Source organism: Zingiber officinale, chromosome 10A (assembly GCF_018446385.1).
Source record: "Zingiber officinale cultivar Zhangliang chromosome 10A, Zo_v1.1, whole genome shotgun sequence".
Classification (NCBI taxonomy): domain Eukaryota; kingdom Viridiplantae; phylum Streptophyta; class Magnoliopsida; order Zingiberales; family Zingiberaceae; genus Zingiber; species Zingiber officinale.
Window position 1 is genome coordinate 21,961,934 of NC_056004.1, and position 72,089 is coordinate 22,034,022.

A 72,089-nucleotide genomic window follows, 5' to 3' on the forward strand; every position below is an offset into this window, starting at 1 on the left:
TACCATTCACATATTTTTTTCAAACACATTAAAGGCATTACATAATATAACAAGTAGTAAGCATATCATTGCATTGGAAAATGTCCACAAATATAGTTCATACATCAACATCACAATGTAACTACTTCTTACATCCTAGATTTGGAAAATCTACTCCATTACAAGGAATTACAATCCAAAGAAGAAGAAAGAAGCAAACTATAACTCAATATATGGAGATATAGAGAAGAGATGTTTATCTTTGAAGCGTAGCATCCTTGGAAGTGTCTCTTACTCTGGAGATGGACTGATCTTGAAGAAGAAGAGCTTTAGGTCTTCCCCCTAAGGGGAGAACCCTTCACCAAGGAGAGGAATGGAGTCTCCAATTCCAAGATGAGTCAAAGAATGGGGTTCTTAACCCTTTTATACCTCCTTCAAATTGCCCAGGAAAATCAAGATTACAGGGGTCTCGTAATTCACCATGAACCAAAGTTGTATCCCTTAAAATTATCTACAATATGGTCTCATGCTCTCCTCCACACGACCATACCTGGAGGCATGACCGTGGCATGTTGGTCTCAACCAAAGAAGCACGGCCGTGCCATTTGACACAACCACCACATAATTGGCCTTTGGAAGATGGGCACGACCATACCAATTGGCATGACCTGATCTTGCTTTAACTCTGAAGGGGAGGTACGATCGTGCCATTCGGCACGACCTGAACATAGTGTGGCTCTGGAAGGGGGCACGACCTATCCCAAATTCAGCTCGGGGAGTAGCACACGACTGTACCAATTGGCACAACCAGGTTGTTACTTCTTCGATTATTGCTTCAATGTGTGATTTCCCTCCATTTTCACTCCAATATGTGTCCTGTCAATTAAAATATATAAAGAGCAGATCTCTGAACAGAATATAATGGGAATACGATATTATAATGAAATAAGGTGCAATACGTAGGCCCCCGATTGACCGGCTAGAAGGAGGGTTGAATAGCCTGCACAAATTACAAAAGAAACCCTTCTCGGATAATTAACTTAAATAACGAACACTTGCAAAAAATAACTAAATAAACAAAAAAGAAAGAGACTTCAGAATTTTTACTTGGTTACAACCGGGAATGTTGTTAATCCAAGAAAATGAATCACACTACTTTCTCCTTCAGGCGGAGAAGCCTCTTTACAGTAATTTACACACAAAAATGAAGAAACTAAACAAAGTGGAAAATGTATACAAGTGTTGCTTAGTAATTCTTGTTGTTGTTTAGCTTCTAGACCAAGGCTGTATTTATAGCCTTGGTCGGGACACCTGGAAGAGTTCTAGGCGTCTGGAAGGAGATAAAACTTTATCTTCTTCGTAATGGTCAACATCCACGTTGACCGAGGATAAAGAGGTTCGGGGTGCCCGAACCCTTAAAGTCAACAAGGTTGACTTTTTCGGTTCAGGATCTCTGCTCCGGTGCTGCTCGCCTCAGTCCGGGTCTTCCGCTCCGACTCCACTCGCTTGGTTGATTTTGGCCAACCGAAATAAGGCTCACCCGAACCTAATTTCAGCCTTCTCCTCGAGCAGGCTTCCGCTCCGGCTTCTCGTCTCTCGAACGTCATGCACGTTCTTCTCGTCCACCGGTGTAATCTTCCGCAGCTCTTCCGTCCCTCGGATGCACCGAGCCCGTCGGCTCCCTTCCCGTGCCATCCTTCTCGCTAGCCGCGTCTTCCGCTCGACTCCCTGTGCTCCTAAACTCCCGCACACTTAGACACAGGGATCAAAAACCAACAGGACCTAACTTAACTTGTTTGATCACATCAAAATAACCTTAGAGTTCCAACATAATAAACATAGATTATATGTATGAAATACAAGTAGATGTGCATCAAACAATGCCTAAAGATGTTATTACTTTGTGAGAAAGTCTAAGTGGGTAAAAGGTTAATCGGACATTTAGTGATCGGAAGTCTAACAAGAAGTTGGTAAGGAAAAGTCCAAGTTGGTCAAGAAGGATCGAAAACTTGGTGAAGAAACTCTGACAGGTCAAGGTTAACCGAATATTAGGCAACGAGAAGTCCTAACCAGTCACTAATGACTTTAGGGTTGGGCAAAAGAACCCTAAACTCAGGTTCAGAGTTTAGGGTTAGGTAATCAATTAACTTAATCAATCGATTGTGTTAATCGAATGGGAGGTTTTTTGTGAAGCATAGTAGGATTTTGAATCAATTAGCCTAATCAATTAAGAGGTGATAATCAATTAAGGCAATTGATTGGCTGATTTCTCACGGGAGCACAAAAGGTAATGGAATTGATTGACGCAAATGATTCAAGCCTCATCAATTGATTCGATTGAAGGCTCTTTATGAGAGAATAGAAATCTTCGGAATCGATTGGGTTAATCGATTAGAAGCTAGTAATCGATTGATATGATTCACCAATCGATTAGACAGGTGAAAAAGTTGTTCTATAGGTTTTGAACCGTCGATCTGACGTATATCAATCGATTATGGGTAAGACTAATCGATTGTTAGATGTTTTTCAACCCGAGAGAAATTCTATAGAAAAGGGGGTGTTGTGAAGTCTTTGATACATCAGTTCTTGCGAGATTGAGGAAGAAGTGCTGCTATATTTTCAATCGATCAATAGTTATTTCCAAGCAATAAAACAACAAGCTAAGTAAGATTTCATTATTATAAACTCGTTTCGATTTTATTTATTTTTGCTTTTGTCTCTTTTGTTGTATTCTAGCACTCGAGTTTGTTTGAAGTGCTTTTCTGTCTCTAAATTGTTTCCGAGAATAAGGTTTCATAGTGTATATTGTGTGTGAGTAGTGGATCCTTAGATTAATCATATCAAGAAAATGAATACTAAGTAAATCTAAATATTAATAATTATGTAATTTTTCACTTCAAATTTCCCTTATCATTTAAGTTCAAAGAAACAAAAACAAGCTATTCAGTACTGGCCTCCTAACTCATACGGTCATAATAGGGTTAATAGAATGAAGCGTTCTTTTATTAAAGAAAAAAATTTAAAAAAACCTTTCCAATAAGAAGGCACCTCTGTTTTAATTTTCGCCAAGAATATATATACCACAGATCTATTGGAAAAGGCCTCACAGAAAAGCCATGGAAACCAACTGTACCGCGTACGGACACACCGCGGCTAAACATTTTCTTATTACTTACTTCGTGCTCAATGCTTCCCTTTATCGGCTATAAATAGCCTCGACTGGGAACTACTTCGCTGCAAGAATAAACTCAAATCAACCTTCCCAGTTATTCACTCTCTCATTAGCTTGTGCTTTATAGATTTCTCCATGACTTCGAAGGCGGCGTCACTTCCTATAATTAGTCTCTTGATCTTGATTTTGTTGGCCTCCAATCTCTCTCTGACTGCTAAAGCCAGGCCTCTCCAGGCAGAGAATGGCACCAGCACTAGTCACAACGTGAGACAAAGTGAGGCAACAACGGTAGAAGGCAGCATCACACCCAGCAGCTCGGAGGAGCATCCTGGGAAGCTGGTGGGCACGGAAGATGTCCGACCAACAAACCCCGGCCACAGCCCCGGTGTCGGCAATTGAACGTTAATTAGTTTGCTACGGTTCCACTTCCGGCAGATCCCGTGATCAGTCGGATCGATGATATTAGCATCTAGCTCTCTGTATATATTAATGTGCATGATAGCTCCATCATTTGGGTTCTTCTTCCGTGAGCTATTATTCGGTCTTATTGTTGTACTCATTAGATCAGTTTAACTTAATTCAGGCTATTTGGTTTTCCAGCTCTAGTGTACGATATTTGACGAAAAGTCCTTTCAATTTAACTCACACTTAATTACCATTAGATTTAAGCATTATTTAATTTGCGTTCATGTATATATCTCCAAACGCCAACTTAATTAATTGTCTAAGGCCAACACAATGTATATATCGTCGTCATGAATGAAGAAATCAACACCAAGAGATTGAGCGTGATCACTTGATCATTGCCACCAGTGATCACTTGATCATTAATTAACTAATTAACGTAGTTTAATCAAGGTGTTTTTCTCAAATACTCATTTAAAATCGGATTTTCCGTGTCACGTAATTAATCAATTCTACTTACTCGGGTGGGCAATCCTTTTCTCCCAAATGTTTTATAATCGTCATATATAAAAGTACCATGAAGGTAATGTCATTTTTTTCTTTCTAATTAATGCCAGTGTATTGAGTTCCTAGAGTTGAGGAACCAATCGACTTCCTCTGCTTTTGTTATTTTTTTTTGAGCAGATGCAGGTACTGGGATATAGGTATCATTTATTTATTTATTATCACTATTATTATTTATGTTAAACAAACGTATTTGATTGGGTTATATTTTTTTTAATCTAGGTATCCTTTTTTTTAAAAAAAAAATCGATTAATTCTAAAGGTCACTAATCCGATTTTATAAAAAAATTTCATAAACTACAGGGTTAATTCGGGAAACACAGATAGGATTTGGCTAGTGATTCATCATCACGAATGGTTTGAGTATCGTGGGCATATTAAGTGCCCACCATAAGAATCGAATCCTCATTGTATGGGAGTCTGTCCTACTTCTTATCATCGGATCATACCCAAGTGACTTGATTCGGTCATAATTAAAGCAAAGATGAAATTGTCACCTTAGCGACTCCTCTAGAGTGACTCTATACTCTCTAGAGGAGGTAAATTATGTGAAACATTTGCTCAAGGAGCTAGTCCTCTAGTTATATGTAACACATGAAGTTCTGTTATCTAATTAATTTATAATTGATTATAATTCTTAAAATTAATATGGTTAACTCAGTAATTTGCAACTATATATCACAACTCACTATATATATATATATATATATATATATATATATATATATATATACCATAAATTTTAAGATGCTAAGTCGTATGTTTCTAAAATTGAACTAATTGAGACAGTTTTCACTATTATGTTAACTAGCGACGACCCTTCAATACTGCAAGGGTTCATGTTGCTTGACAACTTCGATCGAACAACGGGTTCTCTTACCTCGAGGACATCCAACAGCTTAGCTGGACTACATTGGAATATCAACTATCCTCTCATTGATTAACTAATTAATTAACAAATCTCGACTAAATTAATTATATTCTAACAAAATGCACGAAGTGCACAGCCGTTAATCCATTAATTAAGCATATATTTCTCGCAGCCTTTGGATTACTTAAACGCGTAAAATAACAGAGACCCATGCGCGCGCCACTCGACGTTCACGATGGCCGAAACTGAACAACTACCAAAATGGAATCTGGATCCCGCGCGAGAATCTACCAACGATACTGCCGCCGCCTTGAGTTCCAACTCCAGTAAAAAAGTTCAAGATTCCGTCGGCGGACGAAAACAAGGAGCCCGCCAACAGATTCGAATCTTTGAAGTCGGCAGCACGTGGTCTTTCGATGTTGATGGCGGCTAGCAATCATTAAAGAATCCAAAGGGAATCTGTCGCGACAATCTTTGTCATTCAGGCATTAGATTAGGCGGCATCACGTGCCACAGCAGCCAATTCAAGGGAATATTCCAACTACGCCTCCGTTGACCGAGGAGTTGGACTCATGTCTTGTTGTTTGATGACAGCATTTCAAGATCGCCAAACTGGCACCGTGGCCTGCGCCCCCATTTTATTTTCTTCTGTCTTATTTATTTTCTTGATTTGCATGCAGATGAAGGTGCATAAAGTGCTTTTAATAGGTCTTTTCAGGGTGATACGATGATTAAAATATAGAATGTTATTATATGAGATCTTAGGGTCGAAATTTAATGTAACCGAGTATAATTTTCCTCATGTCTTGGTCATTTGCACTAATGGCTAGTAGCCACCCGTGATTTACCTCCTTCTTGTTGGTCTAGGGACGGGTTAGCGGGGACGCTGGGGGCGAGCGAATCGCCTTTTGCCACATAAAGTGCTTTTAATAGTCTCCTCGGGGCGGTGCGATGGTTAAAACATAGGATGTTATCATATGAGGTCTTGGGACCGAGCATAACCTCCCCTATGTCTTGGTCATTTACACTAATGGCTAGTAGCCACCCATGATTTATCTCCTCCGTATTGGCCTAGGGACGGATTGACGTGAGCGCTGGGGGTGAGCGAATCGTCTTTTTACCACATAAAATGCTTTTAATAAAACAATTGAACTAGGGGTGCTTTCATTATGACGTTGTTACTCATTAATTGAGGTATCAGGTTCGAGTATCTATCTACGCATGCTCTTATCAATTTAAGTCCCTATTTTAGGCACTGTTGACTGAGGTGCCGCGTTTGAGCCCTCTTATCAACTCTTTATCCGTCGGATACGTGGTACTGAGGCTCCCCAAAATATCCCTTCGGGGGTTTCTGGGATATCGGTTAAAAAGTTTACCCTACTTTAGTTTTAGCCACCGTGATTTACTTTTTCCGTGTTAATCTTAGGATGGGTTGATAGGAACATTAGGGATGAACGTATTCGTGTTTTACCATAATAAAGTGTTTTTAATAATCTTCTCTTGGGTGTTGATCATCTGTAGTAAAAAATGAGTAGTCATTCATAATTTATTAATTGAAATTAAAAAAATAAATAACTTTTTACCATAAATAAATTACTTCTAACAACCTAATCGTCCATTCAGAAGGCCTGCGAGCGCCCAACAAATCTTTCAGTATGTGTTGCCATATCTACTCCAGATTGTGTCGGTTAGTAAAGAATTTATTCGTCAGCCCTTCCATTATTGGCCAGATGAATAATATTGTATTTAGCTGGTGCAGACGTCCAGAGGAGCTAATGAAAGAATTGAAACTACATTATTACGCGAAATATATAATCGGCATACATTAAGAAGTGGAGTTATAGGTAGAAACATTCGGAGTGGAAATTGATATCAGGAGTATTATACTGAGCTAATCAACTCAGTTACATAAATACGAGGAAAAAACTAGAAAGGAATATATATACCATAACTTTGATTCTTTATTTGTGCAATCATGCCCAAAAGAAGTTTTAATAATAGATAATTATATTTAAGTTTATGTCAATAAGTTGGATCTTATTTGAATTATGAGTGTGTAAGATAAGAGAAGTCCTCAGAGGTCTAGAGACTGGATGCAATGTAAGAAAAATTCAAAGAGATCGAAGGTCAGGTTTTTGACAAGAATAAGTCTGTGTAAGTAAAAAGTGTTGGAAATATGAATGGAATAAAGAGGTGGAGACGAAGAGACTTCTCTTGACTTTAGTTTTGGTTTAAATTATGATACATGTATTAATGTTGTAAACATATGTATGGGGAGAGACTCTCTCACATGTGGGTGCACAAGGGTGGGTGAAAATCTAGGGTCTGGATTGTACTGAACCAAGGTTGACTCATGTGCGAGCATGACCTGTTCATGTCGAATGCCGGACTGGTCGAGGTAAGATTTGTCCAAGTGAATAAATCAACGTTTTGCCACCTAATATCTTTTTGCTACTTGCTCAAGAGGGTAATGGAAGCACTAAGATGAAATTAATAGCGATTCCGTAACATCTCAATATTAATGGTGACATTAAACTCATTAATAATAATTTCATAACGTTTTAGCATTAATAGCGATATTAAACCCTTTTAATAATGTTTTCATAACATCTCAAGACATTAAACCCAACATTAAATGACCATAATTTGGTCATCATTGCACGCAAAGTGAGAGTTTCTATGTAAGAATGTTGGATCTTGAGCAAAGGATATAGAGTAGCAGAAGATAAGCGAAAGAGAAAGTGAGAGGAAGAGCAAGAAGTGAACCTCTGTCCACCTGCATTCTCCCACAAAACTCCCTCAGTCGTGCATCCTTTTGGCTGAACTACTCGTGATAGCACTCGGGTGCATTCTCAGTTCGCCACGAACAACCAATGCTTGGTTGTGTGCATGATTTTGTCGTTGAATCCTAGGAAACAGATGACCCAAGAGAACCTCGAAGCACGACTGGAGGTGGGATGAATCTGTTTCAAGGAAACCGCGTTGAACGCAAACCTCAGTATCTTAGTCAGTGAATTTTCTTCCCAATTTGACGATCGACTCCTGATTCTGCTACGCACCGCATCAACTCTACAACTCGCACCACCGGAAGCTTGACAGAACTAGCCCTACTAGCAGTCTGAGATTATTCGCTCAGGTCATCTCAACAGATAAGTTAGAATTGATTTTGTGTAATTTCAATTATGTAATTCTCCTAATATCTCCGGCAACAGATTGTCCAACAATCTTGAAACAAACTCGAGTTTTGTTGAGATGGCCGCAGAACAAAGTATTGAGGTGTAACAGACTCAACATCTTAAGGTCCTCTCTACCTCGATTGGAACCGTGCCAATCAACCATGGGGAAAGGCCAGAGAAGTTCACTGGAGTGAACTTCAAGAGGTGGCAGTAGAAGATGCTCTTCTACTTGACCACACTCAATCTGGCTCAATTCTTGACCGAAGACCCTCCCAAGGGTGCTAAGGATGCTAATGCGCAGACCATCAGTGCATTGGATGTATAGACTCATTCTGAGTTCCTTTGCCGAAACTACATCCTCAATTGCCTTATCGACTTACTGTAAGTTGTATATAGCATGAAGAGAACGGCTAAGGAGCTGTGGGAGTCCCTGGACAAGAAGTACAAGACGGAGAATGCAAGGACCAAGAAGTTCATCATGGGTCAATTCCAAGACTACAAGATGGTTGACTCCAAGACGGGTGATCAACCAAGTCTAGGAGCTTCAGGTGATCTTGCAATAGCTTAGAAGGGATGGTTTTGAGTGAAACCTTCTAGGTTGCTACTACTATTGAGAAGTTGCCTCCAGGCTGGAAGGACTTCAAGACTACCTGAAGCACAAGTGGAAGAAGATGAATATGAAAGAACTCATTGTTAGACTTCAAATCGAAGAAGATAATAAGAGTTCAGAGAGAAAGCTATTCTCTCTTCCGGCCTTCTCGAGCAAGCTTCCGCTCCTAGCTTCTCATCTCTCGAAAATGTTACGAGCCTCCTTTTTGTCCTGCCACGTACTATTCTGTAGCACCTTGTCCCTCAGATGCACTGAGTCCGTTAGCTTTCTCCCGTGCCATCCTTCTTGTCAGCTACGTCTTTTACTCGATATCCTATGCTCCTAAGTTTCTACACACTTAAACATAGGATTAAACACAACAGGACCTAACCTAACTTGTTTGGTCACATCAAAATAACCTTAGGGTACCAACAATCTGTTGGAGAAATCCCAATGGTCTGTGCGACCATGTGTTTTGGTGTTTGGGTAAAGAGTTTAAGTTAGGATTATCCTCGTTATTTGATATGTGTATGTGAGTGTGCAGGTTTGCAGGATACATATATAACTCAGCTTGATAGCTTCGAGTCCGGTGAAGGATGGAGAATCCGAGGGACCGTGGACAAGGACCGAGGGAAGCGACTTCGAGGCATACGCAAAGGATGACATTGGGGATGAGCCACAGGCTTGGATACATCTGAGGGACGAGAGCCAAAGAAAGTAGACTTGAAGGCAAGAGGTCAAGGCTGCAAGGAAGAGTCAAGTGAGTCATGATGGTATGAGTGCACGAGAGATTGTACTCAGGGAAAAATCTTGGGGTGTACTGTAGCAGTCAACGGGGGTGCTTTTAGAGTCAATGGGCATTGTAGCAGTCACAACACTGTAGCAGTTATTGCACCAATCGATTGGTGCCTGTAGCAGTTGATTGGTGTACTGTAGCAGTCGACTGGTGCACTGTAGCAGTAGACTGTTAGAGATCCGTTGAGAGAGTCATTGGGCTTGCACCAGTCGACTGGTAACGGTAAAATAATAGGGTTGTTTTCTTCCAAGCTCTATAAGAAGGATCTTGAGATGGCCGATCAAGGTGATGAAATTAGACTTGGTTAAAGTCTAATTAGTAGTCACTAAGTGCTCAAGGTTTCCCTTGTGTCCAAGTATTTTTGGTGAGTGTTGTGGTGAGGTTTCTCCACCCACAAGGAGGTTTGAGCTAGCCGAGTTTCCGGGGACTAATCCACCGACGGATTGAGGGATCGTCCACCTTACGGACAGACATGAAGTAGGAGCAAGTTATCTCCAAACCACGTTACATCGACGTATATTGGTTTGCATTTCCTTATTGTTTTTAGATTAGCTTTCAATTTGTGTTTGTTTGTATTCCGCTGTACTAACATCGTAGGAAGCAATCGATTTGGGGGCACCGCCTATCCAACTCCCCTTCTAGCCGGCCACAGATCTCCTACACAATCTCCCCCTTTTTGATATGAGCAACCAAGTTAAGTTAGGATAAATTAACATAAAGTAACAGAGATAAATTTTGTAATAAAAGTGTAAAAAAATTGAAAAAGGTTAAACTACCTCTCCTTAGACTTAATCTTCCCTTCTTTCCTTTTGATCACATAAAAAATGGGATAACAAAAGAAATCTATGGGTAAATTTTTCAAAAAATAGGAAAGTTTTTACTAAAAATAAAAAAATAAAAAAAAAAAATCTGATTTTCAACATTTTGAAAAACTTATCAAGTTTTTGAAAATAATTTTTATAGCACTTAAAAAAATTGCAATAATTTTAGAAAAAATTCTAAGTAAAAAATATTTTTCATATCACCAAAAAAAATTGTAACATCAATAATTTCCTAAGTTAAATAAATTTGTAAAAACTAATTTTGTAGAAATAATTTTGGTAAAGTAAGCTGATACTTCTAAAAAAAACTTTAAGTGTCCTTTTTTAAAAAAAAATTCTAAGTTAAAAATATTGAAAAAAATATTTGAGTAACTATTTAAAGTATTATTTAATTACAATTAAATACTTTATCAGTTAGTCAATTAAATAATTTATTTCATTAATTAGCTTCCAGGCTGTGGTGAAACACTAGGTCTTCTTGGTTATTGGAGCAACAACCAATTTCTAAACAAAGAATCTTAAGAAAAATCAAACATTTAATTTTCTTGTTGAAAGCCCTAAGTCTAATTAAAGTTCAATTTAGATAAGACTTTGGAACCCAATATAGGTTCCAGCCAACTGGGTTAACTAAAAATCTCTTAGGAATATATTTCTGAGAAAATTTTCTAATTTATCCCTTGTGCTAATTAAAATACCCATTCAAATTATTATATTTTCTAATATTTTGATTTTTAACATTTAAGTATGCACAATTTTTTAAGTCTTCTATTTGTATTTTCAATTCATCATTTTCCAGTTTTAATTTTTCAAAATCTTCTAATATGCAAGATTTGGCTAGAATTAACTTTAATTCTTTATTTTCTTTTTCTAGTTTGCAATAGTCTTTAGATAATAATTTAACAAATTTAAATAACTTATCGGGAGGAAGAGATCGAACCTGACTTACCTTGTCGATCTCGTTATCCGTAGCTCCCCCTGAACTGCTGCTCTATTTCGATGTCACCCCCTTCATCGATGCTTTCGATGCTTGTTTCGGACGAGCTTGCTTCATTTATGTCATCTTGATGACTTTCCATTAACGCAAGTCCAGCAACAACTTCAACTTCTGATTCAGACAATGTTTCATCCCACGTCGCCTTTGGTGTCTTGTACTTGTTAGATTGGGCAGGCTTCTTATTCTTTCCTTTGTCTTTGTCTTTGATCTTTAACTTAGGGCAATTGTCCTTAACGTGCCCCTCTTCATTGTAGTGGTAGCATCTGATTGTTCTTTTCTTTCTACCCTACAGATGGTTAGTTTTTCTAGATTTAAATAATTTTTTAAATTATCTTACCATCATTACCGTTTTTTAGTCGTTGAGAGAGGATTCTGAATCTTATTCGTCCATCTTTGCCTTAAAGGCAACGTTGCGCTTTGACTCCTTCAAATCTACACATCTCGTTTCATGGATTTCAAATGTTGAAAACATTTCTTCTAAGGTAAAATATTCTAAATCTTTAGATATATAGTAAGCATCTACTAATGATGCCCACTCTGCAGTTCTAGGAAATGCATTAAGCGCATACCTTAGCAAATCTCGGTTGCTTATCTTTTCTCCAAGATTCGTGAGTCTGGTGATGAGCTCCTTCATTCTCGAGTGAAGATGTGCAACAATTTCTTTTGCTTCCAATTTGATGTTACTTAATTGGTTCCTTAGCAGATCCCGTCTTACGAGCTTAGCTTCGGACACCCCTTTGTGTAGCTCAAGGAACTTCTCCCAAAGCTTCTTTGCTGAGTCGTAGGTGCCAATCTGGTTGACTTCTTGTGATGGAAGGGCACTCAGCAGATGGAACTTTGCTTTACCGTTTGCCACATAGTCGGCCTGCTCTTTCTTTGTCCACTGGTATTCTTCCTTTCCTTCGGGCACTACAAAACTGAACTTCATTATTAAAAGTAATTCAAAATTGGTTGTAAAGAATACCTGCATTCTCTTTTTCTAGCTTGCAAACTCCCCTTCGAACTTCGATGGATATATGCTTAGTCCGGCCATCTCGCGTGCTTCATTCGGCGGTTAGTCCTCCTGAAGCATCCTGGTTCTGATTCCAGTCCAGGCCTTCCACTCCAGTTTTACTCACCTCGGTCCGGGTCTTTCACTCCGGTTCCTCTTGCTTGGGTTATCTCGGCCATCCGGAGTAGGGTTCACCCGAACCCAACTTTTGGCCTTCTCGAGCAAGCTTCCACTCCTGGCTTCTCATCCCTCGAAAATGCAACGCTTCTCCTTCTCATCCACCCGTGTACTCTTTCATAGCACCTCGTCCCTCAGATGCACCGAGCCCGTCGGCTCTCTTCCATGTCGTCCTTCTCACTAGTTACGTCTTTTGCTCGATATCCTGTGCTTCTAAGTTCCTGCACACTTAGACACAGGATTAAACATAACAGGACTTAACCTAACTTGTTTAGTCACATCAAAATTATCTTGGGGTACCAACAGTTATGGCTGCAACAAGAACGGATACATCAAAGCCAACTATCCAAATTAGAAGGAAGTAAAGAAGCAACGAAGAAAAAGGTGCTACAAGCAACGTGGGATGAATCTTCATCGGAAGACTCCAATGAAGACCTTAAACAAACAAGTTTCCTCGTACTTCCAGCCTGAGAGCAAGTCATTTTCGAGACAGAGTTGGAAGCTAAGTTTGAGTGAAACCACGGATCCGTATTCGTTTCAGAAGGTTCCCAAACCAATGTAGGTATCTCTTTAATTAGATTATATAACTTAATCTCTTACTTGTCGAGAAAGTTAGCGAAGTTCAACCTCTAGATCAAGTCACTCCAAGAGGAGGTCAAAACCCTCAAGGAAGTGGTTGCCCCAAGTTCCTTGACAGAATCAGTTCAGAATGGAACTTCAACTCAAGTCAAAAAACTTGAGAAAGAAAATTTCAATATGCAAAATCAAGTTAAGGAACTGAAAGATACATTGGAACGATTCACCTTGGGTTGCAAGAATCTTGATTTAATTCTTAGAAAACAAAGAGTCATATACAATTGATCTGGACTTGGATACAAAGCTAAACATAAATTTAGATCTTATTTGTCTCTTGTAAATCAATCAAATAGAAACTTAGTCCAAACATAAGTCCCCAAGTCAAACTTGATTAATCAAGTTGAACTTAGTCAACATTGGATCTCCAAGGATCAAATTTATTACCTTGATAGACCTCATCGAGGCTATGATCCAGGGGAAGCCAACAAAAAGACCGTCTTTATCATAAAATAGAATTATCTGATGTTTGCTTTAGTGGTTTTTCATTATACATACTTAGATTAGGGTAGATAAGGACTTAGCCTTGATTCACACTTGACCAGTTAGACTTAGCAGTTTCAGGAAGAAAATTAAATAGTCAATTTCTTTAAAATACTTCGTCTAGAAGTAGTTGATGATCCAATATCCAAGAAGATCTAATGTCTCATCACAGCCTGGAAGTCAATTATTGAAATGAATATTTAATTGACTAACTATTAAACCTTAATCTAACTCAAATGTGAATCAATCTTTAAACTTCAATTTAAACTGAAGATAAAATTAACCATCTCACAAAACTATTAAGGTTCCCTGATTGAAAATCTAGAAAAGGGTGAGATGGACCTAAGTTTAAAATAAAAAATAGTTAACCAAATCTAAATTAATTAAACATAATTAAGTTAACTTAATTAAAATTAATTCAATTTAATTAATCTAAGTCACTATAATTAATTTCAAATCATAATTAATTTTAAAATATTAATTATTTTTAAATCATAATTAATTTTAAATATATTAATTATTTTGAAATCATAATTAATTTTAAAAATATTAATTATTTAATTAATTTTTAAAATATTAATTATTTTCAAATCATAATTAATTTTTAAACTTAAAATCAGATCTGATCAAGCTTAAACTAGATATATATTTAAATTCAAGTTTCAAAGTTAATTATTTTCAAATGACTTAATTTTCAAAATCTTAATCATAATTAAGTTTCAAATCATAATTTTTACAATGATTAATTAATTTTTAAATCACAATTATTTTAAAATATTATTTAAAAAGATTCAAAATTCAAAATTAAATTATTCAAACATAAATATTTTGAAATTCAAACTTAATTATTTTTTCAAACTTCAACATTTTGAAATTCAAAATCTTCAAATTCAATTGTTCTGAAACTCAAATTTAAAATTACTTATAAGATTCACATGTCTGATAATTTAAAAAGGGTGAGATGGAAAAATAGGAAAATAGATAATTATCTTTATCTTACTTATTTTTATGCTTAGACTCTAGGACCCCTCAAAACAACCAATTTATTTTTTTTATATTAATCAAGGGGGAGGGAAAGGAGTCAAGTTAAACATTCTAAATATTAAATATTTTCTCAAAATTTAAAGAATTCTTTTTTCAAAATTTCAAAGTATAGTTCTTTAAAAAGTTCAAAATACTTTTAAAGTATTTTTCAAAAAGGAAGTTAAAGTTTTTGAAAATAAATTTTAACTATTTTTTGAAAATCAACCTTAAATATTTTTTTGAAAAATATTTTTTTTTGGAAAAATAAGTTCAAATATTTTTATCTGAAAAATAAGTTTTTATGTACTTAACTAAGTTTTCTTTTAACTCTTTTCAAAAAGCTAGCTTTTGATAAAGTTAAGTATTTGATAAAGTTTAGATTAAAGAAAAAGGCTAAAGTCTAAATTAAAATAAAAAGGCTAAGGTAAAAGCTATAAATTTTTGAAAAACTAAGTTTCAAAAACTATGTTTTTATCCTTCTAAAACTTAAGTATTTTTCAAAAGATTTTTAACAATTTTTAGCAATGTTAAACTCCCCACTTGGAATTTATTTTTTAAAGGAAAGTATATTTTAAAGTATTTGAAAAACTAAATGTACCTTCCCTCCCTAAATTGTTTTTGATATATGACAAAGGGGGAAAGAATGGTCAAAAGTTAAGGGGAGTGATAAATTAAGGGAGCCAATACTTAGTGAGAAAATACTATATTTTTCTTAAATATTTTTCTTTAAATTGTTGTATATTTATTTAACTTTTTAACCTAGTTGTCATAATCAAAAAGGGGGAGATTGCTGGTGCAGGAAGCACTAGACGATCAAACTTGTATTTTGATAATGGCAAGGGATTCAAAAGTTAAGATGTCTTATTGTCTAACAAATGTGATTGAGCTTGTAGGAAAGTCCTAGTGGATTCTAGGCAGGTGGAAAACCCTAGGGGAAGTTAACTCTAGGTCCTAGGGGGTGGTAACCCTAGATTATGGAAACTCTTAGGGGGATGTAACCCTAGGTCCTTGGGGGTGGTCACCCTAGGTTATGGAAAATCCTAGGGGGAGGTTACCCTAGGTCCTAGGGGGTGGTAACCCTAGGTTATGGAAAACCTTAGGGGAAGGTAACCCTATGTCTGAGAGGCGGTAACCATAGGTTATAGAAAACTCTAGGGGGAGGTAATCCTAGGTGGAAAGTCTTGCTGGGTCGAGCACTTTGGGTAAAATGTTAGAGTCGGGGACTCTAGGTGAAAATCCTGGCGGTCCCCGACCAGGTGAAAGTTTGGACGGGTCATGAAACGAACGTCCAGCATTAAACCTGAAGTCTCGGGCACTGAGAAAAAGTCCAGTCGATCTGGAGGACCGGTCTGGCAACAGGTAACTTATCCTAAGAGGAGTAGGTGAGGGCGCATTCCCCGTTGAGGGAACAGTAGGCGTCGGTTCAACTTAGGATTTCTGAAAGAAATCTGAAAGTCAGAACTGGACAGCCCGAAGGCTGTCAAAAGTTATATATTGCTTTACTTGCTAACTTTGTTTTGCAAGAAAACTAACATTTTATAGGTTGGAGTTTTTGGCCTTGATCGGTCGATCAAACTGGGGATCGACCGACCGAACCTCCAATCAGCAAGATCAGATTTCCAGCAGGTGGACCAGATTCAACCAGGGGATCGGTCGACCAAACCAAGATAAGAAGTGACTTGATTAAGCAAGATCAATAAGGTCAGAGATCATCAGCAGATCAATCGACCGAACGGCGAGATCGGTCGACTGAACAAGGATTTATCTGAGCAGCAGAATCAGGACGAGAAGCCGGGCTGATTCAGATAGGATCGATCGATCGGAGTCGGGTGAAACCTTATCTCGAGATCAGTGTGTGACGACCCACCTTCTACTGGCTAGGCTGTAAGGCCGGACCGTCACATTATGCTGTGCTAAGCTATCTCCATGACCATTACTAAGTCTAGGTGCGGAAAACTGTACCAATTTAAAACCTTGCCAAGCTAATACAAATTATTGGTCCTACATGTGATGAGGGATGCAATCTAAGGTATACATGGCATATCTTACATCCCCTATGGTCAAGGAACTGAATTACAAGGTTTCCTGGTCGAAACCTTACTTCCCAATCGATCCAGATTGAACTCAATCGATTGCAAGCTGTTGAATCGATCCATGGATCGATTCAGATTGCTATTGTGCTCGGGGTAATATTCTGGATCGATCGGCTGATCGATCCAGACTGGCCAATCGATCCAGCGATCGATTCCAGAGCTCTCTGTTCGCGGGAGTGATTTCCCGATCGATCCCTGAACCTTCTGTTTGCGACAGAATGCGATTGGATCGATCGGCTGATCGATCCAGAAGCTTACTGTTCGCGGAGCCAGACTCCCAATCGATCCACTGATCGATTGAGGGCCCCCAATCGATCGGCTGATCGATCGGGGTTTCTGATTTAGTATTAGAACCTGATTTCAGCCCTAGTTCGAGCAGAAATTTCATATACCAACTCTAAACTAACTGAAATGCATTCTAACATCAATTATCTAGCACTCTAAACATGGCGTGATGCGTATTTCACTAGTTCATGACTTTTGAGCAAACTGAAATGCGAAAACTAAAAATAACAAGGTTCTAATAGTTAGACTTGCTAAAATCCCTAAGATCTTCATTCCAACTCCTTTTTCACACACACATCGTCGTTGCATTGTCCTCCAGCCTCCGCTAGTCCAGCTTTCCTTTATCTTTATCTGCAGTATAAGGAAAAGAGTATCTGTAAGCTTGAGAGCTTAGTAAGAAACCATCTACCTCACTAAAACATGAATACGATGCAATTTATGTTTTTAAAACATGCTGTTTGAAACATATGAATATTGAACATGTAAGAGCATAGCATGGCATGCAAACAAACTAGTCATGGCAATAAGTACTAACCTAAGCTATCATATTGTATCAATAGAAAACTGAACTGATACAAAAACTGAACTGAGCTAATTCTAAACTAATGCTAAAGTTGTACTGAATTCACATAACTATTTGTGAGATTTTGAAAACTATTTTCATAAATAGATTAAAATAATAATCATGCTGCTGATGGGCCCGGCCTCTGTACGTGCTATGCGCGCATCCCTAACTAGACCCGGGTTAGCAAGTCCCGAATTTAGTAAGGTTACTAGGTTATCTGAACCTAGGGACGACTATGGGAGCCCAACCCAATGGATATCTAATCCAGTACAGTGCCACTGCTAAAATAAAATACTGATTATAGCTAAATTTTCTTATCTTGCTATTTCTAGGTTATCTGAACCTAGAGCTAGGTTGTCTGAACCTAGAGGTGACTGTGGGAGCCCACCCATTGGACTATAGTCCCATATAAGCTGTAGGAAAACCGCATATGCTAATTAAATGCTACTATCGCATTTAGCTTAACTATTAAAATGCCTAAGTCGCATTTTAATTGTGCTGAACATACTATCGAGCACTTGGCATGCGCTGTTGCACACCCTATGTGCCGAAAATCCATAAACTAATAAACTAAAGCATGCAATCACACGAGAACTACTTATACTGCAGGTGAGGGGTTTCTTACCTCCTGCGCTAGATTTCCTTACGATCTGATCGCTAGATTTCCGATGGAGACGATCTTCTCGACGATTCTCTTGCGTCCACACGTTCTTCTCGCGAAGAGAAACGTCCTCGTAACCGAAGTTGTCGTCGGAAGGTGCTCCTGGAACCCTTGAGACGGAACCCTAGCCCTTGGGGCTTGGTGCGCCGAGAGAAAGAAGCGGAAAAGGGGGCGGCGTGACTAGGGTGAGGAGAAGAGGTAAGTCACGGTAAAATTAAAACTCCTCACTTAATTCCCTATTTATATTAAGGAATTAATTCACCCAACTCTAACTTAAATAAAATTGTTTCCTTTTCCTTTCAGCACGGCCCTGCTGGGTTCACTTGGTTACTAGAGTCCACTATAAGTCGTAGGACCCAATAGGTCTCGGGTTCAATTCCCGCGTAGGCTATTTTACGATTCTATTTATTTTTGCTACTTCCGCTACTCTAAAAATTCTATAAAAATATTCTAAAATTTCAGAAAAATCATAGAATATTTCAAAAATAATTTTGAGAATTTTCGGGCGTTACAATCCCCCATACCTTATAAAAAGTTCATCCTCAAACTTAGAATAATTCTGGGTACTTCTGTCTCATACTAGCTTCTGTCTCCCAAGTTGCCTCTTCTGCTGTGTGACTTTGCCAAATAACTTTTATTAATGGTACCTCTTTATTCCGCAATTTCTTAACTGCTCGATCTATTATCTGAATAGGCCGACTATCATAGCTGAGGTCTTCGCGGACTGGTACCGACTGGGGTTCAATCACCTGGGTGGCATCTGGGATATGCTTCTTCAGCATAGAGACATGAAATACATTATGGATGGCTGACATCTCCTGTGGTAGCTCTAGCTCATATGCTACCTTGCCAACTCTTCTAGTGATAAGGTATGGTCCCACATATCTGGGACTTAATTTGCCCTTCTTCCCAAAACGCATTACTCCCTTCATGGGAGCTACTCTGAGGAACACTAAATCCCCAGCTGAAAACTCTAATGGTCTGCGCCGTGTATCAGCATAGCTTTTCTGGCGGCTCTGAGCTGTCTCTATCCTCTGGCGGATCTGCCGTATAGCTGCTGTGGTGTCTGCTACTAGATCTGTCTGGAGTTCTAGTTCCTTCTGCTCACCACTCTCATACCAGCAGATTGGAGATTTACACCTCCGCCCATAGAGAGCCTCGTAGGGTGCCATACCGATAGTGGCCTGATAGCTGTTGTTATATGCAAATTCTGCTAAACTCGGATATTTGCACTAACTTCCCTTGAAGTCTAGGGCACATGCTCGGAGCATATCTTCGAGTATCTGATTCACTCGCTCCGTCTGACCATCTGTCTGAGGATGGAAAGCTGTGCTAAATTTTAACTTAGTGTCCAATGCTGACTGTACATACTCCCAGAAGTGTGATGTGAATCGACTGTCTCTGTCTGAAATAATGGTTCGTGGGACTCCATGTAGTCTAACGATCTCCTTGAGATACAACTGAGCTAGCTGCTCCATGGAATAGGATATTCTTATAGCTAAGAAGTGGGCTGATTTAGTCAATCTGTCGACTATTACCCAAATGGCGTCAAAACCATTCGTGGTTCTGGGTAATCCCACTATGAAATCCATGGAAATATCTTCCCACTTCCATTCTGGGATCTAGATAGGCTGCAGAACTCCTCCTGGTCTCTGGTGTTCTGTCTTGACTCTCTGGCAAGTCAGACAGGTGCTAACGTATCTAGCGATGTCTCTTTTCATCCCAGGCCACCAAAAACGTTTCCTTAGGTCTTGGTACATTTTGGTGGAACCAGGATGCATCGCATAGGGAGTCCTGTGAGCCTCATCTAAAATCTTTCTCTTTAGTTCCTCCTGATCTGGAACACAGAGTCTGTCACCGAAGTGCAATACCCAACTATCGGACACTCTGAATTCTCTACTTCCTGATTCTGCTAACCCTTGCTTGATTTTCTGAATTTCAGGATCCTGCTCCTGAGCTATCTGAATGTCACCAAGCAGGTTAGGTGCTAATGTCATAGTAGAGAGCTGTCCACTATAAGTTCGAGACTAAAATCTGTGATCTCTCTCTGTAGGGGCGGTGACATGGCTGCTAGGGATAGTAAGGTAGCATCGGACTTTCTGCTAAGTGCGTCTGCCACCTTATTGGCTTTTCCTGAGTGGTAGAGGATGTCTATGTCGTAGTCTTTGACCAGCTCTAGCCATCTACGCTGTCGCATATTCAGATCCTTCTGAGTAAAGAAGTACTTCAGACTCTGGTGATCTGTATACACTCTGCACTGAGCTCCATACAAGTAATGTCTCCAAATTTTGAGAGCGAACACGACTGCTGCAAGCTCAAGATCATGAGTAGGATAGTTCCTCTCATAGTCTTTGAGTTGTCTGGAGGCATAGGCGATCACCTTGCCATTTTGCATCAGTACTGCTCCTAGTCCCAATTTAGAGGCGTCACTATAAATATCAAAGCTGTCTGTGTTTTCAGGTAGAGCCAGAATAGGTGCACTGATCAATCTCCTCTTTAGCTCGCTGAAGCTGTTCTCGCAGTCCTCTGTCCACTGAAATTTTCTGTTCTTCCTGGTGAGAGATGTCAGTGGGGAGGCTATCCTGGAGAAATCCTCTACGAACTTTCTGTAATAACCTGCTAGTCCCAAAAAGCTTTTGATCTCACTGGCGTTCTTGTGTCTTTTCCAGTTACTCACAGCTTCTATTTTACTAGGGTCTACCATGATACCATCCTTTGAGATGATGTGACCCAGGAAGGACACCTGATCTAACCAAAATTCACATTTCGTGAACTTGGCATACAGCTGGTTCTGCTGAAGGGTCTGCAATACTATTCTTAGGTGCTCTGCGTGTTCTTCCTGAGTTCCTGAATAGATAAGAATGTCATCGATAAACACAATAACAAATCTATCTAGGTAGTCCCTGAATACTCTGTTCATGAGGTCCATGAAAGTAGCGGGAGCATTTATCACGCCAAAGGGCATGACTACGAACTCATAATGTCCGTATCTAGTCCTGAATGCTATCTTGGGTATATCCCCTTCTTTAACTTTCACCTGATGATAACCTGATCTGAGGTCTATTTTAGAGAACACTGCTGCTCCCTTTAGCTGGTCGAACAGGTCATCTATTCTGGGAAGAGGATACCTGTTCTTGATGGTAACTTGGTTCAGTGCCCGGTAGTCTATACACAGGCGCATGCTCCCGTCCTTCTTCTTCACGAACAATACAGGCACTCCCCATGGTGAGTGATTAGGACGTATGAAGCCCTTGTCAAGCAGCTCCTGTAGTTGCTCATGAAGTTCCTTCAGTTCTGCTGGAGCCATGCGGTAAGATGCTTTGGAGATAGGATTCGTACCGGGAATGAGTTCTATCTCGAATTCAATCTCCCTGTCTGGTGCTAGGCCTGGTAACTCCTCAGGGAAGACTGCTGGGTAGTCACATACGATTCGGACCTCTGCTAGCTGTTGGTCCTTGTCCTGACTGACATTGACTACATGCGCTAAAAATCCCGTACATCCTGTATCCATTAACTTCTGTGCTTTTAGAGCTGAGAGAAACTTCTTGGCCTTTTTCTTTGGTTCTCCGACGTATTCAAACTGTACTTCTGCTTCAGGTTAGAATATGACTTTCTGTTTACGACACTCTATAGAGGCACCGTACCTGACTAGGAAGTCCATTCCAAAAATGACATCATAATCAGTCATATCTATTACTATCAGATCACAAAAGAGTTCTCTGTCTGCTATAATGACTGGCACTGCTCTGAGCCAGTGCGTGGATGCCATAATTTCTCCTGAAGGTAATGTCGTCAGAAACTGACTACTGAGTACCTCTGGGGGTATCGCTAACTTCTCGGCAAATGCCCTGGATATATAAGAATGGGTTGCCCCAATATCGAACAAGACAGTTGTACTTTGCTGTAAAATACTGATCTGACCTGTAACAACTGTTGAGGCATTTGCTACGTCCTCTCTGGTGAGTGAGTAGATCCTCGCATTGGTCGTAGCTGGAGGGGCCTCTAATCTGCCCTGGCTGATGTGCGGACCATCTAAAGAAGCCTGCATCTGATGTAGCTGTGCTGGCTGGCCTCCGTACTGAATCAGCTGTGGTTGAGGAAGAATTGTCTTGTTTGGGCACTGCTTAGCCATATGCCCTTCCTGTCCACATTCAAAGCATCCTCGTGTGCCCTTGCGACAAACTCCTAGGTGAAATTTCCCACAAGTATCACATTTGGGATAACTAGGTTGTTTACTAGCTGGTCCTCCTTTCGGGTAACTCCCTGGTTTGCGCTTGTTGCTGGAGCTCCCTTTCCAGTTAGAGCTGTGGCCCTGTTGTTTCTGAGTACCTGAGCCTCCTTGCCCTTTGGACTCTGAGAGGACTTGCTTCTGCTGTTTGATATTGTTCTGGTAGTGCTCGGTGGTCAGAGCACTGCTAACTAGTTCTTCGGTGGTTTGCGGCCTATGAACGCCGCCAGTCACGTTCATTGCTATTTCCGGCCTCAACATCTTGAGCATCAACCGGACTCGTTCTTTTTCTGTGCTGACTAGCTCGGGGCATAGACGAGCCAGTCTATTGAATTTCTTCACGGCTTCCTCCACTGATAGGTTGCCCTGACGAAACTCAGTGAACTCGTCGTAGTGGCGGTTTGTGACCCGCATGTGAAAGAACTCCTGGAAGAATTCTTTCTCAAAGTCAGCCCATGTCATCTGGTTCACTGGGCGCTTCACTCTAATTCTCTCCCACCACATACGTGCATCTCCTGTCAAGCAGAAGGAGGCACATTTCACCTTCTCATGTTCTAGCCAGTCCAGAAGCTCCATCGTACTCTCCAGTGTTTTGAACCAGGCTTGAGCATCCCATGGTTCGCTGGTGCCTGAGAAGTTCTCGGGCTTGACTCTCTGCCACTGGATCAGATAGGCTTCTATCTTTGCCTCTGCTGCCGGAGCTACTGGTGCTGTAGGCTGGACTGGGGGAACCTCTATAACTACTGGGGTTGCTATGTTCGGTTCTGGGGTGACAGTGGGAGTATTCTGCTGATTAGCCTTTAAGGTGGCTATCTCCTGTTGCTGTTCTGCTAGCTGCTTCTGTAACTGAGTCACTACTACCGTAAGGTCTGGGGGAGGCACTGAACTGCCTGCCTCATGCTGGGGCTCAGTAGCTGGGGCCCTTCTAGATGGACGTCCTCGTGCTATCTCTAAAGGAACAAAGGACATACATAACTAAAGCATCATATTTACATAGCTAATACTATCATGTTAGTTACTATCACAGATAAGCATACTTTAGTTATCTACAAACATAAAAGCAATAAACATAACAAAGTGAGAGGTATTCTTACTTGGAAGCTGCAGGTTCAATGCTGATGTGTGTGTAGGAAGTATGGAATTTTCTGCTCTGATACCACTCTGTGACGACCCGCCTTCTACTAGCTAGGCTGTAAGGCCGGACCGTCACATTATGCTGTGCTAAGCTATCTCCATGACCATTACTAAGTCTAGGTGCGGAAAACTGTACCAATTTAAAACCTTGCCAAGCTAATACAAATTCTTGGTCCTACATGTGCTGAGGGATGCAATCTAAGGTATACATGGCATATCTTACATCCCCTATGGTCAAGGAACTGAATTACAAGGTTTCCTGGTCGAAACCTTACTTCCCAATCGATCTAGATTGAACTCAATCGATTGCAAGCTGTTGAATCGATCCATGGATCGATTCAGATTGCTACTGTGCTCGGGGTAATATTCTGGATCGATCGGCTGATCGATCCAGACTGGCCAATCGATCCAGCGATTGATTCCAGAGCTCTCTGTTCGCGGGAGCGATTTCCCGATCGATCGAACGATCGATCCTTGAACCTTCTGCTTGCGACAGAATGCGACTGGATCGATCGGCTGATCGATCCAGAAGCTTACTGTTGGCGGAACCAGACTCCCAATCGATCCACTGATCGATTGAGGGCCCCCAATCGATCGGCTGATCGATCGGGGTTTCTGATTTCGTATCAGAACCTGATTTCAAGCCTAGTTCGAGCAGAAATTTCATATACCAACTCTAAACTAACTGAAATGCATTCTAACATTAATTATCTAGCACTCTAAACATGGCGTGATGCGTATTTCACTAGTTCATGACTTTTGAGCAAACTGAAATGCGAAAACTAAAAATAACAAGGTTCTAATAGTTAGACTTGCTAAAATCCCTAAGATCTTCATTCCAACTCCTTTTTCACACACACATCGTCGTTGCATTGTCCTCCAGCCTCCGCTAGTCTAGCTTTCCTTTACCTTTATCTGTAGTATAAGGAAAAGAGTATCTGTAAGCTTGAGAGCTTAGTAAGAAACCATCTACCTCACTAAAACATGCATACGATGCAATTTATGTTTTTAAAACATGCTGTTTGAAACATATGAATATTGAACATGTAAGAGCATAGCATGGCATGCAAACAAACTAGTCATGGCAACAAGTACTAACCTAAGCTATCATATTGTATCAATAGAAAACTGAACTGATACAAAAACTGAACTGAGCTAATTCTAAACTAATGCTAAAGCTGTACTGAATTCACATAACTATTTGTGAGGTTTTGAAAACTATTTTCATAAATAGATTAAAATAATAATCATGCTGCTGATGGGCCCGGCATCTGTACGTGCTATGCGCGTATCCCTAACTAGACCCGGGTTTGCAAGTTCCGAATTTAGTAAGGTTACTAGGTTATCTGAACCTAGGGATGACTATGGGAGCCCAACCCAATGGATATCTAATCCAGTACAGTGCCACTGCTAAAATAAAATACTGATTATAGCTAAATTTTCTTATCTTGCTATTTCTAGGTTATCTGAACCTAGAGCTAGGTTGTCTGAACCTAGAGGCGACTGTGGGAGCCCACCCATTGGACCGTAGTCCCATATAAGCTGTAGGAAAACTGCATATGCTAATTAAATGCTACTATCGCATTTAGCTAAACTATTAAAATGCCTAAGTCGCATTTTAATTGTGCTGAACATACTATCGAGCACTTGGCGTGCGCTGTTGCACACCCTATGTGCCGAAAATCCATAAACTAATAAACTAAAGCATGCAATCACACGAGAACTACTTATACTGCAGGTGAGAGGTTTCTTACCTCCTGCGCTAGATTTCCTTACGATCTGATCGCTAGATTTCCGATGGAGACGATCTTCTCGACGATTCTCTTACGTCCACGCGTTCTTCTCGCGGAGAGAAACGTCCTCGTAACCGAAGTTGTCGCCGGAAGGTGCTCCTGGAACCCTTGAGACGGAACCCTAGCCCTTGGGGCTTGGTGCGCCGAGAGAAAGAAGAGGAAAAAGGGGCGGCGTGACTAGGGTGAGGAGAAGAGGTAAGTCACGGTAAAATTAAAACTCCTCACTTAATTCCCTATTTATATTAAGGAATTAAATCACCCAACTCTAACTTAAATAAAATTGTTTTCCTTTCCTTTTAGCACGGCCCTGCTGGGTTCACTTGGTTACTAGAGTCCACTATAAGTCGTAGGACCTAATAGGTCTCGGGTTCAATTCCCGCGTAGACTATTTTACGATTCTATTTATTTTTGCTACTTCCGCTACTCTAAAAATTCCATAAAAATATTCTAAAATTCCAGAAAAATCATAGAATATTTCTAAAATAATTTTGAGAATTTTCGGGCGTTACACAGTGGATCTAGATCATGTTTGAGGTGGCTATAAAAAGGGGGTTTCAGCTGCACTTCGAACAACCGAATTCAGAACGATCTTCTTACGTGCGCACTGCTCCGGAATGCTTCAACAACACTCAACCGCTGCTCTGACAATCGACAAAGAATTGCTAATCAATTGTTGTCGATATACTTTATTTTTATTAATACTTGTTCTTGCATATTTGTAAAGATCTTTTTGAATCTATAGTGATTGCTCAATAAAAGCGATCAACGATCGCGAGCCTTGGAGTAGGAGTCGTCATAGGCTCCGAGGCAAGTAAAAGAGAGCTTGTTAGCATTGCTTATCTTTTCTTTCTTTATTTTTGCTGTATATTTACTTTGTGTTTTTTGAAACAAGTGAAAAAGATACGAGTGTTATTCACACCCCCCCCCCCTCTAGCATGTCATCAATCATACATAAAATATATGAAAAAAAATCATGGGTTTATAAAGGAAAAATATCTACATTGGTATGAAACCTTTTGGATAAAGTCTAAAAATAAAACTATGAGGGTTTAGACCTAAAGTGGATAATATTATACCATTGTAGAGAATCTAAATTCTTTTAGTCCTAACATGTTGTTACTGAAGCTAATAGAAGAGAATCGATTAGACTAGTCACTTGATCAGCCTAATCAGTCGACGGACTCACAAATTAATTTGACTAATATTTGAAAAATTGATCAAATCAGACATGATTTTAGAAGGTTGAGAAGTTGTTATTCAGTTTGCGACCAAATCAGTCAATTGGTAGAGGAAATCAATCAAACTGGTGAAAACAGCAGTCGACTGATGTAGTTGACTGGGAGCGAATAGAATGCTTTTGTTCGCTCGATCAGTCTGGAGCAGTCGACTGCTAGTTTTAGCGGTCGACCGGTATCAAGCCGTTGGGATGTAACAGCCGAATTTTCACAGAGGGCAGTCGACTGATGGTTTTAGCAGTCGACTGGTAGGCGAGGTTTTCCAATCCATGGCCTATATAACCAAGGCTTGGGAGCTTGGTTATAATTGATGAAATTAGTGGTGGTAAACCCTAATTAGTAGTCTACTGGTCTCAAGAGTCTTGGTTGGTGTTGTGGTGAGGTTTCTCCACCAACAAGGAGCGACTTGAGATAGCCGGAGTTTGTCGGGGGCTAATTCACCGATGGATAGGGATCGTCCACCTCAAGGACACGTCGTGGAGTAGGAGCAAGCAATCTCCGAACCACGTTAAATGATCGTGTAGCTTGGTTTGATTTCCTTCTTGTCTTTAGCTTTCTTTGTATTTATATTAGTTTGTATTTTCGCTGCGCAAACTAACAAGTGTAGGAAGCGAGTATTTGGAAGTGTCGTCTATCCAACCCCCTTCAAGCCGCCCGACCGATCCCCTACAGTAATCTCTTTCATTTTTTCTCCTTTGTTGCTCTTTCATTTACTAAATTATGTAAAGCCTTTGTAACACTACTATAAGAGGTTTCTCTACCTTTGGATCTTGTTTGAGAAGGAGAAAATCAATAGGGGTGTAAGAACAATAGGTTAGCCTTGGACATAGTCATCTTGGGGAGACGGTGAACCAAGTAAAATTGACTTGTTAGCGTTGTGTTTGTGTTTGGTCATTTTCACTTCAAAGCTTCCGCTGCTCACTCTCAACGATGAAATGATCAGAGCTATTCAACACCTTTTCTATCTCGCAAATTTGGTTGTGGTTAGATAAGCACTTTAAAAAAATAAAAATAATGTTACAGTAGTTGCTTGATCTAATAATAAGTGGATTAGATTTGAGTATTTTTCACTAATATATGGAGGTTTAAATTTTGTATAATAGCATTTAAGAAACATTAACATTGTCACTCCAGTTGGAAGAATAAATTTCATGTGATGTGGAGATAGAATTAGTAGTCAAAATAAAAAAAATAAAAAAAGGTCACTCCTGCTTTCTTGAGAAAATTTATGAATAATAAAATAATTCAATTGCAATTTATTTCATTTTAATTTAAAAATAATTTATCGTGAATTAAGTTCAAAGAATTTTCATCAATGTAAATTTCAAATTCAAAATTTTGAAAAGAGAAATAAATAAAGGATATAAATACATATATAAACTTGCATATATATATATATATATATATATATATAGTTTTGTTAAATTACGGACTTCTGCGTGCGGACTCATCCGCGACCTACAGATTTTGGTTTTTTTTTATTTTATATTTTTGATTTTTTTTTTTACCTTCCTCGTTCTCCTCTCTCTCGTCGCCGTGTGCATGTGCCAGCCTCGCCGTCCTCCTCGCCGCTGGCCGGCCGGGCACCACCCACCGGTCACCCCGCCTCCTCGCCTCCTCGCCTCCGGAAATCCGGCCGCGATTGCGGTTGCTAGCGTGGTGGCCAAATCGCGGCTAGATTTCTGCCGGATTCCGGTTGAAATCCGGCCGGGAATCGGATGGAGTCTGGCAGCGACCGGATTCCGGCCGCGATCGCGCCATTGTCATCGCGACCGCACCTGCCTCCGTCGCGATCGCGTCCCGACGCGCCCGCGTCAGGATTCCGACGAAGGCGCGTCCGGATTCCGGCGCAATCACGGCCGGAATCCGGATGCGACCGCGCCGGAATACAGTCGCCTGCCCAACACTTTCGGAATCGCCTATATCGCGGCGGGAATAGAGATGTGGCCGGAATCATGCCGCGATCCCCGACGGGTTCACCCCATGGCCTATAGTATGGGTGGGTCCAAGCGGCCGGAGGCTGCCGGCGGTGGGCAGATGGCCGGCGGCAGGGCGAGTGGCGGGCGCGCGACGTGAGCTGCTTCTCGGCGAAACGCGCCGAGAACGAACGAAGCAGGAGGAGAAAAAAAATAAAGAAGAAAGAGAAAATTTTTTATAAAAATTTAATAAAAAAATGACATGGCATTAAGTCCGTAGCAATCCGTAAATAATGGTCCGTAGCATATCATTTCTCTCTCTCTCTCTCTCTCTCTCTATATATATATATATATATATATATATATATATAGTAAAAAATCTTAGAAAAATTTTCAGGATAGACATAAATAAAAAACTAGGTGTCTGTCTTGATTTATCTTCATTTGTGCGAGATTAAATGAAAGTCGGATTAAACAGTAGATCATTAAACTCGCACACGAAAGATCTGTTCGCACTAATTTTCTTTAGAAAGTAAAGCTTAGATGAACCATCAAAAAGAACAAGTATGCAGTTCTATATAAATCTTGATTTATTTTTTTAAAGAAAATTATGGGTACCAGAGTTTCTATATATATGGTCGGGTTACAACTTCATTGCTGCACTAAGAGAGGATTAAGTAAGCACATAGATATAACCTCTCTCTCTCTCTCTCTCTCTGAGATCGATTATTTATCTTCCTCCATGGCTTTTAAACTTGAGTATGTTGTAGTGATTATGATAATTTCACTGTTAACTCTTTCCCCTGTTGAAGCAAGATTTCTGAAGACGGTGGAAGAAGACACCAGATTAACGAGTAACAGTGGACGTTTAATGATACAGATAGGGAAGTTTACAAGTAGTAAAGCAGCGGCTTTGTTGCAAGGCAGCGTTGCACAGGGCGAGGAGCAAGACGGAAGTAGTGGGCTCGTAGTGGGCAGTGAAGATGTCCGGCCGACGAACCCTGGACACAGTCCCGGAGTGGGTCATTAATAAAATATGTAATCCGTTGGACTATTTCATTCATGCTTGGGAACGAAAGTTATTGCTGTTTCTAGCTAGATCATTATTTGATGCTCGATATTTGTAGATTTATGTTATCTGCTTTGTATTGGAGGTAACTAGCTACCTTAATTAGTTGTAGGTTAATAATTTAGATTTCATTGAGCTTTGATCTATCTGTCGTAGTTAGTAACTGTGGTCGCTTATATTTGCAAGCTTGATTTTTCGGTCATTTGTTGTTTTATGATGATATATATTAATTCAAATATCTTGTTTCTGATCAAATTTAATTAGCAATGAAACATGTATCTGTTTTTTATTTTCCTGAAATTATATGGCTCGAAGACACAATTCAGTGAATTAGAAAGTAAAGGATCTGTTAATAAATATTCAAACTATCAACTCTGTTTGTCTTTCATCAAATAACATTTTTTAACCTTACTGCACGGAAATCACTCAGTTTGCTGATAACGCAAATTTCTCCAACAAAAGGATAAATTTCGTTGTTTACTGATCAAATTATCACGCATGTTGAAGAATGAACTCCATGAACATGTACAAACAAGGTCAAGCTTCGAAATAGTAAGCATGCAAGCATGCAAATGGCCCCCGTGAGTTCACTTGCTGGGTGCTTTTCTTGGGCAAGAGATGAGCTAATCTTGGAAAGAATGCTTTCTTCTTCTTAACTACCACACCAGTCTCAATCTCTCCTGGCCCAGCATGAACTACATCATCATTTTCTTCCATTCTCATGCTCTTGAGTTCATCATTTTGCACAGTTGGTGGACTTCTCAGGGGAGCCACTGAAGCTTTAACTGCATCGTTAGCTTTTCTTCGCTGTTCAAGTTCGGTTCTCCATTTCCTCAGTTCCTGTTCTGCAGCCAATTTTTCTTCCTGGCCCTTCTTTGCCTTGTCATTCGCCACTTTAAAGGCTTCTTTACACTCTTCCAACTCTCTACATGCTTCTTTTAATCTCTCTATACTAATGTTTTGTGATATCTTAGCCTCATCAATTTGTGCGACGGCGGCTGCCAATTTATTGTGTGCGAGTTCCTCAGCTTCATGGACTCTTTTATTGAGAGTCAAGTATTCATCTGGTGGAAGGATCAGATGTGGCAGAGAGTCCTTGCCCCCGATTTGTGCAGTCTGCGCACTCTCCTGCAACACTTTAGCTGCTGTTAATGCAACGTTCTCTGATTCTTGAGCCGCTTCTTTTTCCTTCAGAGCTACCAGTAATTTGCCCCTTGTGCTCGTGGAGGCTTCTGCCAGCTCCGCTTCCTCCTTGGCTTTTCGTAGCTGTTTTCTTGCCATCAGAGCAGCTGCCTTAGCTTGATCTACTTCCTCCGTCTTTTGATGTAACAACATTGGCAGCACCATCATTTTGTCTTTGGTTTCCCTTTCCATTATCTTCACCACTTCAAGTTCTTGTTTTGTCCTATCAAGATCAGATTCAAGAGAAGAAACTACTATCAATGCCGCACCTCCCTTCTGCTTTAACGTCGAAATAGCTGCTTTCTCAGCATCAAGTGCAGACTTGAGTGATACAGCTTCAACACTAAGACAGTCCACTTTAGCTTTCACTCTCACCATGCTAATCCTCACTTCTTCAAGTGACTTTCTTGTTGTATCTAGTGCCTGAATTTGGTACGCACTTTTGTCTGTTTCATCATCTGATTTCTCTTTGTCATTGTTCTCAGAATCTTGTTTCAACTTTTCGCTCATGTACTTCGATAGATCATCCTTGAGTGACTGTAGTAATTTTGTTGACGTATCTAGTTTGTGTCTAAGATCCTTTGTCAATGCAAGTTGTCGATCAAGCTCATGCATTTCCTCTTCAGTCATTTTAAGTTCCTTTTTCCATCTCAAGTAATCTTCATTTCTTGACAAGGATTCTCCAATTCTATGTTCTTTTGCTAAAGAAACAACTTCCTGAGTTTCACTCATTGCTACATCTCTTTCATTGATCAATAAAGGCTTCTCCCCTCGTAAGGCTTCTAGTTCCTCCTTTACTGATGCCAGTTCCACAACAGCCGCTTCATGTCTTTCTTTGGCTACCTCAAGCAGTGCTTTAGTGACGAGGCTGGCTTCACTAGTAATACCTTGCTCCACTTCTTTCACCCTCAGCTGGGTCAGCTCAGAGTCTTGTTTTGCTCGGGGCTCTTCTTTTTGGGCTTTCTCAAGCTTCAACTGTAGTTCTTCTATGATACTCTCAGTGACTTCTAGCTCCCTCAATGCTTGGATTTTAGCCTCTTGTGCAGCTTCAAATTGCCCTTTGCACTCAGAAATTTCTATGTGAATTCTCTCAAGTTCGGAAATAACTTGATTTTGGTTTCGTACAGAGCCAGACTCCGGGATCCTACAATGGCGAAAGCTTCGTCCTTTTACAGAACCAAACTCCTGAAATGTTAAGACCTTAACATTCTAAATTTGATGTAATTGTGTTTTGTCAACAAGAACAACAATTTCTCATCATCAGAAATGCATCTAATGTGACCTAAACGGTAGCGGTAAAAATGTTATACTTGTATTCGACATGAACAAAATTCTATCCAACATCTCCTGAATTTAACAGCAACCAATGATAAAACATTACCTTCAATGTATCTGCCTTATGAGCTTTCCAATCAAGGATTCCTCCAATCTTGGTCACAACTTCCTTAACAGATTCGAAAGGTACTGCAGTATCAATTACTCCTCTGTTTGAATCGACAACTTCTCCACGTTTAAATGATTTAGTAGACTCCAACAAGTTCTTTTTTGCTTGTCTGAAATCCTTCTGGAGATTGAGTTCGAAAGGTTGCATTGTGGATCTCTCTTCAGCATTACTTGAGTCGGTGGAGGAGGAAGAATCAATACTGATCTCAACACTGACTTCAACAGAATTTCTTTTTTCATTTTCATGCTCTGGAATTTCTTCAGGCTCAACCACTGATTCGGGTTCATGAACATTAATTCGTTGGTGAAGGTGTGGCTTCGATGATGAGTCAGAACCCTCCACAGCTTGAGTATTAGGATTAAAATGAGCGGTTGCAGATGCATTAGTGTCCGATGACAAAGGTGCAGAAATGTTTTGCTCAACCTTTTTTTCAATGTTTTCCATAACCTTCCTCTGCAAGTGATCAGTGTCGAGTTCTTTAAAAATTGGGGAAGTTTGAGATGTTGAAGAAATTGGATGACATTCCGGCAACGATGATGTGGTCAAATGTAACTTCTCATTGAGACTTGTGTTGCTGATGCTTGTTTCTTCCATCCACAAAATAGATTAGGTCCAACCTCGCTGCTGATTCTACATCTTTAATTAGAGGACAGAGCAAATATGCAAGATTTAATTCGAGTTACAAAATGACAGCTTAATATCGACGATCTCCAATTACAAATACAACAAAATTTGTGAGTAAATTCTAATTGCGATGTGCAATATTCACATGATACAGTTGGTTACGTCCTTAATTCATCTCAAATCTGAAACCATGAACAACCAGATCATGCTAAAAGTTGAATCTTGCTAAATGAATTTCCATGAACTAGATGATGCTTGAAGTTGACTTTCGTAGAAGGTTAGATGTTTGTTAATACCTATATCACACATCAAAACCGGACAAACTATCTCAGACAAGCGATTAATTTTGCAATTCCAAATTGCTTGTTTAAGAAGCTCAAACTAGATAATATCAGTCACTAAATGCTTCTCTGCCAGATAAATAAAAGAAAATCAACATCATTCCTAAATAGTTTCATAGGCTTGTAGATTCAGCTGAATGAACAGAGAATAGGAAATTCAAAAAGGAAAATCCATTATCTATGCTAACATCTTCCATTATTTTCAATGAAACCTTTTACATTGAAAGAAATCGGCACCAACTAAATCTGACTTCAAACTGAATCTTCTTTACACTCTAAGAAAGTGCGAGAAAACACATCTATGTGGTCGAAAGAAGAACACGTACTCAAAGTCTTCCCCTTGGAAAGAAGTCACCCGGGACGAGGAAGAACAGAAGAAATGACTCCTCCGATTTGGGATACGAGAGCGAGAGAGACAGAGAGAGAGAGAGAGGCATTCAATATAGCGGTGCCTATCACGCGATTGAGGAGCGGATGATCACTTCCCCACCTCTTCCTTTACTTCGTTTCTTTAGTCGCAAATAATTCCGGCGTTGTTCGCGTCGTCACAAAAATGCTGCCTATTTTACAGTCTATTCGGCGGTTGAGGCCCACTTGGGCGAGTTGATTGCCAAGGCAGCGTAAAATAACGAGCCACACGCCGTCGTGCGCTCGTGTCTTATTGCTGGAAAAAGCTCATTGCACATACGGCGAAGCCTACTCCCCCTGTTCATGTTGAAAGATGTTACGACAGATTTAGTGAGCCCCAAATTCATTTATTTCAACACAAATTATAGTACATTTGGTCATTCTGAAGACACATATTTGGGAACAGGCTTAGTAGAAGCAGAAAGACAGTCTAATGTCCTTTCTAGTGTCGGAAGGGTCAACGATGCTATCATCCTACAGCCTTGCAGTAGAAAAATAAGGGCTGCCTTCTTTGTCATAGGCTTCTACTCCTTGAGTTTGGTTTCTCTTCTTCTTCCCTTGGCCGTTAAGTCAATTCAAAGAAAAGTCATTAATTGGGTTTGCTAGGCAGTAGGAGAGGTAAAGGAAAAAAGGTTAAGGATGGCTAAGCGCGGTACGTGTCATAAATCGATCTGCACTGTGATGGTAAAGGAAAAAAGTTCATTGGATTTGATTTGGATTCAATCAATTCGCTCGACCTAATTGGCTGCTCAATCGTTTCATATTGTTAGTGCAATCGATCGGATCAAATTTGGATTTCGTTATTTGATCAATATATTAGTAAAAAGTTAAGTACGTCAAGATGACCGAATATTTGACCACAAGAGAAAAATCTAAATAAGTCACAGATGACCGGACACTTGGTGATTAAAAATCTAATAAAAAGTTGGTAAGAGAAAAATCTAAGTGAGTCACGGATGATCAGATATTTGGTGATCGAAAGTCCAATGAAAGGTTGGTAAGAGAAAAGTCCAAGTGAGTCACGGAGGATCGAACACTTGTGATTAAAAGTCCAACGAGAAGTTAGCAAGAGAAAAATTCAAATGAGGCATTGAAGATCGGATACTTGGCATGAGATAGAAAGTTTAAGTGAGTCATGAAAGACAGTATACTTAGTGACAATGGAAGTCTCGGTAAGTCACGATGAACTGGATGTTGAGCAAAGGAAGTCCTAATATGTTGAAATCAATCAGATACTAGGCAAAATAAGATCCTTGAAAGTCGTAAGGTCGGATGCAAGATAAAAAAGTACAAGAAAGTTGAGAACTAGATTCTTGGCGAGAGATGAAAGCCTGGACCGATCATTGGATCAGATACAAAAGGTGGTAATGATCTAGAAGTATGCATAAGAAAATTGATTCAATTGATTAGGAAATTTAGTCAAATAGATTTAATCCGAAAGCAAATCAATTGGATTGATTTGAAAAATCAGTCGACTGATATGGTCAAATAAGTCAAAAAAGAATCGTTTTATAACTTTCAACAGTCGAATTCATTAGATCAGTTGATTGATTCGTAAAATTAGTCGACTAACAGACATAAATCATCCAGCAACCTTTAAAAGGTGATTTTGAAGAGGTTTAAAGGTGTTGATTCTTAGAGGTTTAATTTGAGAGCGAAGTGATATTGCATTTCCAGAGCAACAAGAGGCATTCTGAAGCTATCAACAATGATCAAGGTGAAGTTCTCATCTTATAAAGTTGTTTTGTTCTTATTTATAAGTTGTATTTGCTTTCATTATTGTATTGTCATGAATTTCTTGTAAGAGGCTTCTTCACCTCCTAAAGATTTTCGAGAAGGAGAAAGTTCTTAGTGGAAGTAGAGAGCTAGGAGTATACCCTTGGATTAGTCGTCTCAAGGAGACAGATACCAAATAAAATCCAAATGTTATGCACATGGAGTTAGTTTTGAATCAAAGTTTCCGCTGCGTATTCAAACTACAAGAACAAGATCAAGATCAAGGAGAAGCGATTAGAGCTATTCACCCCCCCCTATCTTGCATGGATCCTAACAAGTAGTATAAGATCGAAACAATTCTTCATCAGACTAACAACCAAAAGAAGCATGAGCTAGAGGGAAAAAGGTGTGATTTTGAGTTCTTCAATAGTAACAAGTCATTGGACTAATCGTCGGAAGAAGTTAACACCAAAGGGGGCTTGGATTTTGGGATGGAATCCTGGGATGGATTTGGATATGACATCCGAGTACCTCCACCATTCCAATTGGGAGGATTCGAGCATTAAAAGTCAAGGATGAAATACTTCCTTATGAGGGACATAGAACATTGATTTGCTCTAATGGAAGAATTTGAAGCTTCGAGAGATACAAAAGAAAAACTTGTTCGAAGGAGCAAATGGACTAATGAGCAAGGTCAAAAATCTGATGTAAATGAAAAGGTAACTAAATTATTATCAAATATTTTACCTAACAATGTCTTGTGCAAGATAGGTTAAATCGGGATGTAAATGATCTATGGAACAAGCTTGCAAAACTTTATGAAAATCCAATCTCAATGCAAAGTGAAGACGAGCGTGAGGAAGGAGACTCGTTGACAATAGAGCAAGAGGATTCAGAGGTTGAGAGATGTTTAGCATCCGAGATGGAAGATGAAGAAGCATCCATCTCAAAGATTGAGAGGGAGCATAAGTCATTAGCATCGGTACAAGAAGAACCCTCAACATCCGGAGTCAATGAAGATGAATGTGCGCCCTCTATAAACAAAGATAGCTCAATTCATAAAGGTATAATAATTTCATGTACTAAAAATAAAGATCATATATTGTGTTTTGAGTATAGAGAAAGAGGACACTATAAGAGTAAGTGTTCTAAATTGATAAAGAAGAAGGGTTAATTAGCACCCAAGGTGAAGGAGAAGTCGAGAGTTGTTAGCCCCATGATATGAAAGGGCAAGGAGAATATTGTGTGTTTTATATGTAATCAAAGAGGACATTACTAAAATTAAATCCAAGGGGGAGACATTAAAGAAAAGAAAAGGGTGGAAGCTCAAGTTTAGGGGAAGCACCTAAGATAAAATCTAAGGTGCCATTAGTTAATAATATTTCTTTATTTTAAGATAAAAAAACATACTAGAAATAATTTTTATGTATAAATAATATCATGCTATAACAACCTCACCTAAGGATAAAAAGGATCTAGACAAAAATCTTAAGAAAATTAGACACATGCCTAGAAAAAGAAATATCCAAGACAATAATAAAAAATCAAAAATTTGAGGATTGAAAATCAATACATGAGGTCAAGACTTAATAAGCTAGAGAAGACCTTGAGCAAGATGAAAAATATATTTAAAGGGTATGATCTTGTCCGAAAGTCGATGAGATGGAAAGTTGGGATGTGGCACTCCTGCTGACCGCCTGTAGACTTCGCTCCGACCTACAACACAGATTACATCAGTGTCGAGCCAGGGGAGGGGTCCCCGACAGTGGTCCTCCAACTCTCAAGTCAGTCACTGGCGATGATGTAGAAGGCGGAGCAACAACAAAAATGAATAGTAGCACGAATAGTGTCGATTGCATACCTCCGCTGATGCTTGGACCTTCCTTTATATAGAGCTCCTGTAGCGTGAGTGCACGCTCCCCAAGACAAACATGCTTCCCCAAGTTTTTCCTAAAAAGACTTGTCAGTAAAGTGTCTCTGACATAATATCTTAACAGGCCGAGCATATCTTTGAAGTGACAGTAAAAACTTCCGCCGTATGATCTTCTGGTTGTCCATGCTCAGTGTCAGCGGCACTAACTCCCAAAAGGATGTTAATGGATAATAGGGGGAGTATGCTGCTAGGCCGAGCAGGTTGACCGCTCGGTTGGAACTTCGCTGCTCCTATGTCTCATCCGCTCGATCGAAACTTCGCTATTACAGTACATGTGTCTGCTCAATCGTAACTCCGCTGTTCTTGTGTTTCGTCCGGTCGACCATAACTCTGCTATTCTTGTGTTTCGTTTGGTCGACCGTAACTCCGTTGTTCTTGTGTCTCGTCCGATCGGTCATAACTCGGCTATTCTCCTATCTCGTCTGATCGGTCGGAGCTCCACTATGCCAATACCGAGTCCTATCGCAAGGCCGAGTAGGGTAGCTGCTCGGCCCAACTTCTGTACATCGTTTCCTCTTCCATCCGGCGTCCACTACTCCCTTGAGCGTCGATCATTTGACACTTCCCCGTGTCAAAGGCGGGATTGGATTGGAACCTTCTCCCCTTAGTCGGGACATGATCGCCCCGACCGGTCAATGATATCTGAGCGTTGACCTAATCACCCGACCGACCGATGATATCTGAGCGTTGACTGCCTTGACTTTGACCTCCACCATTGTAGCTATCCTTCGCGAGGTGGGGCCCCTCCTTATCACCGCATCACATGCCTCCCCTTCAAGTCTAGTCGAAGGAGGTTGCAAGTCCGACTGACTGAACAAAATTGTCTATGAAGCTTTCCACCCGATCGGCTTCAACACTCCTTGATTTCTGATCGGATTAACGTGGCCCAACGATCGGCTATGTGACCATTCTGTGCCAGTCAGCCTGTTGAAGATTGCCGTTCGGCCATAGGTCTACTCCCTTAAGCCGATCGGCACAACGAGCATTCATACTTAGAAATCTTTTCTTGCGCTATCTTGGGCAAGCGCGATCCAAGCTTACGTCACCCATATTTCTGGGAAATCAAGCAAATCCCTGCACATTATCGCTGAGCACGCCCCCATGCCTTTTAATTGCCCTCATTAAATGTTGGCTCGTGGCGAGGGCGCCAAGTGTCCCGCTCGCTGCCGCCGCACACCTAACGTGGCAGGCGGATATTCTCTAGCGATGTGACCTTTGGCGCTTCAAATTCAACGACCCTATTTTTGCCTGGGTTTCTGTGACCTAGATCAGACGGCTCCGATCGGCCAACCCTGAGGTTTATAAACCCGGGCTTGTCGCCGCCTTTGCGCACTTTCTTCTTCGTGTTCTCTGGCGACTCTGTCTCTGTGCTCCTCCGACGATATTCTTCCTTTCCTGCTCCTCCGACAACCTTCCAGTAAGCTTCCTTCCCGTCTTTGAGTTTTTCGGTGTTTCTTTGTCTGTGTTCCGGCGATATTCCTCCAGTAGGCTTCCTTCCCCTCGCATCTTTTCGTTCTCCCTTTGTTTGTGTGATGGCGAGTTCCTCACAACCTCCCACCGACATCCCTTGGCTTTTGTACACCTCTACCAAGTCCAGGTTTGACACTGGGGATGTTGAGAGCTTGACAACCGCTTTTGAGTTTCCTTCTGGATACAAAGTTATTCTTCCCTCTCCTTCTGATCGGCCAAACTCTCCACCACCCGGCTATCTTACCTTCTTTAGGGATCAGTTTACTGCTGGTCTGTGATTTCCTATTCACCTCTTCTTTCCTTCCGTTTGTAAATACTTTCGCATCTCCCTTCATCAATTAGTGTCGAACTCCTTTCGGCTACTATGTGGGATAGTTGTTCTATTCTGCCTATAAGGCATTCCTCTCACTCCCCGGATCTTTCACTATTTTTATTATCAAAAATTTTCCAAGCCGGGGACTTTTCTTTTCCAAGCCTGAGTGGACTTAGTTTTCTTTAACAAAACGCCGACTTCCAACAAGCATTGGAGGAAATACTTCTTTTTTGTACGTCTTCCCTTGTGGCCAGACTTCCCAACCCACTGGCAGCTCGAAGTGATGAGTCAGCCTCCTTTGAAACAATACAAGAGCCGATCGGACTACCTCAATGCATCTTCGATGTTGGTCGGTCAGAAATATGACATCCACAAGTTGCTACTGGAGGGTGTCCTCTACATTTTCGGCCTAGGTCCGATCTGCACCCCGCTTCCGTTCAGCCTAGGTATGCAACTTCTTCACTCCTTCCTTTGATTCTAACTGATTTTTCTTCCTCTTTTGCAGCTAAAGTCATGCTACGTGCACGTCTAGCCGGCAAGGCTAAGCTTGCAGATAAGGCTAAGCTTGCGGATGCTGCGATCAATGCAGTGGCTGCGGTCTGTGGCCGGTCGGCTCTCAAGAAGACCCACAAGACGAGAGTGAAGCGACTCCAATCTTGGTGAGCGGAGGGGCAGCCAGCCCGACGCCTAGTGGTGGAGCGGTTGGTGGATCACAACCTCCCTTCGAATGGCTTCCGGTGGTTCAGGTTGAGGGGACGTTGGGCTCGACCTCCTCAGGAGAGCCGCTGATCAAGAACAAGAGGCGCTGGGCGGAGCCTTCATCACACTCCGTATCCTCAGCAGTGCGGTCCACCGAACGGGTTGAAACTTCAACCCTCGCTCCAGTACAAGAAACTATGACCCCCACGTCATCTGATCGGACATCGTCGTTATCCGGTCTGCCATAAGGGACTCTATGGCGCTGCCAGTAGCCTTCATGCCACCACCCTCGAAGGTCAAGAAAGCTTGCATCCGTCCGGCGTCCTCGTCTCGACCGTCCGGCCGAGTGACCCCTGCCCAATCAGCCCCCAGCGGCCAACACCATATAACGGTGGTTCTTCACCTGTCAACTGAGGAGTGGCGCGAGTCGGCTAGCGCTGAGTGCCGAGCTCCTGAGCACCAAATAATTATCTAGGGGCCACTCGCACAGATATGGGTTGACGCCCAAGCCCGTGCAGCGATGATGCCTCTAGAGGCACTTGCGGACAGTCATACCCATATGCCGATTGGGGTAAGTGTTGCGTTTTACTGTTTTTCATAATTTATCTCTGGTCGATGCTTATACTCTTCTGGTTATTTGCAATATTGGGTAGAGAGCCTAGCCATGTGCTAGAGGCTCGCATTTTTGGAGGAGGAAGTCAAGAAGTTAAAGGCGTCAAGCGGTTAGTCATCCGCCTCTCAGGAGTAGACGAATGCCGAGGTGGCGAAGTTGAGGGCCGATTTGGCGAAGAGCACTGAGCTGCTTGAGGCCGAGCGGGGAAAGAGCGCAGAGTAGGCCTCTCTGCTAGCTCAGCTCAATAAGCAAGTCACCACCTTTGACGCCAAGATCGAATCGGCTAATGCAAGGAAACTCCGGGCCATTGAAGACCTCGACCTGAAGAATAAAGAGGCCCCGACCCTCGCTAAGAAACTCAAAGAAGCTAAAGATTTCCTGGTTGCTGAACAGAAGAGTCGGTCGGCTGAAGAAACTGCCCTTCGAGGCCAACTCTCCGCAAAAAATAATGAGTTGGCCACCACGAAGGACGAGCTAGAGGCCTCCCGAGTGGCTTTAAAAAATTATCAAGATGCCAAGCCTGGTCGGTTTGAGGCTATGAAGAAGAACTACATCCACTCGGACGCTTTCAATGACAAGGTCGTCGACCGGGCATTTCGCCTATTCGACTTGGTAATTGAAGGGGCGTTCGGCCAACTCCAGGCAGGTGGCTACATCTCTGCTGCTTTATCGAGTAAGGTCATCAGCCGGGATAAGCTAACTGAATCGCTACCTAATGATTCCTTAGACTACCTTGAGTGAGGTTGAGAGTTCCGCTTTTGTAAAATTTTGAAGTTTCAATGAATGCTTGTCCATTCGGCTAAGCTTTATCATCTTCTAGTATTTGTTTTTTCAACTCGTCTTTTGAACATTGCATAAACTCGTGGCCTCATGATTCCTCCGATTGGGAATGACTAGTCTATCCAGTCGATCGACCCGCTTCATTTTTAGAGTTGCTCATTATGATTCTGCAACCTTTTGATTGGTTACGGAAGTATTTTGAAGAATAGTCCCAAACGGTCGTTGTATTTCGTGGTCGGTCATTCCTCATTTTTGAGTTATAAGATCGTCACTTGACCACTTATCAAGACGAGGGTTTAAGGTAGCCTCTCCACCGTTGGTGAAGACCAGGGTTTAAGGTCGTCGCTCAACCACTAATGAAGACTGGGCGAAGACTAGGGTTTAAGGTTGTCGCTCGACCATTGGTGAAAACCGGGGTTTAAGGTCACTGCTCGACCGCTGATGAAGACTGAGTGAAGACTGGGGTTTAAGGTCATCACTCGGCCATTGATGAAGACTAGGGTTTAAGGTCGCTGCTTGACTGTTGATAAAGACTAGGGTTTAAGGTCACCGCTCGACCGTTGATGTAGACTAGGGTTTAAGGTCGCCGCTCGATCGTTGATGAAGACTAGGGTTTAAGGTCGCCCCTCGACCGTTGATGTAGACTAGGGTTTAAGGTCGTCACTCAACAGTTGATGTAGACTAAGGTTTAAGGTCACCGCTCAACTATTGAGGAACACGAGGATTTAAAGTCGCCGCTCGACCGTTGGGGAAGACCGTTGGGGTTTAAGGTCGCTGCTCAACCGTTGGGGAAGACACATCTCAAGAGTGGCATTCTTTGCTTTTATTCATATTTACCTTGCGTTCAGGAACCATACAAAAAATACATGTATCCACTCGCGCACATCTCATCTGGCCCTGTAGGGTTAAAGATGATTCGCTCTCCACAGCCTCTGGAGCTGCCTTCTCCCCTCATCCTCCAAGTAGTAGGTGCCTGAGTGGAGCTTTTGCACGACCTTGAAAGGTCCCTCCCATGGGGCTTCAAGCTTGATGACATCATCGATCGGCTTCACTTTCTTCCATACGAGATCACCGAACTGTAAGGACCTCAAGATCACCTTCCGGTTGTAGTTCTACTTCATCCGTTGTCGGTACGTTGTTAACCGAACAGCTGCTTTCGCCCACGTTTCATCCACCAAGTCAAGCACCATGAGCCTTCGTTCGACGTTTCCTTCATTATAGTACTGCACTCGATCGATTCTACTCCGACCTCCACAGGGACGACTGCTTCACCGTCGTATACCAAGTGGAAGGAGGTTATGCCGGTCCCCTCCTTCGAGGTCATGCGAAGGGCCCACAACACATTGTAGAGCTCGTCGACCCAGCTGCTTCTGACGTAGTCGAGCCGAGCACGTAGCACTCTGAGGATCTCCCGATTGGCGACTTCAGGTTGTCTATTGCCCTGGGGGTAGGCCACAGAGGTGAAGGTCTGTTAGATATCATATCCCTCGCACCACTCTTTAAGCCCCTGACCAGTGAATTGCCTCCCATTGTCTTATACGAGCCGATATGGGATGCCGAATCGACATATGATGTTCAGCCAAACGAACTTAATGACCATATGCTAGGTTATTCTTGCAAGCGGCTCATCTTCCACCCACTTCGAGAAGTAGTCCATAGCGACAAGCAAAAATCTCCACTGACCTGTCGCCATGAGGAATGGCCCAACAATATCCATGCCTCATTGGTCGAACGGGCATGATACTGTGGACGTCTTCATTTCCTCAGTCGGTCGGTGCGGAAGGTTGTGATACTTTTGGCAGGACAAGTAGGTAGCCACCGTTTGAGCGGCATCTTCTTGGAGGGTCAGCCAAAAATATCTGGCTAGGAGTATTTTTCTAGCAAACGCACAACCACCTGGATAGCCTCCGCAGGAACCTTGGTGCACCTCCCGCAGAATGTATTCGACATCTTCCGATCCGATGCATTTGAGTAGGGCCTGGAGAAGGCTCTCTTATAAAGCTGGTTCCTGATCAAAGTGAACTGTCCAACCCTCTTCTTCAGCAAGCGAGCTTCTTCCTGATCGGCAGGTTTAACTCCCAATCGCAGAAACTCTATCAGAGTCGTCCTCCAGTCATTTGGGAAGGTCATTCCTTCCATTCGGTCAATATATGCCATGAGCGAGACCTGTTCAATCGGCTGTCCTATGATGATCGATGATAACGAACTAGCTAATTTTACCAACTCATCTGCCACCTAGTTCTCCTATCGGGGGATCTTTTATATAATGACCTCCTAAAAGTTGGTCTTCAGCTTCTCAAAGGCCTCCGCATAAAGCTTGAGTCGGGCATTGCCTATCTCGAATATCCCAGATAGCTGCTGAGCGGCCAATTGAGAGTCCGAGTGGATGAGAAGTTTAATAGCTCTCACTTGCCGAGCTGCTTGTAGGCCGACTATCAATGCCTCATACTCTGCTTCATTATTGGTGGCTCTGTAGTCAAATCGAACGGAAAGCTACATCCGGTCTTCTCGTGGTGAGATGAACAATATACCGATTCCGCTATCTTGCCAAGTGGACAAGCCGTCAACATATATCTTCCATGTTGCCTCCAGCTCGACATTCTAGACCTCTATGATGAAATTCACCAAGGCCTGAGACTTGATTGCTGCTCGGGGTTGATATTGTATATTGAATTCGCTTAGCTCGGCCGTCCATTTGATTAGTGTTCCTGATGCCTCGGGGTTGAGAATAACTCGTCCCAAGGAGCTATTAGTTAGCATGATTATTGAGTGTGTGAGGAAATATGGACGAAGCCTCCGAGCGGTGAGAATCAAAGCATAAGCTAATTTTTCTAGGTCGGTGTAGCGAGACTCTGCATCCTTCAATATATGACTTAAAAAGTATACAAGCTGTTGCTCTTGGCCGTTCTGCCTAACTAGAGCTGACCCAACAACTTACTCATTGGATGATAAATAGATCCAAAGCGGCTCACCAATAACTGGCTTGACTAATACAAGCAAGGAGTTAAGATATTCCTTAAGCTCTTCCAATGCCCAATCGCACTCGGAGTCCCACTAGAATTTTGTAGCTCGGCGAAGCACCTTGAAGAATGGCAGACTCTGGTCATACTACTTCGATATGAATTTGTACAGCACCGTGATCCGACCAGTCAGTCGTTGAGCTTCCTTCAAGTTCCAAGGCGGCGGTATGTCTTGAACGCTTTGACTTTGCTTGGATTGGTTTCAATGCCCCGCTCGGTGACGATGTAACCCAGGAAGCGACCACTTTTCACGCCGAACAGACACTTGCTCGGGTTCATCTTTATTCCATAATCCCTCAGTGTTCGGCAGGTCTCCTCGATATCTGCACATAGGTCAACAACTCAGAGGAATTTTATTAATATGTCATCAACGTATACCTCCATATTACGACCAATATGCCATCGGAACACCTTGTTCATCAGCCTCTGGTAAGTGGCTCCGACATTCTTTAGTCCGAACGGTATGACGTTGCAGCAGTACGTTCCATCGGTCGTAATGAAGCTGACCTTCTCCTAGTCTTCTACCCTTGGTATGCGTCGAGCATACAAATCGCAACCCACCATTGAGTCCACCATCTGATCTATCCTGGGTAATGGATAAAAATCTTTCAGGCACGCCTTGTTCAAATTACAGAAGTCGATACAAATCCACTATTTATTATCCGGCTTAGAGACTAATACGACATTGGCCAACCAGCTTGGGAATTGAACTTCCTTAATATGGTCGGCCTCCGGCAATTTCTCTATCTCCGCCCGGATGATCAAATTTTGCTCCTCCCTGAAGTCCCTCTTTCTTTGCTTCACCGGCCGAGCGTCCGATCGAACATGAAACTCATGCTGAGCCACACTCAGGGAGATACCGAGAAGCTCGTGTGTCGACCATGCGAACACTTCATGATTTTATCTAAGGCAGACGACTAACTCTTCCTTCTTCTCCACCTCCAGGTCGGCGGTGATAAAGGTGGTTGTTTCCATTCAACTAGGGTGGATCTGAACCTCGTCCTTCTCTTCGTACACCAATGTAGGAGGTTTTTCAGTGATTGCATTCACCTCCAAGCGCGGATTCTTCCGAGCGCTCCTCACTTCGGGCTTGACCATTTTGACGTAGAATCGCAGAGCGGCCAGCTGATCACCTTTGACTTCGCCCACCCGGCCGTCCACCGGGAACTTGATCTTTTGGCAATATGTAGACACCACCGTCCGAAATTCGTTGAGTGCCGGTCGGCCCAAGATGACATTGTAGGACGACGATGTGTTTACCACAATGAAGTTTGTGGTCCTGGTTCTCCTCAGTGGCTCTTCCCCGAGCGAGATGGCCAATCAGGCCTATCCGAGCGGCAGTACCTCGTTGCCCATGAAATCGTAGAGAGGAGTCACCATGGGCAGCAACTCATTTCGATCGATTTGTAATTGATCGAACGCCTTCTTGAAGATGATGTTTACCGAACTCCCTGTATCAACAAAAGTTTGGTGAATAGTGTAATTAGCAATTACCACTTGGATGATCAACGCGTCATCGTGAGGGATCTCCACTCCCTCTAAATCGCTGGGCCAAAGCTGATCTCGGGCCCTTCTGCCTTCTCCTTATTGCATCCCGCGGCGTGGATCTCCAATCGCCGAGCGTACGACTTTTTGGCTCTGTTGGAGTTGTCATCGGTCGACCCACCGGCGATCATGCCTATTTCTCCTCGGGCGGCATTGCTTCTGTTTTCCTCTTCCCGAGCGGAAAGTCTATTTCACTCAGCCGGGACTTAAGAAGGATCAGCATTATCCCTCCCCTGTTGCTGCTGGTGCCGCTTGGGCGCTCTTCTGTTTTCTAGTCGCCTGGCAGATCGTTGTCTATGTCGCCGATCGAGAGTTGGAGATCAGCGACGGTATCCTCTCGGCGCCGGTCGGCTATCGATTGATGTTAGATCGTAGCAATCGTGTGTGTTGTGCATCGCCAACTAGTGAAAAGAGTAAAACATTGGCGTCCATACCTTGCCTCTTGTCATCTTTTGCCGACTGGAGGTCACATACTGCACGGCATGTGTCCTGGCCTCTTGGTGCGGCTGCGCTCCCTGTGCTCTTGGCCCTTTGTACGGCTGGTGGCTGCTCGACGGCCGCCGCTCGAGTGCTGGTACGGGCTCCGCCGGTGTCTCCTTCTTCCTCGTTGCCTGGACTTCTTCCACATTTATGTATTCATTGGCTTTCCTGAGCAGGTGGTCGAAGTCCCTGAGCGGCTTCCTGATGAGCGACCAGAAGAACTCTCCTTCAACGGGCCCTTGAGTGAAGGTATTTATCATCGTCTCGGATGAGACCGAGGGGATATCCATAGCTACTTGATTGAAACACCTGATGTACGCTCGGAGCGCTTCCTTAGGCCCCTGCTTTAGGGTAAAGAGGCTAATGCTCATCTTCTAATAGCGTCGGCTGTTGGCAAAATAGTGTTGGAACACAGCTCGGAACTCCTTGAACCTGCGTATGGATCCGTCCGGCAGTCTTCGGAACCAGCGCTGCGCCAAGCCAAAGAGGGTAGTGAGGAAGACTCGGCACTTCACTCCATCTGTGTACTGGTGCAGCGTGGCCACGTTATCAAATTTATCCAGATGATCATCTGGATCAGTCATTACATTATATTCCCCGATCATCAGTGAGGTATAGGGCCTAGGTAGAGGGTCACACAAGATCGCCTGAGAGAACTGTAGATTGATCTACTCGGGTGAAGCATGACCTCTAGGCGCCTTTCCTTTTCGCGCATCCCGAATGAGATCGTCGTCCGAAGATGACCCCCTTTCCTGGTTCGCCTAAGCTATTTCTGAGGGGGTTTGGAACAAGGCGCGATGAAATGGAATGGGCGCAGGCAGCGCTTCCTGCGTGTCGGTCGGTCCTCTATTCTGCCTCATATGGAAACTGGTTTCGGCCGGTCTTCCAATCTCGCTCGCCCTCTTGCTGCCAATGTCGCCGGCTGTTATACTAGCTGATCGGCTAGTGCCTTCTATTGCTGCTGCACGAACATCTTCACCGCTCGGGCTTGCACTAGCATATCGAGCTCCTCTTTGGTGAGCGTCACGGTGGTGAGTCGTCCAACATCCTCCATCTTCTCAACTCGAATGTAGGTTAAGTTCCCACAGACAACCCCAAATATGATCTTGTCTGAAAGTCGATGAGATGGAAAGCTGAGGATGTGGCGCTCCCGCTGACCGCTTGTAGACTCCGCTCTGACCTGTAACACAGATTATGTCAGTACCGAGCCAAGGAAGGGATCCCTGACGTTGGCCCTCGGACGCTCAAGTCAGTCACCGACGATGACGTAGAAGACGGAGCAACAACAAGAATGAACAGGAGCACGAATAGTGTCGATTGCAAACCTCCATCGATGCTTGGACCCACCCCTTTATATAGAGCTCCTGTAGCGCACGTGCACGCTCCCCTAGGAGAGCACGCTTTCCTAAGTTTTCCTTGAAAAGACTTATCAGTAAAGTGTCTCTGACACAGTACCTTAACATGCTGAGCATATATTTGAAGTGACAGTAGAAGCTTCCGTCGTATGATATTCTGGTTGTCCATACCCGATGTCAGCGGCACTAACTCCTAAAAGGATGTTGATGGATAACAGGGGGAGTATGCTGGTAGACCGAGCGGGTTGGCCGCTCAGCCGGAAATTCGCTTCTCTTGTGTCATGTCCGCTTGGCCGGAACTTCGCTATTAGTGTACATGTGTCCGCTCAACCGTAACTCCGTTGTTCTTGTGTTTCATCTGATCGGCCATAACTCTACTGTTCTTGTGTCTCGTCCGGTCAGCCATAACTCCGCTATTCTCATGTCTTGTCCGGTCGTCCAGAGCTCCACTGTGCCAATACCGAGTTCTATTGCAAGGCCGAGCGGGGTAGCTACTTGGCCTGGCTTCTGCACATCGTCTCCTAGCTCTTCCATCCAGCGTCCACTACTCCCTTGAGCGTCGTTCATTTGACACTTTCCCGTGTCAAAGGCGGGATTGGATCGAAACCTTCTCCCCCGGTCAGGACATGATCGCCTGACCGACCAATGATATCTAAGCGTTGACCTGATCGCCAGACCGGCCGATGATATTTGAGCATGAACCGCCTTGACTGTGACCTCCATAGTGGCAGCTATCCTCCGCGGGGTGGGGCCCCTCCTTATCATCACATCAGGGTCAAAGAAACATGATCTAGGCTTAAATAGACAAAAGTCATCTAAGAGCAAGAAAGTTTAGGAAGCAAACCTAAGTCCAAGGAAAGCATAACCTCATACTATAGAGTTTTATATAACTATAGATTTGACCCTAGTCTAAAAGTCAAATCAAGGTTATTCCTAGTGTTGACCTTGAGAAAACTAGCATGACTAAGGCTTCAAAGAAGTCTAGGAAAGTCATTAGAAAGTATCTAGGGAGATTATCCCTAGTGAATACCTAGTACACCCAAGGATCTCCATTAGGTATTGGGTCCCTAAGAGTGTGATTATTTCACACTAGATGGGTATAGGGTGTGTCAACTCTAATTGGGAGAGTAGTCAACTCAACCATCATGAAGTTGGCATTTTTAAAGCATTTTTAGGATATTGAGATATCTTGAAAATGAAAATTTGATTTTTATCCTTGGAGAGTTTATAGTGTGCCAATAAAAATTTAAGGTATTGAGGTTAATCAAATTGACATGAATATGATAAAATTCAAAAGTGTATTAAGTTGGGACTTTGCCACAATCAAGAGAGAGAGAGAGTGTCATCTATGTTAAATCGTGAATTTGACACAGTGATGAGTTGGTGACACTTAAATGAAAATCTAGGTATTTTCTTTGAAGCCATAATTACCCATTAAGGTTGTTAGATTTTTTATGATGTTATACATTTGATAATGTCATAATTATTTACATGCATAAACTTTAATTTCTTTAAATTAAGGACAATGACATTAGTTGACATCATAAGTAGGATGATCAAATTTAAAATACTTAGTTAGAGATGTATGATCTCTTAGTTTATGGAAAATCTATTTTATTATTATATTTGAGAAGTATCCTAAGGCCATCGATCGCCTTAAATATTATATTATTTATTGAATAAATAAAATTCCTTATTTGAGTGTGTATTTTATATGTATATGATATTGATCTTAAACTCAATTAATGAAATTCACAATACAATACAATGCATAGCATGAGAGAAATTATGATTAGATCACAATTAGTGAGTAGATTTTGTAGCTCGATTTCTTGTATGGCAGCAAGTGAAGAATGAACATCAAAGGTCAGCTGGTTTACTCCAGAAGATACAAATACTGGAATAGAAATGAGAGTATATCACGATGGACTTTGTTGTGAGATTACCCAGAATACGAAAAAGATATGATGCAATTTGGGAATCAATGATCGGTTAACCAAATCTACTCACTTTCTATCGTTCCATAGAACAGACCCATTGGATCGCTTAGCAGAGTTGTCCTGTAAAGAGGTTATCAGACTTCATGGTTAACATCTAAGTATCATATCGATAGAGATCCATGATTTATCTCATGGTTTTGGCAGTGCTTATAGCAGACCATGGGTACGGAGCTTTGCTTTAGTACAGCTTTCCACCCTTAGACAGATGGATAGTCTGAGCTCACTATAAATACATTAGGGGATCTACAGATAATGTATGATATAGATTTCGGAGGTAGACCTTGCTTACTACAACAGATAGAAATATCAGAGTAGCAGAAGTTGAATAAGCTTGTAACCCACATAGTCATCACTATCTACATAGAAATATATTATCATGTAATTTTATAAGGGAACTTTAATCTCTCACGGTTGGAGATTTGTTCATAATATTAGGATGGAGTAGTTTATGAGTATGTTACTTAGTTGTTACCCTTAGATGATGATCCCTAAGTTTAAGCAGTAAATTTGGAAATCAAATTTTTATTAATGTGGGAGAATATAAGATACATCAATTAAATAATAAGTGTTATTGGATAAATAACTTTATAAAATTTATTGAAGATTTTTAGAGATCTTTTAGGATTTAATTGGAGATCGTATAACATGTTTAAGGGGATAAATTTATCTGACTTAGAGAAAGTTTATTTAGAATACCCAATTAAGTGGGAGTTGATTGATTTCATTAAAGCTAATGTTATACTTAATTAACCTAAGTTAGTAATATAAAAAGCCTAAGTTGGGTTATTGAACCCTAAGTCCATCCCCGATCCCCTCTCTTCCTCTGCCGCCTTTGCCTCGACGCTACCTTCCCCACGCCACAATCTGATCATGCTGGCATAGTTTGACCCACCGTCGGCTGAGCCTCCCTTCTCCTCCAATCGCCCAAGTTCATTCAACTGCTAGTCTCCCCGTCGCACCTCTATCGCATGCCTTAGCACCCTCTAATCTACCACACCTCATAGACGACATCCTACTCAGTGCTTAGCTCGGCGACACCATTGTTGTCTAGTGCACTAGAGCACCCGATCGGATCTGAGACTTGGAGAGGAGGACGATCATCAGAGATACCATCTCCTCTTCAGATTTGAAGAGGAGAGCACCATCCACTCACAATTACCTCTAGAATCTCCATTGGCGACTACAAATTTGAGGAGAGAACTCCACTTCTATAGCTGCTGCATATGGATTTCTCCACCAAGTAGCTATAGATCGGATTAGGGTAAGTTGTGCGTGGGTATCATATTTACACATAGCTAATTTCATTTTTGCATTGAATTTGATTAGTTAATCGATGATGTCATTAGATTTAGTTGAATATGAATTGCTTAATGGCAATGTTGATTGTGGAATAGGAATGATTGGATTTGGTAAATTTGAATAGGATGGTAGATCCATTTCCATGGTTGATTGAGGCATTTGGTTGATAATGTTAAAGGGAATGATTATTAACTGGTTTGAGATAGCCATGTTTAAATGGTTCATAAGGTTTTGGATGGGGAGAAAGATATGGAATGATAATGTGGATATAAGTTTGATGCTTAATTAATATATGGGATAACTATGGTCGATAATAGGGTTAGCCCTAATTTGATCCATAAACATGATTAATGGATGCTAATCATTAATTAAAGTTAATCAATGATCGTGTTCGATTAGAGTTACCTTAATTAGTTTTGGGGATTTGATTTAGCTATTTAATTCATATGAAATTAGCTAAATAATACATATTGATGCAGGACTCTGATTTTGAGACGAACATCTTGACGTGGGATTTATTCCGACACGAGCTATTTTTGAGGCAGATACTTCTTCCTTGGCCTCTATAGTTCATTGAATTTAGTGCATAGTTTTTTTTTAAAATTGATGGATTAGGTCGTTTTACCTTAAATCTACTCATATTTATTTATGTTTAATACTTACCTGATTGACCTTAGAGATGATCTAGTTATTGTTTATACAGTCTTAGCTTTGGTTATCTATACTTCGTAGAGTATACACATGTATGGTATATACTATAGGAGTTATCATATTGATTATTCATATGCTATAGTGTGCATACGTGTATGGTGTGCGCGATAGGAGTTAATCTTTTGACTGCCTATATGATGTAAGGTACACAGTGAAGGGTGTGTACTATAGGTTTTACTATTTACTATGCATGATGTTTAGTAGTCATCTGTTGGATCTATTCACACTCATAGACTTGGGTGATAGATAGATCATGTACTGGATGTACCTATGATGATAGGGTTGTTGCATTGATAATGACTGTATCTATATCATGATTATTTACATCATGCTCATCATTACATTATATGCATGCTGACAATTAAGTCTCCCTCTGTGCTTGAGAGAGTTGTTAGTCATATTCGTTGTCCATTCGGCCACTCAAGAGAAGTGATAGCTGGAGTTGAGTTTGGCTTGTCTTATTGTGCCTGGTCGGACATTCTGAGTAGTGGTAGCTGGAGTTGTATAGATAGTGACCCCTCCTTGTTATGTAGCTAGGTAGCTTATCTACATCCTGCTCATCTCGGTCACATTAATGTAGTGGTGATGCAAGTAGTCGTCACAGTCCTACCCGCTCGACCACATTGATGTAGTGGTAGATGGAGTGGAGTGTAAGAGTGACGCATACATATTCATATGCATAGGATGTGTGGTGCATCTTTTAAAGATATATCTGCATATACTTGTGATATGTTACATTTGATTGAGCTATGATTATTGCATATTATTATCATGATTCATACATGTTTATTTATCATACATATATATGTTATCATATATATTGCCCAAGTGTTACGAGCAGATCAGTTGTTAATCTTAGTGATTTACTGATCATTATACTATGTGTGTTAGATCAATACTCATATGTGTATTTATTATGTCATATATGATCATGTTCTTATTTCCCTACTGAGACTGTATACTTTGATCTTCATGTTCTATATTGATCATACACTATTATATCTATTATCCGCTGAGTCACCCGAACTCACCACCCCTTTTACTATTTTCCTTTTGCCAAGGAGAAGGTAAATAATTTATGGAGTCGCTTAGAGATTCTGTCCGCCAGTCCCACATCAGCTTGGGAGTTTGCCACTTTATTACTATTGGGTTTACTTGCATTTTAGCATTAGACTTGTTTGTGTAATTATTGGTCTTGTGGTATATTTTAGTATTGGTTATGATACTTGTTGTGTTTAAGCCATGTCGACACTCAGTTTGTCATTTTTAGTTTGGGTGACCTATCTTATATCTTTGGATGTGTTTTTGTTTTAGCCGTGTCGGCTGCTTATTATCCTGAGTGGGTATATATATTTCCAGCCTTGTGGGTTGTAGTTATTATACTTGTACAGCCGCGTGACTATGTATCCAAGTTTCATAGGTTGTTATAAGAGAAGAGATGTTGTCCGTTTGTTGGGTAGAGCCTCCTTTGGGGCATGACATCTGCAACCATGGCGAGGATGAAATGGTGATCAGTGGCAATAGGGATGGGCGGAGATGCAACGTCGATTCGATGGGTGGAAATGGCGGAGGCGGTTTGAAACTCAGATCTGGAGAAGGAGGGAAGCCTTTGATCCAAAGCTCCAGGTCTTGATCAATGATGATAATCTATTTCCCCTGGGTTTAGATGAACCAGATCTTTAACGGATAGCTTAGATCACTCAGATCTTAAATGAACGGTCAAAATTATTCCAGAGCTTAAACCTTGAGCTTAAATTTGGTCCACTCGAGCCTCTGATCCTTTGATTCCTAAAAATATAATATTCAAATATCATAAATAAATATGATAAAATTTATAATTAAGTTTAAAACAATATATAATTTATAAAATATGATGTAATCATAAATTTGATACATTTATTAAAATATGCATATACTGTCAAAATATATCATGATAAAATAACGGTTATCGACCGTGAGTATTACCTTTTCGCTATCAAGTAATTATCTGTTTTCTTGCAACTTGGGCGGTAAACGGCAGACGGCAGAGTGGCTGCAGGCCGACCCAGGTCCAGTGTCATAGCTGAAGAGGCGTTCAACGTTTTGACGCCTTCTGCGCGCCGGGGCAAAATCAAGTGGCGTCATGTTTGCTCATTTTATTAATTAATTTAAAAAGCATGCCATGACACCACTCTAACCTCAAAGTACAATTGAGATTTATAGAAAATTGAAACAGAGGAGGACATATGTACTTCACTTGATTTGGAGTTGCAATCACTTGCATCTACAAAAGAGGTGAATCTTCCTTTTAATATTCATCAAGTTGCTTCTTTCGTCTTCCATGACGTTAGACATTTGTCTTCCATTTTCTTTTGAAAGAAAAAATTTGTCCGATTGCCTTTTTGTTGTTTCCCGAATTCTCATAATTATTTGGGGGCAAAGTTGTCAGTTTGCTAGGCCACAAGAATTATACAAATGCGGATGTTTGTATATATTATACAAATGCATATGTTTGTATATAAATCAAAACTAATTATACACATATACTTACAAGAACTCATCCAAGCTTATTCTTCGAATATGCCCAAGATGAGGTTAGTCTGATGATTAATTATCTATTGATCTGACAAACACTGGAGTCGATTAGATATTTCTTACTAAAAAGTTGTAGATAATAATTACATGTATAATGAGAAAATATTATAAAATAATATTGTACCTTTATATTATTTAGTAACAATACTATAAAGTACATTATTGATCGATGGCAAAAAATTATCAACAATATTATATTTTAGTGACAGATCAAATTAAAGTTGTGATCATAGTTTTAAAATCTTTAACCGCCTGGCCTGAGACACTAACCTTGTGATAAAATTATCAGTAAAATTATTTGGGTTCAATTTTAATCACAAAATATTTTGATGATTTGGTGGATTACGACAACTAAGTGGAGAGAATCTGGCAATAAAATTAATCCTTTTAGATATATGTGGACAAAATATTTAACTTGTTCAGTTGTTCTAGATCAAATACAAATTCATGATTCTCGCTCCATCATAATTATTCAATTCTTTATCGCTCGCATTTTAAGCAACAGATTGTTATATGAATTCTTCATCAGTAACTATCACTAATTCACTGCTCAATCTTCTCACTAATTTACCTACAGTTTTTTCTTGCCAAAACCTAAATCCAATGACTATCTTAATTGCATGCGCTTGTACTCTTTATAGTCCTCTTCTCAGTCAAAGAAGTCTGTCCCCTAGACGAGATCTTGATCCACATCTCTGCTGCTTGACCATTTATTTAATAGCACAATAAATCACATCCTCAACAAGTTAACAGGTGCATGCATCTGTTTAGACTAATTTAATTTTCCATTCGTTGACAGGGACTTCAGTGCTCTCCTGAGAGTTCAACAGTGATCATGGACCATTTTCTTACAGAAAGACAAAATCACAATGATAAATGTCAAGTGGTAGTTGATTCCACAGTCCATAAAAGGCAAAAAGGCTGCATTTGTCTTTAATTTTCTCACAATTTGGGGACGGCAGCCAAACTAGCCAACCTCACTATCTCAGGGTGCAATTGTTCATCCAGTTGCCCTATTTGTTTGCAGCGAAAACGTTGATTCTCTTCTAACGATAGTAGTCCTTATTACGTTTCATGTGACTCCAAGAATTAATCATCAAACACAAGCATCCAAATTAGATTCGAATGATATTCTAAACCTTGGAAAATATCCAGCGCATAGTACGAGCCGCTAACTTGGATTCTAACTCGGATATGTAAACGAAGTCAAAGATTGGGACAAACTTTAGAAAGGATCGAGACTACAGCAACACGCTACGTATCGAAAACAGTAGGAATCATTCAATCGAACAAGAAATCTGAATCCTCAAAGCTATCGATTACAGGAAGAAGAACAGGCGATGGAGGCTTCCAAACAGAAGCGGAGAGCAGCCTTCTCGTCTTCCACCCCAACACTAGCTTGTTCGTGGCCGTCTCCTCCACCTTGTAGCCGCCTTTGAAGAGTCCCAGGAGCAGTTTGGCCTGGCAATGGTTGAAGCAGCTGATGCTTACTTTGCCAAACCCCATGGCAGTCATCCACTCTCCCCAACTTTCTACCTGGCCGCCTTCCTCTTCCTCCGCCCTGAATGCGTGGCCAATTGCTCCGGCGATCCTCGGCCCGAGGATGACCCGCTCCACCACCGCCCTCGCCTGGCCCTGCATTGGAAACTCGGCTTCCAGAGAATCCCAGACCGCCGAGTACCGGCCCAACTCCGCCATGAAGCGCCCAACGAACCCCCTTCCTTGCTCTTCCTCTGCTTCCTCCCCCTCCCCAACCTCCTCCTCCACCAGAGTTACCACCCTCGCTCCCAGATCCACAGACCCCGAGAGGAATGACGCCACCGAACCTGTTGTCCGTCGCCTCGCGGCTGTCGTTGTCGGGTGCAGCACGCAGTTCATCACCAACGCCTCTCCCTTCACCACCTTCACACCCGCAGCGCGGAACCGCTCGCTGTTGGCCTCGAGCCGGCACTGCGAGAACGAGAAAGGTTGCCCCAGTGACGCAGCGTACGCCGCCAGAAGGCGGCCGGTCTCTTGGGCAGAGCGGCTCCCGCCGCTCCGGATCATGGCGGTAATGCGTAGGTGCGGCGACGACGTGCCGGGTCGCGACGCGAGGGCCTGCATCAGAGATGCCCACTGCACGCCCTCCGCAATTTCGAAGTCGACGACGTGGATGCGCCGATCGACGGCGGTGGCCTCGAGGATGGCCTGGTTGGCCGTGAAGTGGCCGAACTTTGTGTAGGGGGACATGTCCTGAAGCAGCTGGAACGCTGTCAGCACCTCCATCTTATTGTTGTGGTTGTGCTGACCACCATCGCGGAGCGACGTACGGCCGCCGTCGAGGAGACCTTGTAAGGCGTCGGTGAAGTGACCCGCCAGGCGTTCGATGCTGGTCCCCTCGCCGCCGCGCCCCAGCAACTCCCTGAGCCGAACCAATATCACGCGGGCCAAGTCCGGACACTTGTGCACACCGCCGAGGGCCTCCGCCGCCGCTTCCAGTAGGTGGACAAGCCGTAACCCTTTCGCATCGTTGCCGGCGGTGGCTGTGGCGTTGTGTTCTTCCTCCTCTGCCACAGGCGTGCAAGTGCTGGTGTTGGAATTGTAAGAAGGGGACTGGGGCAACGAGAAGTGGCCGGTGGAGGGGTCATAGTCCACATCATCGGCGAACACGATGGACTCCACGAGATCGTGGAAGTCGTCGGCGTCGGCTGAGGCAGAGAAGGGGCCCACGTCGGCGACCGATTGTTCCCAGTTGTTCCAGGCGCAGGCAAAATAGTCGTCCATAGCGGCGGCGGTGGAGAAGTTGCAGCGGGAAAAGTCATTACCTTCATCCATGGCCACCTCCATGGCTTTTGCTTTCTTTTTGTTCCTCTGTACGAGCTCACTCTCACAATCTGTTATTTATATAGAAACAAAAGTTAGAGAAAAGAGCAAATTATACAATGAACAAATGATGGGAAGAGTATAATTTTAAACTTTTAATTGATAATTTAATTTGCCGGTTAGAGGAGATTACATCACACTAATTAAGATTAAGTTACACTTGATTCCAATGACAGCTTTCTTTTTTGTCTTACTAATTGGAATTTGCAAAACATGTACAGTGTCACTCCCAACATGCTTGGATCTACCCTTTTTCGGGCAATTGGTTGGCTTTTATTTTATTCCACTAGCTCAATTACCATTTAGCAAGAAACTAATTCACCAATTTGTTCAAAAGAAGAAGGGGAAAAAAAAGCCCAAGGTCTTTAATCTTTTAAAACTCCTTTGTAAACTTCTAAAAAAATCTCTTCTTCAACGGCAATAGAGCCGCAAACCAATAACAACTTTGCTGACCCAAACAAACTAACAACTTGTTCATATACATTATACATTGTATCTAGTATGCCATCTCATTATAAAGCATCATGCATCAGAAATTAAATCATTCAATCATTCTATAATACACACCACAAACAACTTTTTTGATGACGAAACCATTGATTGATCTCGAGAGCCACTAAAAAGCTACATACATATGGTGAAATTAAACAAAGGAAGTCAAGAAATAGACACAAAGTCCACTCTTTCTTTCCTTCCCTTCTCCTTTACTTCTTTTCAAGTGGACAAGGAATTAAAGTTGCTAATATATACATATGCACAATGATTAACAAAAATCTATAAAAACTACTGTGCACAAAGTCTTCAACAAATGAAGAGAAAAAAGTCTTAACCTTAATTCTGCCCCGTTTGGTCTGTAGTTGCAGCATACACAAAGATAATCTTTGCCGGTAGAGGGGAAGTCTGATTTCTCCGTCTCCATTCTCCAAGACTCTTGTGAGGAAACACACAGATGGACTGGACCCAGACACCAGAACATACTCTAGGACCCTAAACAGTTAAGTAATCAGATAGTGATGTATGGAACCAACCACCACCAAGATTATTTTTGTTCTTCTTCTTCTTTGATCTGCTGGAGAATTAAATAAATGGAATGGCATTTCGACTAAAAAGTAATAATAATAATAATAAAGGGCATGCTTCGTTGGACAAGCATGCTTGCTTGCAGAAGCTTAAAGCAAGGAGATTCTGCAGTAACCAAATGAATTTCTTGCTTGATTCTCTTTAATATTTAACAAAGCTTATATAGTTTTGAATTATTTAATATTTATTTATCATTGATGATATTATCTCAATAACGCTCCTCTCTAAATTGGAGTGTACGTATTTGGTCGATTTTGGCACAAAAATATTAGTGAGTTGATTAGGAAGTAAACTAATATAATGATAATTAATTGAAATCCAATTAATAATATATTTTAGCGTTTGCACGGCATATGCTAGTTAGCATATGCTTAATTGGCTGTTTGTGTGTATGTCATCAATTTAGTTTTGTTATGTATACTGAAGTATAAAATGTGTTATTATTATTTTTTTTAAATGCCGTTAGGCCCACCTAATAATATTAATTATAATTTTGCTTCAGTACATGGTCTTGGACACTATTGTGGGATATGTACATGTAGGGTTTCTAAACCAATGCTAAAATTAGGATTGTAAATAAGTCAAGTCAAATTGAGATGTGATGTGTTCAAGTTTATTTAATAAGATAACTGAGTCGAACCGAGCCGAGCTTAAAATGAACTAAGTTTTGAAATGAGTGTTTAAGCTTGGCTTTGTTTATTTTTTTATGAGCTTGAGCTTGTTTGAAACTTGGCTTGAGTTTGATCGTTTAGATGTTATCAAGCTCTCAATTCAAGTTTGACTTGAGCTTGGTTCGAGCTTGACTTGAGCTTGGTTCGTTTAGATGTTATCGAACTCTCAATTTAAGCTTGTTTGATTATTTAACATTTTTAGTTGTTTGATTGGTTATTAAGGTTGACAATTTAAATTTATTTGTTTATTTTATTATTTATTTAACATATTTAAAAAAATTTTATTAATAAATATGATTTGTGAACATTGTTCACGAACATTGTTCACTAACATTAACGAGCTAAATATATGTGTTCAAATTTATTTGTTTAGCTTAACTAGCTATTTAGATTTATTTGTTTAATTAATCTTGTATATATTGAATGAATATAAACAAATTCTTATTAAGATGAATATAAATTTGTTAATGAACGTTTGATTTATTTACTATCTAGTTAAAATTTATATGATTCTTTTATGACTGAATTTTATTAAAGGATATTTTATAATATTGAGGGGTTAAATTTGAAAAGAGTGATGGGTTGACCAAGATCATGGAACGTGGGCATGTCTGCACGATCGGTAGCCAGTCCTCGAGCTAAAGTTTGAACTACATCTTGTTTGGCCAACAGTTAAATCAAAAAGTTTTAATATAAAATATAAACTTATTAATTATTAATATTAGAGCATTCATTTAGTAGTGAATATTTCTTTTAAATATTTATAATTTTTATATTTATACGCTCAGTTAAATATCTCATTACTTAAGTATTCTAAATTTTATCATTAAATATTCTATAAATCAAATATTTATTTATTCACTAGGAATGTAAATGAACTAAGCCACTCGTGAACTATTCGAAACTTGATTCGATAAAAACTTATTTGAGCTCATTTAATCAAGCCCGTTAAGATAAACGAACCAAGCTCAAGCTTCACAATATTCGGCTCGTTAGCTCGTGAACACGTTCATTAAGCTCATTAAGCAACTTTTAAATAAAAATAATAATAGTTTTGATATTGAATTTATAGATTTTACACTTTACTTATGAAAAATATAGATAAATATATTAAATTTATTTATTAAGAATAAAATTATAAATTTTAATAATAATATTATAATTTTTCCTAAATATATAATTTAGTTTTTAATGAATATTTAAATTTATGATTTATATTTATTAAGTTCGTTTAGGCTCGATAAAAGCTCGAATAAGCTCGTGAGACATGAATATATTCGTTAAATAAAACTCGAGCTCGACTCAATTATAAACGAGCCAAGCTCAAACATTCAAGAGTTCGGTTCGGTTCGGCTTGATTACACCTCTACTGTTCACCTATTTAGGGGGTGTTTGGTTTAGGGTAATAGGAGTGGGGAATGGGAATGGGAATCAATGATTCTCATTGTTAATGTTTGGATTATAGGAATAGGAATACAAATAAGGGAATGAATCCTTGAAATTGGGTAATAACTCATTTCCATGTACCTCCCCTTCAATGAGTCATTACCCTATTTTCATCAATCAAAATATTCCCTTATTCCAAAAATACCCTTGACTTAAAATTAAAATTTTCTCCATTAATATCAAATATCAAAATATATTTATTTATTTTTTCTTTCATATCACTTATCAAAATATTCTGTGGCCATTTCTCTCTCATTATATTTTCTCTCTCATCATACTTTCTCTCTCATCATTTTATCACACACTTTCTCCCTCCTTAATCTCTCCTATCACACTCTCTTTGCTCTTTTTTTTCTCATTACACTTTCTCTCTCATCATACTTTCTCTCTCCTCAATCTCTTCCATCGCACTCTCTTCCTTCTTTTTTTCCTCATCACACTTTCTCTCTCATCACACTTTCTCTCTCCTCAATCTCTCCCATCACACTCTTTTTTTTCTCATCACATTTTCTCTCTCATCATACTCTCTCTCTCCTCAATCTCTCTTATCACACTTCCTCCTTTTTTCCTCAACATACTTTCTCTCTCATCACACTTTCTCTCTCCTCAATCTCTCCCATCACACACTCTTTTTTCTCATCACACTTTCTCTCTCATCATACTTTCTCTCTCCTTAATCTCTCTTATCACACTTCCTCCTTTTTCCCTCAACACACTTTCTCTCTCATCATACTTTCTCTCTCATCAATCTCTCTTATCACACTTACTCCTTTTTTCCTCAATACACTTTCTCTCTCATCATACTTTCTCTTTCCTCAATCTCTCCCATCATATTCACTGTTCTCTTTTTCTCTCACCATACTTTCTCTCTCCTCAATATCTCTCATGACTCTCTCTCCTCATTTTTTCTCACTATATTTTCTCTCTCTTCATCCTCTCCTATCATACTTTCTCTCACATCATATTTTCTCTCATCATGCTCTCTCCAATCACACTCTCTTTTTTCATTTTCTCTCATCACACTTTCTCTCTCTTCATTCTTTCTTATCACACTTTCTCTCTCATCATTCTCTTTCATCATATTTTTCTCTCACATTCATCTTTCTCTCACATCTAATTTTTTCTCTTATTTTCCTTTAAGGGTAAAAAAGGAAACTTTAATTTATTCCGATAGAAGATATACAACTAACCAAACATTACTTTTAAGAGTGATATTCATGCTCATACCCATTCCCATTCCACAATACAATGATTCTCATTCCGATTCCTATTCCTATGAAAGAACCAAACGCCCCCTAAATATCTATTATCAAATATTTTAAAATTCCACTATTAAATATATTTTTTTATTTTAAAAATAAAGAGATAAAAATATCTGATATAACTCTATGCCTAATAAATCTCTTCCATATATCTGCTTATATTTAAAATTAGATATTTAAAAAAATATCTTCTCTAAATATCACGTAGATTTCTAGTAATTTATAATGTCATTTATTCTCTCTATTGTGTGACTATTTTAAGTTTTAAAAAATATTTAAAATTTATTTCTTTAAAAGAAATAGAGCAAGTATAGATGAAATAAACCTAGGCTATTTCTTTAAAATTTCTGTTTGGATGGATGAAATAAATTTAAGGGTATGGGCAGGGGAGAGGAGATCTCTCGGTCTTTTTTCATGAATTAGGAGATGAATCATTCATAATTACAGTTGAATCGTGATCATGATTCGATCGTAATTAGTTGTGATTCCTTCCTAGGTTCATCGTCCCTTTTAGGCTATAGTTTGGTTCGAAACAGGCGGCCAGAGGTCGCCCGGAGGCCACCGGTGGATAGGTGGCAAGGTTATCGGGCAGCCTCCGGCCGTCTTCTCTGAACCAAACTATAATTTGGAGGGGACGATGAACTCAAGAATATATCGCAATCACTTACGGTCGAATTGCAGCCACGATTCGACTGTAATTATGAGTGATTCATCCCCTGATTCAAAAAAAAATCAGGAGATAAAAAAAAAATCAAGCGATGGCAGTAGTCGCCCCCTCAAATTTTAAATATAAAAAATATATGAGGTATAGAAATAGGAGATGAGAGAAAAGTGAATGGGAAGAAAGATATGATCATCTTCCCTCGACATAAACATATATATTTCATCTTCTTAATATGAAATTTTTACCTCCATCCCTAAATATAGGAAGAAATCTTTTCCTTTCCATTTTTATTTATCTTAATTGAGGAAGATGAATATATACGATATAATTTTTATAACTAAAAAAAATACATATATTATTTTTTTTTATGTATGATGTAGTTTTACGAGTTAGAAAAGATACCTGTGTTATTTTTTTTAATATATAGTATAATTATATAAATGGAAAAAAATGTATGCGTCAGTTTTTTTTATCTATTGTTTTTTTTCCAATTTTAAAATAATTAATTTTTATTTTAAAATTATTCGTTCATAGATTATATTTTTATTCTCTTTTAAAATTTTAATAAAATAAACGATTAAACTTTAATTTTATTTTCCGTTCTCCTAGATAAAGATAGCATAAATCGTAGACTTGGGTTGGGCCGATATGCGTCTGTAGCTTGGATAACATCTATTTTTCAATTAAAGAAAAGAAAGAAAAACACAGTTTTTTTCATTTTTCTAAAAAAAATGAGAATGTGTGGTAAGCTTTTTCAAATAATTAATTTTCCCAAGAAAAAAAAATAAACATAAACTTTCACGAACTGCGAACACCTCAAAGTACATAGAGATAATATGACTATTTTCTTGGGACGATTTAGTTGTTATCATATACAATGTTATCATAGAATTCTGGAGTTCGAATTCTAGTATAATTGAAATAAATATTTTATTTATGTATTAATCGTTATTTCAAAGATTAATAATTATTTATGATTTATTTTTTCTATGTTAATATGAAATGAATGGACAGGAATATTAAAGTAATCATTATAATTTAATTTTTCTATATTATCTTTAAGAACCTTAGGATAAATTGATCAGAACACTGAAGAAGACGAGTGTAGTCGTCTTTTAGCATGATAGAAATAAGATGGCTGCATTATTATTTGTTGTAATCATTCCTTTAATTTTTGCCGTATCACACTAACAGGGCAAAGTTTGCCTCACACATTAGTTTAACAAAATACCGCAGTTATGACTTATGACTCGACGTGTCGCAGAAGGAAAACCAAACCACCGTGATTCTGGGATACGTTCGGTTCTAAATTACCATTTACAATTTTAATTATATTATTATTAAATAATCACATAATTAAAATTATGAAAAATAAGATATTGTCAATATTAATTAATACTATAATCTAATTTAACATCTACCATCCTAATACTTTGTCAACTAAATAAATTTAATATTTAATTATTTTTAAAATAAAATATATTATATTATATTAATAATATTAATATTAATAATATTAATGATAATCCGTCATCGATAACAGCACGATTAGCCCCGCCGTCATCCCCTCTCCCTCTCCCTCTCTGGCTCTTATTGGATGGCTCAGTGTGATAAACCATAATAGAAGAAAAGATGGACAGACGGACAGGCGGAAACATAGCAGCGGAAGTAAAATAGGTGATCTTGTATGAAGTAGCATATATGACTTGTTAGAGGTGGTTCTTATATCGATCGAGAGTTGATTTTACTAGGGAAAAGGGAGGATACATTGGCGCTCCTTTCGGTTCTTCTCTGTGTAAATTTGAAAGAGGCAATTGAATGTTAGGATAAAAATTAGAAAAGAGATCTCTAACGTATGTCTTCCGATGTTCAAGTCAGTAGATGACTAAATAAAAAGTGGAGAAGATGAACAGTAAAAATACCAATGTGTGCCATAAAGTTGGCTTAGAATGAATTGCATATCTCGTCAGCGAAGAGAACCTCCCCTTTTATATCACTTCTCATAACCTCCGTAATAATGAAGTAACAGAATATTCGTCGTCAGAAAATGTCGGATAATGAAAGGTGTATAGTCTGAAATTTGTATAGTTATTCTCCAAGATATCTTCTGTTATATGTATATGAACAACCTCGTATAACCTCTGCAATAATGATATAAACTATATGACCACCTTCATAAGAAGGTTCCATTGAATGCATATGGTTTAATTTTTTCCTCCAAATGGGACACGCAACTAAAGGATGCTGGGCTCCTGGGCTGCTCGCTGCGAGCGCTTCTTGATTTACCCTGGTGGCCGGTGGAAAACTTTCGTGAGGCCGGGCCGGTCACCCCAGGCTCAACGTTACCCAGCATGATTAATCATTTTTTTCCATTGACTGCATACATTGTAACCGAAGAATATTCTCTGTCAAATGATTATTACTCTCTAACAGGTAGTTGTGATTCTCTACAATGTTATCCCCTGAATATATCTCGGGCCGGAGTACCGGACCTTTAGCCGACCGACTGTATATTATATTAGCAGATCAATACGTAAGTAGGATACTGAGTCTCATAAAACCATTCAGCCTCTGGGCCGCTCGACTATATATATTGTGTGATATCAAGTCCCCTAAGGCTGGCTGGTCCTATGACTGACTAGCCATATGTCGGGATATTTGCCTCTAAAAGATGGAGAACTGAATCTCAAAAGATTCGGTCGGTACATTTATCCTGTCGGATTTGCAATGAGAATTGTTTGACGTCTATCTTACGTACATATAGGAGATAAGAATGTTGAGCTATATAAACTTGATGACATTGTGATCGACTGGCTATATGAAAGAGGGTTGACCCATGAGAAGTGAGGCTTTAGGGCATACTGACATATGATGAGAGTTCTTGCTCTGAGAGTGAGAAGGTAGATCCGTTGAATTTGACCGAATATAAGTCTGACTAGATTAGTAACAGACTGACCATCTCTTAAATCTGATTGACTCATAACAGATCACATATATACAAGGTGTCTTAACATGAGTGAATCATTAGATCCTTCGAGTCTGACCGACTCTTAGGCTGGATATCCTCATATTAAAGGCCTTAGTACTAGATGAGGAGTAAAGTTCTATTGAGAAGTGATGCTGATTACTTCTTCCCTTGACTTAATTTTAATTTCTATGTCAGGTATGGATTTGCTCGTAATATCTGTATCAGGATGAATTGTGATGAAAAGACCCAAGAAAAACTGTGAGGATCAGGAGGAACAGTGGGTGTCCTCGATGCACATCCTCTAGATTGGAAATTGGCAACCTGACACCGAGATCTGAAAAAAAAAATAAAAAAATGAAATTCAAATGGCTAGCAAAAGCAGAGAACAAATGGGCGTCGGAAAAGGCTGTTGTCTCTTGTCTCTTTATTTATGCTTCTAAAAACAAGGGAGAAAATAATTCCCTGGACTACGCCAATATTGGTAGTGATAGGGGGTTAAAAGTAGATCCCAAGTTAATATAAAAGGTGAAGTTAAGCTGAAGTGAAGATGGTATCAATCATATTATATGTCATGTGATACTTTAAATTATTAATTATTAATTATTAAAAATCCATATTAATTTAAAAGAAAAGATGTAGCATAGGTCTCGAGTTGTATTTTTCCAAGAATAGCTAATAAATATGCGCTTGATTTAGATCTAAAATTCTTTTTGAATTTTCTATTTAGAAATGAGGGTTTGGTTTCAAGTTTTCTTTCTAAATGAATGTCGAAATGCAATCGAGAAAAGTAATGCCCTTAACCAAATCTAACCTAAAATAGAAATCATGTCCTAGCTGTAAACTAAACTATGTGTCCATAAGGAAATTTATTCGTTGGCAAATTAAATAAGAACTAGACTTGAAAAGAAACTCATCAAAACATCAATTCCTCAATGAGAAGATGAAATTCAACTGCTACAATCAAACTGAAAACAAACTAAACAGAATTTGCTTTGACAAGTTGATAGACTAAATTGCAAAAACTAAACTAGCTAAACAAGATCAAGATGTCTGATACAGAATTGAAACGTATGACAATCGAATTGCAGCAAACCAAATTCAAAGATCAAGGGTTCCTGATTTAGTAAAGTAATGGATAAAATGCTTCAATCAAATTGCAGGAATTCAAAACTAAAGGTGAGTTGCAAATGTAAGTAATTAGAGTTGCATATGTAAGTAATCAGATCATTAGATCTAAGTTATTGAATGGAAATTAAAGATAAAGAAATTGTTCCTCAACTCAAATCATGGATCGAGTTCCTTCTTCGTACTGCCAAACAGAAATGCCTTTGGGAAATACCCTTCAAGCAATCAACGAAGAAAAATCGAACACCCAGCTAGTATTGATCATGATGCTCACAACTCCTGGGAACCACCCTTCAAGCTCCTGATCAACTGAAACTCTCGACGCTCGAAGAACATAGGAATGAAATCTAGAATCGCTTGTTCTATCGATTGATCTGATTGATTCAGAAGTCGCAGATGGAATTGAGGATGAAATGGAATCGGAATACCGAGGAAACACCGCCGGCAACTCCTTTGGACGATGCAAGCTCAAATAAGAGAAATGCCCTCTGATTTGTCGCCGCTGAGGAATGCAAATGCCAAATCGTGATCAGGGGAAATGCCCTCTGTCGCGTCCTGATCCTTGAGCGCTGATCATACTTGCTCAGGTATCGCCGTCAATAAAGGAAACTGGATTGCAAATCTGAGAAGTGGAAGGAACGGAGCTTGTGACCCGCGTCTAGAAACGAAGATGGCACAGTGAACAATAGTGCAAGCCATTGTTCATCGTTCCAATTTTTGGGGTTTATACCTGGGTTCAATCAAACCAGGATTAGGGTCTAGTTTAAGTGCAGAATTAGGGCATTTGGTAGGGAATTAGACTTGGGTTTAGCTCAAGAGGGAAACTCCTTGGAAAAGAGTCGAATCCATTGGGTTTGCTTCTTCATCTGTTAGATGAACCATCTTGTTTAGTCTATGTCATGTCCCAATTGAAGTCAACTTAGTGTCCTACAAAACCAAAAGAAAATACTGAGGAAATATCATGAATTAGAAGAAAAATACAATTAAGCTTAAGACAATCCTCCATGTATAAATATAATCAAAATCGTATATAAACACTTAACAAATTGTACCCTCCCTAACCCTTCTCAATCATATTTAGAAGATGGTAAAAGAAAGTCACCTAAAATTATCAAGTTCCAAAAACTCAAGCAACCATGAACTCCATTCTTACCTTGGTTAACCACATAATGATTTCATCCATCCTGAATATAATGATAATGATAATACAACTAATTCTCACAAGGTAATTTTGAGTGGATCTCATCCTAATCTCAATTTCATTCAATGGTAGAGATCACTCAAGCTACTCATGGCAAAAGCACTACCATATGCTTGCTCCTCATCTAATTTTCACCACCATCACAAATATCAAGATGCACCATTATGAAGGGTTTATAACAATTGCAAAGGAAAGAAAAATCAGATGCAAATGAAAAAATTAATATTAGAAAAGCAATAAGGGAAACAAAGTTTCAAGTAAAGGTGGAAGACATAGAACTATAATGCTATGTGATGATAACTTCTAGCCATGGCATCAAATTCTGCATTTCAATCTTGACTGAGTGTTGTTGTAGATTTAGCTTGGAAGGCACTCCAATCAGCATATACCCTTTAAGTCTCCACTTCTATTTTCAGAATTCATCTTCTCCTTTTTAGCACCCTATCCACTTTTAGTTTAAAAATATATATTTTAATAAACTTTAACCTTCAAAAGATTATCTTCTTTGTCATCCAATCATAGTTAGTTTGCCCTTCAATTCCTTCTAATCGGAAAGATCATTATGCCCATTTCTGTAATTCTGCAAAATTCATCATAGAATTTACTTTCAGCATTTGTCTTCTCCTTTGCATTCTAATTTGTAATTAGAATACCTTCCATTCAAAAGCACTCATCACATTTCATTCATTCAACACTTGTATCCATTGAAGGAGGAGTCAGATTCAATGCAAGGGGCAGTATTTAGCTTTTGTTTTTAAATTTCTACCCATGAATCTCTAGACTTCAGCAAACTGCAGATTTCAGCATTTCTTCATTAGCATTACATTAGTAGCATTCCAAGATAGCTACACAACAGTAATCTTTAGATTTAGCAAGCCTGCATCTTCTCTGCACTGTCCATAGAATTCTGCATATGTTATACCCAGATTTCAGCAACTAGTCAAGTATTAATTCCTTGTCTCTCTCCTTGAGCTTGTTCCTTGGCTTGAATGCTGCTCCCAATTTTTGATACACCATTTGGTACCAAACAGTTTCAAGCTTCCCAACAGTGATCAAGGTGTTGGTGCAACCTTAGGTCAAGGTTGACCTGGTTGACCTGACTCGAGTTGACCTGACTCGAGTTGTATTTTGATGTTTGACTTAGGAAGATTGTTGGTGCAACCTTAGGTCAAGGTTGACCTAGTTGAGTTGTATTTTGATGTTTGACACTCGTGGAAGAGTTGTATTCTTGATATGGGACAAGAATAGACGTTTGGGAGATTATTGGTGCAACCGTAGGTCAAGGTTGACCTGGTTGACCTGATTCGGGAAAGAGTCCAAGTATGGAGACTTGGCAATGGAAAAGTCCAAGCAGGGAACTTGGCACTGGAAAAGTCCAAGCAGGGAGCTTGGCACGCGAAGAGTCCAAGTGTGGAGACTTGGCACGGGAAAAGTCCAAGTATGGAGACTTGGCACTGGAAAAGTCCAAGTATGGAGACTTGGCACGGAGAAGTTCAAGCAGGGAGCTTGGCACGAGGGAAAGTCCTAACTGGGATGTTAGGCAGTGTGGAAAGTCCTGGTGAGTGAAGCCAGGCAGTGGGAAAGTCCTAACTGGGATGTTAGGCAGTGTGGAAAGTCCTGGTGAGTGAAGCCAGGCAGTGGGAAAGTCCTAACTGGGATGTTAGGCAGTTGGAAAGTCCTGGTAAGTGAAGCCAGACAGTGAGAAAGTCCTAACTGGGATGTTAGGCAGTGTGGAAATCCTGGTGAGTGAAGCCAGGTGAAAGTCCGGGTGAGTGAAGCCAGGCAAGGGAAAATCCAGATGGATCAGGGATGATCGGACATCTGGTGTTGAGGAAAATCCAAGTAGGTCAAAGGGATTGACTGGACACTTGGCGGGGAATTCTAGCAGGTCAAGGGAGTGACCAGATGCTAGGAATGAAGTACCAGCAGGTCGAGGTTGACCGAATGTTGGTTTGGAAGGCTTGGGACTTGGTTTGGGCAAAAACCAAGTCACTAGTTATCTGATCGGTCTGGTGACCGATCAGTAACCGATCAGTGTGCTACTGATCGGTATCTGATCGGTCTGCAGACCGATCAGAAGGTGATCAGTAGCCGCGAGAAAGACGCCTGATCGGTCTGTGGATCGTATTCATATTGTATTGCTCCCGATCGGTCTGCAGACCGATCAGAATGTTGCCTGATCGGTCCACAGACCGATCAGGGTTCTAGCCGTTGCAACGCAACGGCTAGTTTCTTCGCTGTTTCTTCTTCGCAGGTATAAAGGAGACGAGGGCATCTTCTGTGCTACCGCTTCTTCCTCTTCTCTTCTGCTACAGAGCTGCTGTTCTGGTGCTTGAGCTTTGTTGAGCTCTTCTTCGCAAGCTTCGCGTGAGCTTCTTCCTTCGGCTGGGACTCCGACTGAGCTGCTGCTGTGGTTGGCGTCTGAGAAGCTGTTGCTTCTTCAACAGTCGACGAGAAGGCAAGGGTTGTTTACATTTGCTGTGTATTTACTTCTTGCTTCTCTTGTATTTGTACTCCTTATCTTGCTGTTGTAAGAAGTAGTTGTGGCGAGGTTTCTCCACCCATAAGGAGCTCATATTTAGCCGGTCCTCCGGGGACTCATCCACCGACGGATTGGTAGGCTTCGTCCACCTTACGGACACGCCGAGGAGTAGGAGTTCATCTCCGAACCTCGTTATAGCGGTTTGTTTTTCTTCTCCTTAGTTTCTTCCTTGTATTTCCGCTGCGACTAACCCTAACTGTAGGAAGAACGCGAGAATTTGGGGCGGCTATTCACACCCCCCTCTCTAGCCGAGTACGAACGATCCTAACAAGTGGTATCAGAGCGAGGCCGCTCTTCGATGGATCAACACCCGGGGGAGCACGGGCTAGAGATGGATCTCTATGGAGAAGATGTCACGATTCAACCCTTCTACGAGTCTCACGATAACTTCACATATTGGAAGGTAAGGATGATGTATTTTCTTAGGACTAATATGTTAAATTGGTTTTGTGTACAAGAAGGGTTTTCCCCTCCGATGGATGAGGAAGGAAAACCTATCAAGAAGAAGGAGTGGACGAAAGAGCAAATCCGACAATCCGAAATCAATGACGAGGTAACAAAAATCATTGAATTTGCTTTACCTAATAATGTTTTGTGCAAGATAGATAGGTACAACAACGCCAAGGCATTGTGGAACAATTTGGCAAAATTCCATGAAGAGGAGCCTAGTGAGCCAAGTAGCTCACATCATGGAGGAAGCGAATTGGGAGTTGAGGGTTACTCAACATCCAAGGAAGAAGAGGAGGAGAGCTCTTGTTCAAGATCGGAGCAAGAAGAGGCATCTACCTCCGGAAGGGATGAAGAAGAAAGCTCATCTACATCCACAACCCTAGGTAACTCAAACACTATGATTTCAAGTAAATTACACATAATGTGTTTTGAGTGTAGGAAGTTTGGGCACTACAAGAGTAAGTGTCCAAAGAGGGTTAGAAAGACTCCACCGGCACCAAAGGTCAAGGAAGCCGGAGTCCCGACATGCAAGAGAAAGAAGCACGTGGTGTGCTTCCAATGCAAGCAACGGGGACACTATAGGAGTCAATGTCCAAGGGGGAGGCAACCTCACAAGGACAAGAGGCCAAACACGTGTAAAGGGGGAGCTAAGGCAAACCCTAAGGTAACATTTAAAGCTCATTCTTGCAATTCTAGTAGGATGCATGCTAGTAGTCTTATTGCCATTGTCAATAATGATAAGCATGTTAACATTAGAAATCGATACATGTGCTTAGGAGCCAAGCATGTTAGCCTAGATAAGAACAATTCTAGAAATGCTAACCCTAGAATTAACTCATCTAAGGCTAAGGAAAATCTAGATAGAAATCCCAAATCATCTAGACACATGCCTAGGAATACCTCAAAGAAAAATGATAAATCAAAACTTGAGGTATTAGAGAAAGAAAATCAAGTCTTGAGGTCAAGACTTGACTCTCTAGAAAAGGCTCTTAAGGATTTGACTCTAGGGTCTAGGGGTCAAAAACCCAAGTCCAAGGACAAGAAAGGTTTGGGTCACAAACCTAAGTCCCAATTGGCCAAGCCCACTTATCATAATGTTTCATTCGATTATGGAACAAAACCTAGGGCTAGGAAGACCATTACCAAGGTCACAAGGGGAGTCACCCCTATAGTTGACCTTGATGAGACCCAAATGACCAAGGCTTTAAAGCCTAAGAGGGTCATTAGAAGGGTTGCTAGGGAAGTTATCCCTAGTGAATATTTAGTGAACCCAATGAGCTCTAATAGGTATTGGGTTTCTAGGAGCATCTTCTCTACCCCATAGATGGGTTAGAAAGTGTCAACTCCGATTAGAAGGGTAGTTAACCCAACTTTGAGGAAATTGACACTCAAGGAGCATTTTCAAGGTTTTGAGAACTTTTGAAAATGAAATGGAATTATCATTTACTCCTTTGAAGAGTTAAATGTGCCTAAAGATTGGAAATTTCATTTTTAATCTCAATTGGCACAATTTGGGAAAATCTAGAGAACTCTCGAAGAAAAAAAATGAAACATGCCAAGTTTTGAGGATAAATTTGATCTTTAAGTGGCATGAATTAATCTAGAGTTCAAGAAGTGTCAAAATTAGGATTTTGGCATTTTGGGGCAATCTAGGATTA

General features: G+C 40.5%; 2 protein-coding genes across 2 annotated transcripts; both read right to left on the bottom strand.

The window, feature by feature from the left end:
- Positions 1 to 30,180: 30,180 nt before the first annotated feature.
- On the bottom strand, positions 30,181 to 38,865 carry LOC122026507 (protein WEAK CHLOROPLAST MOVEMENT UNDER BLUE LIGHT 1-like). The gene is made up of 3 exons (XM_042585248.1): positions 38,593 to 38,865; positions 32,217 to 32,732; positions 30,181 to 32,020 (listed from the first exon to the last, which is right to left on the bottom strand). The coding sequence occupies exons 1-3, from the start codon at positions 38,863 to 38,865 to the stop codon at positions 30,191 to 30,193; spliced, it is 2,619 nt and encodes an 872-aa protein (XP_042441182.1). The 3' UTR covers positions 30,181 to 30,190.
- Positions 38,866 to 55,357: 16,492 nt separating this feature from the next.
- Positions 55,358 to 57,013, bottom strand: LOC122027724 (protein NODULATION SIGNALING PATHWAY 2-like). Its single transcript, XM_042586730.1, has one exon. The coding sequence runs from the start codon at positions 56,984 to 56,986 to the stop codon at positions 55,442 to 55,444; it is 1,545 nt and encodes a 514-aa protein (XP_042442664.1). The 5' UTR covers positions 56,987 to 57,013; the 3' UTR covers positions 55,358 to 55,441.
- Between the last annotated feature and the right edge of the window lie 15,076 nt (positions 57,014 to 72,089).

Excerpts from the sequence above, each read along its gene's own strand:
- LOC122027724 (XM_042586730.1), bottom strand. The coding sequence starts at position 56,986 with ATGGAGGTGGCCATGGATGAAGGTAATGACTTTTCCCGCTGCAACTTC.
- LOC122026507 (XM_042585248.1), bottom strand. The coding sequence starts at position 38,865 with ATGTCGGTGGGAGGTTGTGAGGAACTCGCCATCACACAAACAAAGGGA. Across the intron at positions 32,733-38,592 it reads CCGGGTTTATAAACCTCAGG|AGGAAGGTTATGGAAAACAT; the intron begins GTTGGCCGATCG and ends GATCACTTGCAG. Across the intron at positions 32,021-32,216 it reads ATAAGGCAGATACATTGAAG|GAGTTTGGTTCTGTAAAAGG; the intron begins GTAATGTTTTAT and ends TTAACATTTCAG.